We start from the raw sequence: 72,089 nt of genomic DNA on the forward strand, positions 1-72,089 counted from the left end.
TTGGTTGCTGTTCAGTCGAACTTCATTTGAGTTCCAAAGAGACACTGATACTAGTGAAGGAGGTCAACAAAAGGTTAAAAAAAAAAAAGCCTTACACAAACCTATAAGAGAGACAGCAAAATGCTTAAGCAGTGGCCGAATCAAAAATCTGATCTATTCATAAATAAAAGATCTGAAGAGCCGGAGATGACAAAGTGCGTGATTTTGTTAATAAAAGGCTTCTACTGTTCTGGGATTCTACAAGAAAAAAAAGGACAAAAAAAAAGGCTTTTGCATGTGGATGAGGTCAGCTTTGCTGCAGCAGGATTGTAACAATGGTGAGATAGTGCTGTGTCTCTCTGGTGGGTCTTTAAAGCAGGTGGCTTAGTCCAATAGAGAGGAGAAAACGCTAAAATGATCATTAAACTATGCAGAGTTCCAGAGAGTCAAAGAAAGCCCCAAACCTCACTCGAAAGATACAAAGACCGTTTTTAATCACATAACTCATTCTCTCACAAACACGTGAAACATAAATGGTCCCAGTCACTGCTGACTACAATGACTGCGTTGTCCTAGGTGATACAGTGTTGCTTCATTTCAAAAAATTCTGTGGTGTTTTGAGTGCCTAATCAATAAGTATGAATGTGGCACTCTGGGTAATGCAGTCATCCCCGTGAGCGTCTCCTCTCTGCCTCATTTCAAAGGACTCAGCAGGATGCTGGATCCTCCATTTCCAGAGACGATTTCCCTGCTGTTCTGGTTCTCTCCATCAGGTCAGGACTCAGGACAGTCACAGGTCGTGCTGCTATAGCAAAGTGCGGCGGACCTTCTCATAGGCTCCGAGGAAGATGAAACCGCCCACGCTGATGAAGGTCATCCTCGGTATGCTGCCAGCAAACAGACTGGAGAAAGGGGAGAGAGCAACATGTGCTTCTTAAAAAAAAGATATCTTTGCAGCATTTGTCAAAATTGCGGTACAGTAATGCATTTGAGACGCTACAAGACTATCTACAGCGCTTCTGTGCAGGATGAATGGAGTCCTCAATATAAAGAGCAAAATGTCAGTCCACTAATGTTCGCTTACTGTCTAACAACGTAAGATTGCCTTGTTCGTGACACCCTGTTTGTGAGCTAGAGTATGTTTTTTAAAAAAGAGAACACTTGGTGTTTTGTGCAGCACACTTCATCCGTATTTCAAGGGCGTGGTTAGAGGAAGGACTAGATTTTCTTACACTCAGACGTGTGATCAACTCTCATAAAAGTGTGCTGCAGCTTAAATGACTGCCATGAAAAAGCGCTGTGAAAGGAGGAGCCCGGAGCGTCTCGTGTCCAGCTCTGCATGGTGTTTGGGTGCAGAGGGGTCGATGAGAGCGCCTCAAACATGAGGCCATGTTAGTGAGCCACTTTCACAAAGAGCAAAGGCTGGGGCCCGTGTTACAGCGACCGAGGCTCAACGAGGAGCTGCTAACATTGGTGGTGGTCAAAGGATGTGATGGGCCATAAGAGTCTCCCAAGATACCCCCCACCTCCTGCTACACACAGCTGTTTTTGGGATTAGGCTTCAAGCCTCCACCCAAGTCCTCTCTGGAGCTCTCACTCCCCCCACCTACCTCCTTCTCGCTCTCTCTACTCTCTCTCTATGTGACTGATGGCCAGATGACATCTGCACATGTCTCTCTGCTGTCCATCCATCCATTTCTCTGTCTCTCCGCTCAGCGACGTCCCCCTCAGCTGGCTCACTTGTTTGGGGATTTCTCCTCTGACTCCTATTCGTGCTGCGTCATGCACTTCTAAGACACGTGCTCACTCGGTCCTGTCAGTTCATCCGGCTTTTTGTGTCCGTCTCTCCATTTATTTCCCCCCCCCCCCCGCTTCACTCTGTCTGACTTTCTCGCAGTGCATTTGCCTACCAACACCTTCTGTCTGCCAATACGCCCCCACGCTCACAAGGTCTGGCCCAGTCCAAGCCAGATGAGAAGTATTGTGTGCTGGTGGATGTGTGGTTGTGCTCGCTTGTGTGTGTGTGTGTGTGTGTGTGTGTGTGTGTGTGTGTGTGCGCGCGCGCGCACGTGTTTGAAAAAAACAAAACTGTCGACGCATGCAACATGTCTGTCTCCATTCATCATCCGTGTGGGTGTGTTGGCACTTGTGTTCCTGTCCACTTTCATTTCTAGAGAAACTTTTGAAATATTGCAAAGTTTAATTTGGTTTTCATCAGCCTTAAAAATGCTTCTTGAATGCAAATACATCACACACACGCACAAATCAAAAGAGAAAGAAAATAATTCTGAAGAGCTGACAACTTCTGGGCAACCTGACCAGGCCGGTTTTGTGCTTAGGCATCACATTTTTAAGGTTTCAGGTTTTCATAGAGAAGAAATTAAAACAGGACTTCCAGCTAGCAACTGAGAGGTAAAGTATGCAGATTATTTTCCATATCACATTTCAGAACTTCACACCAGCTTCTGCTGCAGAGCCACCCAGTCCAAGATTTGCTATTACTCACTATTAGAGGAAAAAAAAAAAGCTGTATTAATGACACAGCTACTGCGGCGCTCCGCTGTGCATTTACTATACTGATGTTAGCATTTAGCTCAAAGCTCTACTGTGCCTAACCATCGGCCCTGCATGTTCAAGTGGAACAGAAGATCTTCCTACAACAGTCTCTGTGTAAGCTCTGTCATCTTCCTTTCAGTGCCCTACATGAAGCTTCTATTTCTGGACACACACACATAGTTAAGTGCAGCTCTTTTGAGAAATTTGAGATCAGAGGCCATGACAGACTTCCTACTTATGATATTTTCACGTTGTCCGTTGTAAAGTTATACAAGTGTCCAAGCATGCCAGGGATCTTCCAAACATCCCAACCATTCACACGACTCCACCTTTAAGAATGCTCCAGGCCTAGGTCGCCCGGTCTCAACAGACGGCTTAGCTTTGCATGGCTGGCTTTGATAAGTGTGTGAAACCGAGAGGAAGTTGGAAGTGTGAGAGACCTTATACAAGTGTGTTTATCCAAGCATGAACCGAACTGCTGCAAATAAACACGGGACATTAGTCAGAGGCTGTTGCCCTGCCCTTCGACGTGCTCTTTCCATCTCGGCACGGCTATCTATCACCATCTGCTGAAACAAAAGTCGCAGGCTTGCACCGGGGGAGTGCTGTGCATTGCTTACACCCTGATATCAAATACAATCCAAAGCTAATCAAAACCCACTGACAGAAGTAACAGAGGGCAGGTGGAGCGCCTAATGACAACACAGATCCCTGTGTATTCCACTCAACCTTCTCCATCATGTGATGGTCCGATAGCCGCGCTGCGAGGAATGAACTAATTTTAAACTCAGCGCTCATGTTTTGTCTCAGCTCTCTGCTGCCGTTACATTTCCTGTCTGGGATCAGGCCCACCTGTGGACGTCAGAGCAGAGCCGGAGCTCAAATATTCCCCCTGGGACTCCTCGACATCACGGCCTGGCCATTCACAGAGAGCCGTCATCCCCCTATTGTCGGCCAATCGCCTCTCCCGAGGAACCGGGCTAAATATAGTTTCAAAGCTCGGCAGGACAGTATGGAGGAACCGCCGTGAGCTCACGCAAAATGTTTTGGTTGCGGTGAAGAAATATGCCGGTGCTGCTTAAGAAGAGAGCGAGGGCGAAATCTTCAAATGTATCTGAAAGCAAATTTCTGGCAGACAGAATGCGTTCCATGAAAAAAATAAAATAAAAATAGCCGTCCTCGGAAACTCTTTGAAAGGATAAATTTAAGAGGAAAGAGGACCGACTCTAACATGTTTGGGTCTTCAACAAATCTGAGGAAAATCAATCTTTTTTATGTCCTTCTAGCAGGGAGTGGGTGTAGAAAAGTGGACGATAGCTGCAGAGACAAAAACAGACTCGAGCACACTTTCCCTTAAAAAACACTAAATAATCAGTGTCTGGAAAACAAATTACTCATCTGTAGTCACCCTGTTTCCTCTGTGTTATCTTTATCTGTTATATAACTATAACTGCAGTGATGGTGGACATTTTTCATCTGAACAAATAGCACAAACCACTGAGCCTCTAACAAGCACTTTCTGTGTTGTGTGAGTCCAAAACTATAAAAAAAAGAAAGAAAAAGAATAAGTGACATTTTCTTTAATACTGTTCAGTTCTCGTGAGAACTAACAAGTTTGAGACGTGGCTGAGGAATTCTGGAAGACAGAGCGCTACATGTATTTGATAAATCCTTATTTACGAGACAAAAACAGGGACAGGCTTAAATGATGGGCGGACAGCTGCTCATCATTGTGTCTTTGCAGCACAGCTTTACTGTTTCCTGCAACACAGCACGACTCCGTTCATGCTGTGTTGCAGGACCAATAACAGTAAAGTACAATTGCACTTTACCACAGGTTTCTGTGTGTGAGGTGAGAGCGTGTTACTTATTTGCTTTTCTTCTATTCTGGTTTGCACAAGGAGCCAATCAGAGAGCCTCGAGGACATGTTGCCCATTAGTGTTTATTTTGACATGACTCATAGCCGTGTTTGGTTATCCTGCAGGTTAGTGGGGTAGGCCAGTGAGCTGCACTGCTCTCTCCTAACCCGGGCTCTCTGGGGCATGGCACACACATGGAAGCACTTTAGAGCTTCACTACACAGCAATTGGGCCTATTACCATAATTACAGCTTTAAAGCCCCAGCAATCTGTATCAGGCATGCACCAGTGCAACCACCGGGCCACCGGGCCAAAACAGACCCCCCCATTCCTCCCTTTGTACTTAAAAAAAACTTTTTAAACACTCTCCTTTGTTTCTGCATTTAATGTGTCTCTTAGCTACTCTCTTTGTTCTCATTCTTCACCTTCTCTGGTTACATCGCATCATGAAGGAGAAAAAAAAAGTCATTTTAAGCTCATGGTCCTTGTTCTCTGGGTGCAGCTGAGACACAGCTAAGCCCAGGATGATGATACAATGAGTAGAAGGAGAAGAAGAGGGAGACAAAAAAAAGATTTCCATGTGCTGCAGAGTTGGAGGCTGTAAACAGTTCTCCTGTGCTCCAGCAGGGACAGTGGGACTTGTAGTTAGGGTTTTTCCACGGGGGCCTGCCAACTATCAGCTCACTGAGATTTAATCAAGTCTCAGACGTGATCTTTATTAAAAATGATGCCCAGAGTGTTACCAATGTTTGAAAGAGGTTTTTAGGGAATCACCCTTGGCTCTGATTGGATTCCAGGACTGTGTCTGCTAAAAACAAACACAAAATTTGCCTGTGTGTGCGTGTGTTTGCGAGTCAGGGAGGGTGGAGAGCATTATCCTACTAGCGTTTGGCCCAGCCCCAAACCAAATCTGCTGCGAGCACTACGCCGGGGTGCATCCCGATTAAGCGATGGCAGCCTGTACACAAGCAGGCCTATTACTCACCGGGACTGAGGGTTTGTTTTAGTGCTGGCGGCCCTCTGTGGACCCCATTAGACCTGGCCTTTTGTCCAGTGCGCATCATAAACACATCAAAACACTTAAATAAACCCTTTCACTTGGCCCCTCGTAACACCTTAATCAATAAGGCGCTGCAGCAAGTCGTCAGGAAAAGCTTTTATACAGCTCATTTTTCAGCCGTGGCTGTAAATTCACGCTCCCTGGAGGAACCGCTCTATCAAACTTGATTACGCGAGGGATCGGGAGCCGGGTTAAATCAAATCATGTAAAATACGAGCTTTCTAAAGTGGCCTGGGATAAAATGGTTTGTGTAAAGAGGCTGTTTGGTTTTAAACAATCACAAGGGTCTTTGAATGTTTCACCAAAATCAAGATACACACACACACACACAAACACACACACACACACACACACTCACCCTGCAATGCCCCTACTCCTCCACACATCGTAGAGCACCAGTGGGATGTTGCCGCTCGCTGTGGTTGAGCCGGCCTGCAGAGAGGGAGAGAGAGGGAGAGTGAGTGAGTGAGACAGAAAGAGGGACCTGGAGAGCACAAATAGAGGTGCGATGACTGATAAATTGTCTCCCGTGCTTCCTGCTCCTCAGACAGACACCCTGTTTAGTCTTTCTTAGCCCAGCTTCCTCCAGCCTCCCCTTCCCCCCTCTTTCTGCTAATGGACAGCTGTGTCAGCGCAGGTGTCACCTCCAGCACCCGCTCAGAAACACACCCAACCAGCTGCCCACCCAAAAAAAACACACTCAACAAGTTCTCCTTGTCTCCCTCTCCTCCTGCCAGTCCGGTCGTTTTATTTATACTAAACGGATTAGCTGGCCAGAGAGTTTTGAATCCATCAGCGTGGAGCGTCACGGGTATGAGAGCGGCACGATAAGGCCACATTGGGTTAAGTGATGGTGGGTGGCTTCAGTTTAAAAGGAAGGAAGATAAAAATGGAAGAGGCAGTTGTGAGATTCGAATAAGCAGGAGGGAGCTGAGCACAGGCTTGAGGAGTTTGTGTGTTGGTGTGCGCACAGCGATCTATGCTGCAGCTTGTTGAACATGTAGGAAACAGTCTGCAGCATCCGCTGTAAATCTAGAGTAGGATTCATGCTTCTTTTCTTCACGGAAATGGGAAAAACACCCCTATTTCTTGTGTTTCTGTTGGAGACAGGTGGTTGAGAAATGAATCCACCACCGCCCCTCCTCTTCTGGCCTGACAAGTTTTCTTTTCCTTTACTGCTGTGGAATGGTGGAACGAGGGAATGGAGGAACAGGGTGTCCAAAACACACACACACACACACACACACACACACACACACAGTCCCTGTCTAACTTATGCTGACATACAAAAATATCTTTATGCTTCTCAGTTTATGAGTTTCTTCTCCCGATTCGTGTTTTTTTTGTTGTCCAAATATAAGATTTAAAAGTGCTTCTTGATGTGTTTTTCTGGGTTTTCTGGCATCCACTATGCTTCCTGTGAAAAGTCTGAACAGTAACGGCTGCTCTATAAAGTGTTGCACTGGCTCCTGTCTTTGCCACAGTTGGTTTCAGTGGATATTAGTAAACATGACACTGATGGCAGCACTGTGATGAACAGGCAGAAATCTCCGACTCTAAGAAGACCAGTGTTGTGCGGTAGCAGCATAGGAGGTATGAGGCAGCTCTGTGGTACAACAGGCACGCTGCCACTGCTGCAGGCAGTCCTGTCCTGGAGGGGCTTTGCTCCTCCAGCTGTGCCCTGGATGTCGGCCTGCCTGGGTCTCGGTTGCGCTAGGCTGCATACTGTACAACGCCAGTCTTTCATTCTGTGTCCTGTGGGAAGAAAACTGATGTGACAAGTTCCAACACCCAGTTTCCCCCCATAGCCCGGATCTAAAGCGTCCACAGTCAACACGAGCCCTGCTCTGTCTGTCTTTCTTCAATGCTCCTGCCTGGACTTGTCACCCACAAGGAGCCAACCGAGCGACACCAAACCTGAGCCCCTAAAAATGAGAGTTTAAGATCACTTGAAAATGTATGTTGCATAGTTGGATCTTAACAAGGTTCCAAGTAGAGCTTCAACATGCAACAAGAAAAAATGGGAGTGAGACAAAACATTTTTTGAAAACAACGCTTAAACTGGAACAGGTTGTTTTACAGCTGATCAAAAGTTTAGGACCAAACCCGCCCTTAGTCATGAGGGATGCTCTCTATAACATCTGGACATAGCCAGCGGCCGTTTGACGCCCCTGCACCTCCTGAAGCTCTGTTGTTCCACTGAAGGAAAAAACACCCCAGACCGTTATGGCGCCCCCTCCGCTGTGGCACATAGAAAACATCTCTGCTTGTCATGTCAGTAACATTGGAAACCATCAAGGTTACATTTTTCTCATCAGAGAATAAAACTTTCTTCCACCTTTTATTGTCCCATGTTTGGTGCTCGCTTGCAAAGTCCAAAAGTCAGCTCTGTGGCATTCAAGGAGATTTGTTTTTGAAGCCCTTCAGTTTCAGATGCCGTCTGATGGTTATGGGGCCTTAATTTGGCTCGAGGATCGTCCGGTGTCTTGATTGACAGCCAATTGGATCCTCTGGCTCAGTGCTGGTGAAATTTTTTTGGGTCTTCCACTTGACTTCTTCGTTCCATAACCCCCAGGATCATTTAAGAAATTCCAAATAACTGTCTTACTGTGTCCCACCTCAGCAGTGACGGCGCGCTGCGAGAGACCTTGCTTATGCAGTTCAACCCAACCACGTTCAAAAAGGGAACGTTTTTTTGCCTTTGCCATCAGAACGTCATGACAGTGTGACTACCTGACAGAAAATGACAATGAATCCACATTTTTGCACAGATTTGGCCTTTTAAATGCATGTGGTCCTAAACCTGTGATCAGCTGTAAAACAGCCTGTTTCAGTTTAAGTGTTGTTTTCAATAAACTGCATGTTAAAAAAAAAAAAAGTTGTATCTCACTCCCATTTCTTCTTGTTGCATGTTGAAGCTCTACTTGGAAGACACAATGCAAAATATAGCTTTTTGCAGTTTTTCAAGTGGTCTTGATCTTTTGATCGGGACAGTATAAATTCTGATGTCACAGGAAATAATTTATAATTTTCACAAAAAATAGTTTACAATTTCATTTTCAGCACCACTTTAAGAACTATCGGGACCACTGGTTGCTAATTTGGCTGACAGGAAATACATCACAGCCATTAAATATGATGTTTTTCTGGGGGGGTTTTCAGTAATTTAAAAAAAAAAATGCCAAAGATTTGTTGTTTCCAGGTTGGTGAATATAAACTCAATATCACAGCTTTAAACTGTTAATCATAAATAGACATTTATTGGCATTATTATCACTTTCTCCTAACTCCTAAACATAATGATTTGAGGTTACTGGAGAAAAAAAATCTGCAGCTTAGCTTAGCGATTGATGTTCATGAAAATTGAAAATCCAGTATCTCAAATTATTAGAATTTTTCATTTAAAGTTTGACTAAATTACAATTCAACAGTATTTATACTCAAAGGTAGTTCAGTGCACGCCGCCACGATTGGAAAGCCTGCTGACCTAACCGTTGTCCAGATGATGATGATGATCACTGACACCCTCCATGTGTAGGATGTTAGTAGAGTGCTGTGCTGAAGAATAAAAAGCAAATGGACTGGAAGGGGAAAGTGTGGCAGGAACAAGCACAAGCTTCAACAACCACTGCTGCTCAGCGGCCCAAAGTCTTATTTTCAGATCAAAGCACATTTTTACTTTACTGAAAAACAAAGGTCCTGGAGTCTGGAGGAAGCATGCAGAGGCACAGAATCCAAGGTGTTTGAAGTCCAACGATTCATGCAGACTTTTCACTTCAAATTAATATTAATTCTACAGCACCAAATTACAACAACTGTTACCTCCAGGTGCTTTATATTGTAAGGTAAGGACTCTAAAATAATACAGAAAAAACCCTAAAGATCAGATTAGCCCCTGTGAGCAAGCACTTGGCGACAGTGGGAAGGAAAAACTCCCTTTGAACAGGAAGAAACCCTCCAGCAGAAGCAGCTTCAGGGAGGCCATCCGCCACAACCAGTTGAGCGTGAGAGGAGAAAGACAAGACAAAAGACACACTGTATAAGAGAGCCGGAGATTAATAATCACTCATTTCTGAGATATTGAGTTTCTGATTGTCATGAACTGCAAGCCATCATCCTAAAATTTAAAACAAAAAAGGCTTGAAGTTATTTCACTTTACATGTCATGAATATAGCATATATGAAAGCTTACATTTTTTGAGTTCAATTACAAAAAATGAAAGTCTGAGATGCACACATTTAATCCTCCTTGTAGTAAAGTGGATGTGGACAGACTTTAAACAGGAAGTAGAAGCGCTTTAAACGGCATAGCAGCACATTCTCGTTTCACTCTCCTTTTCTCACCTGTGGCGCCTTTAGTGAATCAAAGACTTGGCCTTATAAAGTTATAACTGAAACTCGATGCAGGCCAAGTCCTCTGCTGGTGGTTAAATTACAGCAGCTGTGTTTCAGATAATGTTTACAGGAAGCTTCTGTAACACAGTGTTCCACCTACAGCCAACGGCTTCTCACCAGAGATCAAGACTGTCGGAGTCTTATGTTAATTCCAGTGTCTCATTAGTTAGGACGGGGTGGGAATGGAACACTGTGTCTTCTCCAAGGACAGTGTAAGTGTGCGTGTGTGTGTGTGTGTGTGTGTGTGTGTGTGTGTGTGTGTGTGGGGGGCCGATTGAGGTTACTCTGAACTCACTACCCTTTATACACACAAACACACACACACACAGGACAAAGTGAGGGAAGCCAGACATACAGTTAGAGCGAGCCAGAAGAGAAAAAAGGTGGCTTGGAGAGGGAGGAAGAGGAGGATTCGCAGAACACGAGGATTTTGGGGGGGACGCCTTGGAAGACGGACATAGTAGGAGAGTTAACCGGAGGGACAATGGGCCTCTGCTTCACCTCTCAGTGACAAGCAGCCTTGGGATGGAAATTCTCCTGAAGTAGTAACATGTCCGCACTCTTAACACTAACCATTCGCACAAACAGCGTGTTCCCGAAATGGTCCATATTCCAGGTGAGGTGATATATGTGCACACAGGTGTCACTAATGTCCCGGCGCTACCTCGGCCTGCTCCGGTCCTGCATGCTGACACTGTCAAAACGTGCTCACGACCACTGCGGGGGTTGCTCAGCTCCCCGCCTGCGAGGCATCACCTGACAGCAGTGTTTATGAATTCGCTGCCAGAGGAGGCGTTGTGCTGTGTGGCCGTGTTTAAAGTGTGTATACCTTTGCGAGCATGATCCTGGTCTTTGCCACGTCAAGAGGAGTGGTAACAAGCGCGGCTACTGCACCTACAGAAAGACACACAAACGCGCTCAGCAAAGTGAAAACATAAGAGGCCTTTACTCTATGCTCTCAGAACAGACTTTAAATATTAAAAATAAACCCATAAAAGAGACCAATTACTTAACCACAGTTACAGTAATGTATTAATTCAGCAATAAACACAAGAACTATTGGCCCTCAACTCCATTAAGTTCATAAAATCATAATATTCCAAGTCCCAGACCTTCCCCTGTTATTAGACCACAAAAACCAGAGACGCGCTTCTATTCCCAGCACCCCCTTTTCTACAGCTTCGTCCAGCCTACGTCTTCCCCTGAGCTATAAACACACACACACACACACACACACACACACACCTGATTACATGCACATGCATGCAAAAAAAAGCCACGCAGACCCCCTAAAACACACACTCACTCCTGTGAGCTTTATAGAGACGTTCCACCCCAAATTCCCTCCCAACACTCCAAGTTGGAAGCTGGATAGGCAGCAAAATCCAGAGCAGCCTCCAGTGAGCAGAAGAGTGTGTATAACTGAGAAAGTGTGTGTTACGTGTGTGTTGCCCTGACACAAACATAGCAACTGTTCTTGGTAAACATATCTATATGGGCCACTGAGGAGCAATGCGACTGTAAGTGAGGTGGAGCTGCAGGAAAACCGCGTTAGGGTTTATAGTTAATAGCTAATTATAATAGATGGCTTTTGTTCTCTGCTGTGGGAGGGGGATAAGTTCAAGAATAAAACAGTACAGCTGTCTTACTGTGGCATGCTTTACTACGATCATCCCAATAAATAATCTCACATGTCTAGCGCTCAATTAAATAATCTACACTTGGTAAGTGGGGGACGTGAAGGTGATGAAGGTGACTGATATGATGGTGTCTACACAGGCTGAAAGCTGCCATAAATCAACGCAGGATACTCATAGAGATATCTGGGATGATTAAACACGCATGTGTGAGCATTTCCAGCGTCAAGCAGATTATGTATGAGTGAGAGAGAGTGAGTGTGAAGCGCAATGTTAGGGGAAGTGACTGAAACTTGAGGATCCCTCTTGGACAGCAGCTTGGTCACGTAGGGACGTGAACTTGACTCCTACCCTGGACCCACAGCACCCTGCCCCCCCGATCCTTCACCCCACATTGTTCTCTCTACAAATACATATTCTCAAACCAATGACCAGGCCGCCTGACTGCTTAAATACTCAAATACTATTTGCATATAGTGAACAGTGCAGTCTTGATCCACTGCTTTTGTATTATTTCATGAGGAACTAACGAAACAAGGAATTAGGTGCAGCAATTTGACATCATTCACAATTACTAGCTGCACAAGAGGTTCAAGCCAGCTCGTGCAGAAATCCTTCAATAAATCCAAACGGGGTTTCCTCTTTAAAATGACACCCACTGTCACACTTGTTTCTTTTGAAGCATCTCTATCTACAATCTTCCTTTCACTGAGACCACAGCCCAGATGGGGGATGGCTAAAGGCCACGTCCCAATTCCTCAGGGTGCTGTGTTGTGTGTTTTCTCTAAATCAGTCACACTTCAATCTCAGCATCACGCCCCCAGATCACCTAACCTCCATCTTCCTGTCCTGTCTGGCATGCTGTAGCATTTTAAGAGTTATGGACTGAAAGCTGTAAAAGTCCAATAAATGCTCCACAGACTGAACTACAGAATTGTTCTTTTGCTGAAATATGTCTTTACATTCAGGTTTTAATTTTTTTATCTCAAAAAATGCAAGACTGGGTGGAAAGACAGATGTTGCTGCAGATTTTCTTCCATGAAGGACAGCGCTGCCGCTTTAAATGGCCCCGGGTCGAGATTTCTCTCTCTGGTACGACAAGTCACTATAATAAATACAAATAATAAACAAACAAGCAAAACTCTTTAAAATGATAACAGAGAATCAGTTTTACAAACTCTATTTAGTATAAGCCTGTCGTGTTTCAAAGTTCCATTTATTCTCCAAATGAATTGAAACCCTACATTTAATTACAACTAGTACAAAAACAACATGCAGTAAAATGTATTACCTCCTGAAAATGTTTTGTTTAGTTTAATTTTGTAAAATCTTTGTAAAAAAACAAACCAAAAGAATTTCCCAGATCTGGGATAAAGAAGGTGCATCCGTACCTCATTTATTAAAAAAAAAAAATTCTCATTGTGAATTTTGTTCTAATAAACTGTCTAATCTCTTTCTCCCTTTCTTAAAGCAGCTTAGGCTCCAGTGCCCAGGATGTCACAGCGCTGCAGGGGCGCGTGGCCAGAAACGGCTCCATCTCATGCTTCCCGTCCTTTCCTCTGGTTGTCTGTATATCCCATTCACCCAGATCAAGACAGAACAATAAAGTCTGCAGTGGAATAATAGTCACTGGCTGAATGAGCCGACAACTGTGATAATGTGACTTTTCTGTTGTGGAAACAATCCAGGATCAATGCACCGAGGACTGCCAGTTTAATGCCATCTGTGTGTAAGAAAAATACTGGAATTCATTTTCTCATTTTCTCCTTAGTCGTCTTTAGCAAATCCCGGGTGGAGGAGAGAATGGGATTTGTCTGCAGAGCTCACACTTGAGAAACCTTGCAATAATGTGGTTTTGGGTAAACTTGTGCTGCCCTCCTGCCCATCTATTCACCTATCCTATCTAACATCCATCTGTCCGTCCATCCATCCATCCCAACCCCTTTCCCTCCCCTCCTCCCTCTCTGCCTCTTTCCCAGCACAGCATATAATCCCCTGCACCTGCAACAGCTCCGCACACTGCTGACTGCCAAGAGTAGAGCGTGTGACCTTGCCTCGACGACCACAGAGTCTGGGAGAAAGAGAAGAAATGTCAAGAGAGAGGGTTGCAGATAGAGGAGGATGATGAAAGAGAAAGAAAATGGGGGAAGAGAGAGAGAGAGAGAGAGAGAGAGAGAGAGAGAGAGAGAGAGAGACACACTGCAGTTAGTGGGACTATCAGACACATTGAAAACATATTGTGAACCTTGGTCTGGTCTGGGGTTTAGAGCCCACAGCTGGGAAATGAGCTGTCCAGCTATTTTTGTGTTGCCTTTTCTCCCCAGTGATGTCATGCTACTTGTTTCCCAAGACATGGTGTGGGATAAGAGGGAGGCAAGAGAATATACTTAGTACAACAGGTCATCTCATACTCAGATATTCAGTATAATTATTAAATTATATTAGGATATACTGACACTTTAGTAGTTTTACACCAGGAGCTCAAAATCAATGTACTGGCCAAGCAGCTGTGTCAGTAAACCCCTACTTAAATGCTTCTTTACATATTTCATGGAACATCACAGTAGCAGATTTATTCTTAATGAAAAGATGGTTAGAAGTGTTTCACTATTGTCTTTGATTTCTAAATTTTTTATTTAAAATCAAACCGCTTATAAAGGTATTACTAACATACTAACACATAGTGGGGAGGATTCTAAATCCTCTAATTAGCACTAAATACTAAGTACAGTTAAAGGTGCTACAGCTTACAGCCTCAAGCTGTACTTAGCATTTAGCGCTAATTAGCAAATGTTTAAGCTAACAGTATGTTATTAGCCTGCTAGAACACTATATTTGCTAAATGGCTTTAAATCTCTACAAGTGTTCATCTCAGACAAATGACTTTATAATTTATTTATTTTGTGGCCAATATACTAATTAAAGCTTTCTTTATATAAATGTTCTGTTGAATATTGGTATGCAAAATGTTGATGTTGTTGGTAAAACTGTCCAAGGCACTAGGCCTGCGGTTCTTTTTCAAATTTCAAAGTCGGTCAAGGAATTTTGGTGACTGTTACGTCTCCACATATAGTGAATGTGAAACAAATGCAAAATACCCCACAAAAACAAAATAAAAAAACAACACCTTAATTAGGTTGTTATTAAGGTGTGGCTAACTCATAACCAACAACAGCCTTAGCAATGCTATATGATACTAAACACAAAAGCTTGCATGAACTTCACAACATCCAACATAAACATTTAAAAAATTGAATTAAATTAAAATGAAAACCCACAAGTATCTCATACAGTAAGAATGGATAAAAATCCCCCCCAAAAGAACTGAGTGACTCACCAGCCAAAAAAAGCCTTAGTAGGTTTTTTTCTGAAGCAGATGTTAAAAAAACTGACCATGACAGTCCCTAAACTTTTCTTTTTTTTGTTGTAGTATTTGCAAATACCAAAGAAATGTTGAATCTTTAACTTTATGGGTTTTTTTGATATTTTCTCAGAAATGAGGAAACTTTTGCATGCAACAACAGTTTATGTAATTAAACTAGATTTTTTGTGTGATTGGAGCTATATTTATTCTTCCCCTTAAATATCCTAAAAGATTTGAAAATTATTTTAGCGTTGCAATTTTACAGACCGAACTACACCGACAAAAAACAGCCCAGAATTGTATCAATAGAATATATTGTTTATATTATATAGATAAGTGTATTTTCCAAGTACTTACTGTGTATAAAAACTCTCACAGTTAAGAGTGGCTACTGAGTGAAACCACCTGATGTTTCTGTTTTAAGATTAAAGTCAGGATGAGAAGGGAGGATGTCTCTTTTTCTGCCCTCACCACTTTTGGCAAAATGGCGAGGAGCCCAACTCTGCAAGGTTAGCCTGCGTATAAAATACATGTGGACAGCTGGGCTGCCTCGGGTGCTGCAAGTAATGATTACTTCTCAGTGAGAGCAATTGAGCAACAGCATGGAGTGATTACTAATATTTTCTTTGTCTATTCACTCCTTCACAAGTTGAATCTGTTTCATGTTAACTCATTCTACTCTTTTTCTCGCACACGTGTGCACACACAAACAAGTAAACACAAAGAGAAAGATAGAAGGAAGAAGCAAAGGCAGAGGCCGTGGATGAGCTCAGGATATGTCATGTGTATTTCATTAGAGGGCAGATTAAAAAGGAGATTTTGTTTTCCACATCAAAGGCCTCACGCTGGGGGATTCCTCTGTTTCTCTCCTATTCCGACTCTCCCCCTCCCTTACTGCCCGTTTCATGAATAAATAATAAGGAGTAAACCTGGGAAAACAAACTTTTTGACCTCTGAACCCTTGTGTCAGGATCAGCCTTTGCACCTGGTTGCCTTCCCACAGGAAAGTGGGCGGTGGGTCTGTGTATATCACGTGTATGTTCGAATTTCTGTCCTGGGAAATGTCCTTTAGTAAAGATGCAATGCTGTGAAAAAGTCTTGAGCCATCCCTCTTTTAAAAAACCCCAATATATCTTATTAGGAAAATGGTAAATAGGTGCAGGGGTTAATACATGTGCAAAACAGAAGTGGAAACACAGTATATAGTGTAGCAAGCTTGAAAGTCAATATGACCACCTTTAATTTTCAACACAGCTTTCCTCTAATTTCCTTAAGTAGCCTTCAGGAATAGTTCATCAAGGCTGAAGGACATTTAAAGCTCTTTTTTGGATGTTATATGCATTTTGGCCAGCCGCTTGAGGAGGTACACCAGAGAGATAGAAGGCAGGAGAATAAACCAGCTGTTCTCCACAGAACCAGCAAAGGTGTACTCTCAGTGGCAAGGGAACAATAATAATAAGAGAACAGCACCACCAAGGCTGGAGACGGAGCAATACTGGAAGAGCATATGGGAGAAGGATGCAACCCATAACGGCAATGCTCAGTGGCTAGAGGATCTGAGGGCAGACCACAGCGACCTCCCTGAACAGGGTCCAGTAACCATCACAGTGGCAGATATCCAAGAAAGGGTCTCCAGTATGAAGAGTTGGACAGCACCAGGGCCCGACATGGTTCACGCCTACTGGCTGAAGAAGCTAACTGCACTCCACGAGCGTCTGGCAGCACAAATGAACCAGCTGCTAGTTAACGAGAGACACCCGGAATGGCTAACTGAAGGCCGGACGGTCCTGATCCCCAAGGACCCCAAGAAGGGACCGGTCCCCTCCAACTACCGACCAATAACCTGCCTCAGTACTACATGGAAGCTCCTGTCAGGCATCATATCGGCTAAGATGAACAGGCACATGGGTCAATACATGAGCGGGACACAGAAAGGAATTGGCAAGAATACCAGAGGCGCAAAACACCAGCTACTGGTAGACAGAACAATCAGCCGAGACTGCAAGACCAGACTGACCAACCTGTGCACTGCCTGGATTGATTACAAGAAGGCCTATGACTCAATGCCCCACAGCTGGATACTGGAATGCCTAGAATTGTACAAGATCAATGGGACCCTAAGAGCCTTCATCAGGAACTCAATGGGGATGTGGCGTACAACACTAGAAGCCAACTCCAAGCCCATAGCACAAGTCACCATCAAGTGCGGGATCTACCAAGGAGATGCTCTGTCCCCACTGCTGTTCTGCATAGGCCTGAACCCCCTCAGTGAGATCATTAACAAGACTGGCTACGGATACCGACTACGGAACGGAGCAGTTGTCAGCCACCTCCTGTACATGGATGACATCAAGCTGTATGCCAAGAGTGAACGAGACATCGATTCACTGATCCACACTACCAGGCTATACAGCAATGACATTGGAATGTCGTTCGGACTGGAGAAGTGTAGTCGGATGGTAACAAAGAGAGGGAAGGTAGTCAGAACTGAGGGGATTGAACTACCAGAAGGCAACATTGCAGACATAGAGGACAGTTACAAGTACTTGGGGATCCCGCAGGCGAATGGGAACCATGAAGAGGCCGCTAGAAAAGCTGCAACCACCAAGTACCTGCAGAGGGTCAGGCAAGTCCTGAGGAGTCAGCTGAATGGTAAGAACAAGATCCGGGCCATCAACACGTACGCCCTGCCCGTGATCAGGTACCCTGCTGGGGTAATAGGCTGGCCAAAGGAGGAGATAGAAGCCACTGACATAAAGACAAGAAAGCTCCTTACCATGCATGGAGGGTTTCACCCCAAGTCCAGCACCCTGAGGCTGTACGCTAAGCGGAAGGAAGGGGGCCGGGGACTGGTGAGTGTCAGCACCACAGTCCAGGATGAGACAACGAACATCCAAGAATACATTGGGAAGATGGCCCCAACTGACCGAGTGCTCAGTGAATACCTCAGGCAGCAGAAACCCAAGAAAGAGGAGGGAGACGAGGAACCATCATGGAAGGACAGAGCCCTGCACGGTATGTACCACCGGCAGATAGAGGAGGTGGCTGATATCCAGAAATCCTACCAGTGGCTGGACAAAGCTGGACTGAAAGACAGCACAGAGGCACTAATCATGGCAGCACAAGAACAAGCTCTGAGCACAAGATCCATAGAGGCTGGGGTCTATCACACCAGGCAAGACCCCAGGTGTAGGCTGTGTAAAGATGCCCCAGAGACAATCCAGCACATAACAGCAGGGTGTAAGATGCTAGCAGGCAAGGCATACATGGAACGCCATAACCAAGTGGCCGGCATAGTATACAGGAACATCTGTGCGGAGTATAACCTGGAAGTCCCGAGGTCAAAATGGGAGATGCCCCCAAGGGTGGTGGAGAATGACCGAGCTAAGATCCTGTGGGACTTCCAGATACAGACGGACAAAATGGTGGTGGCTAACCAACCGGACATAGTGGTGGTAGACAAACAGAAGAAGACGGCCGTAGTGATCGATGTAGCGGTTCCGAATGACAGCAATATCAGGAAGAAGGAACACGAGAAGCTGGAGAAATACCAAGGGCTCAGAGAAGAGCTCGAGAGGATGTGGAGGGTGAAGGTAACGGTGGTCCCCGTGGTAATCGGAGCACTAGGTGCGGTGACTCCCAAGATAGGCGAGTGGCTCCAGCAGATCCCGGGAACAACATCGGAGATCTCTGTCCAGAAGAGCGCAGTCCTGGGAACAGCTAAGATACTGCGCAGGACCCTCAAGCTCCCAGGCCTCTGGTAGAGGACCCGAGCTTGAAGGATAAACCGCCCGCAGGGGCGTGCTGGGTGTTTTTTTTTTATATATAGTACTATTCTTAGTTAGTGTATTGTCTGTCTTGTCTTAATGTTGGTTTATAATGGAGCACTGTAACAAAAAATAATTTCCCCCAGGGATCAATAAAGTATTCTGATTCTGATATACTGTGTTTTGCAGACAGAGAGTTACAGGACTCTCTCCAAGACCACAGACTCATAATACAAGTCAGATTTTTATTTAAAAAAAGAAAAAAAGAAAAAAAAAAGTTGTGTTTATAAATTGGAGTTCAAGTTATTTTTAGTTCCAATAGTGTTAACATGCTGCACAGGTCAAGAACAAGATTCTTTTTTTAAATTTTCATTGTAAGTGGGCTAAAGCACTTAATTAAAAGTAGTCTAACATAAATGCTGTAATTTGATTATTTTAATAAACCATGTAACTTGGATGGATTCGATGCTGGCGTGACCACAGTGCACACGTCTAATGTTGCTCACAGCGGTCCAAGAGACCGCTCAGGGAATTTGTGTGTTCGCTCCGACACATGAAAAATTAGAGGGAACATTGCTTAAAAAATCTACAATAATTGTATAAATTAAAGCTGGCTACTTCGCGGATTTCACCTATCGCAGGTTATTTTTTAGAAAGTAACACCCACCCACGATAAACGAGGGACCACTGTATTTACCTGCGACACCTTAAAGGCCGGTCCATGAAAACACTGTCTGCCATTAAACCAGTCCGTGGCTCAAAAAAAGATTGGGGACCGCTGAACTAGATGATTGGAGTCCCAAACCATGACAAAGCCTCCACCAAGCTTTATAGACAGCTGTAGAGACTCACTGCTGTAGCTTTCTCCTGACCTCCTCTGTCCACATATCTGATGATCATCTGATTTCAGTTTCAGCAGCAGTAGATGGATCAACTGAATTTTCTTAACGACACGTTTTACACCACGCTGACATATATAAAGCTTTCAGCTAATAGCTCTTTTGGAACCTTCTTGTTGGAGCAAAAATACTTATTTTTTGGCTGTGAAACTTATTTTTGTTATTTTTATAGACTGGTTCTTTGCTAAGTTATCTGTTATATGTAGACAACACTGGTTCATCCCTCGAAACTCAAGGAATGGAGAACTATTGCTCAAGACACTTTAAAGAACAGAAGAAAGCATAGCTCCTTGGAAGCAAAATATTAGTAAGGAGGAGAAATGACTCCAGATTTTTTTTTTTTAATCAGTGCTATATCTCACTGGCTCGTTTTGAGCTTCCATCATGCCTTTGACTCCACATTCCCTGGATTTTTTGTGGGTCTAAGTTGGTGTTCAATCATAACCTAAAAGTGTTACACCCTCCTGTTTTGCTAATGTTATTTTTGAGGTCAGAACAGATGGAGCAAACTGTGCACTTTATTCTGCAGATGCTGTTGGGAAAACAACTGCGGGAAAACCAAAATATTGTGAAATTAATGTGTGAAAGAACCGTGAGAATTATTCACATGGATATTGAAATCTGGCGTGGAGAAGCTTTAAATCTCAGTGTAGTGACCGATTCCCTCATGATTTACTCCCTGACTACTTGTGTCTGCAAAATGCTGCCTCTGTGATATGCAGATATTTAGATGCTTGGCCATTTTACGACGAGACAACAGCACTGGGTCGTGGGTTTTCTTCATTTGGCTCTCTTTTCTTCCCCCCTTCTCTCTGACAGCTGTGCTGCCTCCATGTGAAATTAAAAAGGAAAAAAAAAAAAAGCCATAACGCAGCACATTACTATGCCGTGAAGCAGATGGGAAACCATGCCACACACATGCACTGTCTCAAATTCCTTCGGTTTAGCATTTTTTAAAAGTATATCACATTATTTTTGTTGGAGAAATCCTCTTGAACATCCCTGTGGTCACTGAAGAAACAGCAGTAAAAACTTGCTTGCCTCTAAGCAATTGCTTTTTGGGTTTTTATTTTCATCTGTTTTCTTGGCTAGTCTGCCATTAGAACTCAAAAACGGCTCGAGAGGAGAGGTCCAGATTCCAGCAGTTCATTTCTCCACCAACGGATGTGTCCAGATGGCCTGGAGAGAGGAGGCCTTTGACTGAGGGACAAAGAGACACTTGTGAACGACAAAATCTAACTCCCGCAAATGCACAGACACACAGAAACGCATACACACACACAGCTGTGCGCCGTATTGTTCGCCTTCGCTCGGCCGTTAGCTCCCAACATTGATGGAATGTTTGACTGGCCGCCTCTCGCGCCCTTGAGACATGATGTCACTCCAACAAAACGCCATCTTTTCAGAGAGAAATGGCTTTTTATCTGTGAAACGCGAGGGGAGAGCAGCGACATGGGGCAGAAAAAGACATTAAGGACGAGAGGAAGCAAGAAAAAGCTAGAGGAAGAGCAACACGGCTATTCTCAGAGCTCGTGATAAATCGAAAGGCTGGTTTGATGACAGTCGTGACAAGCCATTAAACCGGGGTGCAAAGTCCCATTTTGGCCTGCCACAATGATACAGGAGAATGCAGAGGGTGAGCGTGCTGTAAATGTGTGAGTTTTGACTGTATAGTGGATTTATCCTCGACATAATTTTCACTGGAAATGATGCTACTCTGATAAAATAGATTAGCAATAAAGATGCAAAAGGGAATAAAATAAGAGATAGATGCATACCTTTAAATATTCCCAAAGCGGAAACTGAACCAGAGAGAATGGGATCTGAAAAAAAGAAAGAAGGCAGAGTGTTAATCATCGTCATTATGTCAGCATTAGTTTTTCATTTTCTTTAGGTTCAGGTTTCATCTTTAACCTCTAATCTCTTACACTTGTCATTCCTGCCACCTTTCTCTATTTCCTCTAACTCGTCTGACTGCTCCCTTGTTCCTTCTCAGTGCTGATGATTAATGAATGAGACGGGCTGTGGTCTGGCAGTCCTGACAGACGGATGGATGGATGTATAGATGGAGCAAAGTTGGAGAGAGGAATAGAGGGATGAGGGGATGGTGGGAGTGTGTGTGTTGCTGCTGCTGGAAAGACTAAATCGGCTCAGGCAGGAAGTTACAGTGGAAAGAAATCGATGGCAGTGCCGAGGTGCAAATGACACGCAGTCAGACCACACACACATTCTCCCTTTCTCTCACACACACACAGACATAGGAACGAGTATACTTTCTCCATTTGTGTACTAAGCAAACAAATAGAGAAAACACACACGCGCACATATCCTGTCATCCTGCAGTGGACGAAGACAGGCAAGACAGGAAAAAACAAAAGCAAAGGAAGAAATAAATAAAGTGACAGTGAGTTGTGTCATCAGGCTTTGATCACACATACAACAGGATCGTTCATCCATCCGAACCACCCCCTCCAACATGTTCCATCAGACCATGTTAGCACATTGGCAAAAACTGAGTCAGCCAAAGCACAAAGACAATGCACCAAGTGTGTTTACACCACCTAATGAGCTTAGTCCAAATGCACTGACCTCATATAAACACTCATTCTGAAGTAGATTCAATTAAAGGGCATCTGCTTTTTAAGAGTTTAATATAAGACTTTTAAAGATCTTCATAGAGGCCCAGAGTTTTATTAAAGTAAAGACATAAAGCTGTCAAATTGAGTGCAAATTCAACTAAGTGGAGGAAATTGAGTTTCTGAGATGAGCTGATAAAAGACCTAATGCAAGTATGACAAATAAAGAACATGAGATAGTATTACGAAGGGGCAGAGGGTGGAGGTGGGAGGGGTACAGATTCAAACTTAAAGAAACACCTACTGAATAAAACCAGACATCCATGACAGGTTAGAGCTGTTACTGATACATTTGTACTCCACTGCTTGTAAAATGTTTGTAAGTAATCCCCATAACACTGTCCCACCCACACAGGCACTGCAGCTACACCTGAACTCACCTAGACCCTTAGATTTAAATGCAATTCTGCATTAGTGTAGTTACTACTCAAGCGTTAAAGCTGAAAATACTGCAGGCAGCTTTTGACTTTTCCTTGATAAATGGGCCTGGCATGTGCAAGGTCAGAAATCTTCACCCATCTGGTCTATCTGTGCAGACAGAAGCAAATTCTCTCACTCCTCTAAGATTATCTAAAAAAATTTTTTGGGACATACTGGAAGCCTGGTATCCAGCCCCCAGAAAGTGGAGTGTTATAAAAGTGCACCTGTGTTTTATTACCACCCTGATGAGTTCTGCTATTCCAGGCTGGGAAAAGAGACGGACAGAGAGAGAAAGAGGGAGTACAGGGATGTTGGGGGGGTAATGGGTATTGCTGCTGAGTGCAAGGGGAACATGTTGTACTGATATGAGTCAAAGTAAACTGAGAGTCAACCTAAGTAAACACATCCTGACAGGTTTTATATTTATATTTTATACTAGAATTCTTGTGCACATAAGTGCAAAACTACTGTAACGTCACCTTAAATAAGGCACAGATAGATGCAGCACAGATAAAGCGACAGTAACTTCTGTTTACAAACTGAAAAAAGCATTAATTATCAAAAACTTGTTTAAATTTAGCCTTAAATGCAACTGACAGGGTTTTTTGTTTTTTACTACATATTAATTTACAAAATTTCATCCAAAAAATACAAAATCTTTGGTTGCAGTGAGTGCAAAGACAGAGAGAGCAAGCGAGACAAAGACAGATGGCTTCAGCAGAGGATCTGGAAAGAATGATCCACCGGTGATTTATGGCTCGCTTTGACACTCCTGGCACACTGAGCTGGAGAGGAGTGCTCGTTTTTTTGAGCGCGTTGCCCGGCAAAGATGAAACATCTGAAAAACCACATGAGGTCTGATTAAAATCGATGAGTAATTTCTCATTAAACCGAGGCAAACCGAGGAACTGGGAAGACGTACCAACCTGACTCCATGTGACATTTAGAAGAATGTCTGCTTGAGTTACAAAATCAAGAACGCAGGCTGGAGGGCATATGAGCTAACGGCTATAGAGTTGTTTCTACAGCATTAATGTGAGGTTCTGCACTTCTACTGTAATGCTTTAACCTGAGGTTGCTGTAGTGTCAGAAGGAGATCAAAGAAGGAATAAATTTTGAAGAGAGGTAGAGACAGAATGGGAAGCTGAAAACAACAAAGGGGACTGAACATGTGTTTCTGCTTTCCCTTCTGCTTCTTAGACCATGGAGAAGAACTAAAAACACAAGCAAGACTTTGGGGGAAAAAAACCCCAAAAAAAGCCCAGAAGAGAAATTTATTTTCCATTGTTGGGAAAAGACAGACATGCACATCATGTCACACCTGACTGACTCGCTGTTACTCACAAACTAAGTGAAAGTTCAAGCCACTGCTGAGTGGGACAAACTGTTTTAAACTCTGTCCCGTATAAAGATCAAGTCTGATGACCTCCTCTGTACCCTTAATGATGAGTTTTGACCCTCGATATAAATCAATGCAGACGCAGTTGGACGTCTTTCTTGAGAGGAACCCTCACTAACAAGCACATCCAGTCAGAAACAGTTTCAAGGGTTACAGAGTTGAAACCTGCACCATGTTATAGAAAGGGTGAGAGAAACCTAACATATTCTATAAGTCACAATTTCACCAACAACACTGTAATCAGATAAAGAGGGGCCTAAAATATTCAACTGCTATCCTCTGGAAAACATGACTATGACTATTCTTCAGGGATAATGTGTGACTGTTATTATTCAGTTGGATCATTGTGCAAGTTGGGAAGTACTATTTTTACAGATTTTTTTTGGAGCGTTAGCCCTCTGCAGTGCTGGTGGAAAAACTAAAAAAAAAGCCCAACTGGCTTTTATAAGTGAAGGAGGGACAGTAAAAGTAGCATAAAAACAAAATTACCATTAATCCCTCATGAAAATATCTTACACTTAACTCTTGATATTGAACAAATGACTGTTTAGTGTACTGTTCTGTGCACTGCTGCTTTTAAATGGTTGCAGGTGCTAAATTTCATGGCACACTTTACCAAAGTGTTTGCCAGTGGGCAAAAACAGCATGGTTTTGATATTCTGAGTTACAGATGCCTCTGCCACAAGTGTTGAGGGCACATTTAGACCTCAGCTATGTCATGCTAGACTAACACAAGGCCATGCAGGCATCCCGGGTTATTCTAAGGCTGGTTAGGATGAAGGCAGCCAAGCTGCATAAACTCCATACTCCCCCACGGTGCTAACTGCTCACTCTGTCTCATCCCACCGCCTCATATAATGCCTCAGCTACCATGGGCTATTCAGCTCTGTGAAGCCAAGTTAACGTGTGCATGTGTGTGGAAGGTCCAGGGCTGTTGTGATTATCCTAATAAACATGACTTAATGAATTCCTTTAAATGGAAAAGAAAGTTAGGATTATCAGGCCACACAGGCGAGGAGAATCGCATCATTATCTCATCAATTAAGGTTCAATTTAAGAGCTAATTAAAAAGAGGACATTTCTATCTTGTTTCCTTGTGTTTTTTATTTGACATGGAAGTCACAAATGAGTAGCTGTTTGTTAAAGTGGGATAAAATACTTCCCTGAAGGCTGAGAACTAGTATTGTTTATGTCCACTGAAAAAGACTGAGGTTTTTCTCTGCTTGCCAACATTTTACTAGCTCAACCCCAGCTTGAGCCAATCAGTAGACTTCTATGGCTGCACGGGCTACAACCGAATCATAACCATGGAGGCGAACACACCCAGTGCAGTAATCACGTTGTTGAGGTCTACAAACATGAAGTATCACTCGACATTAAAATAAGGACACACATGCTTAAGGAGCAGAGGCAAATAATTTAAATATTTTAACCAGAAAACAGATCATAAACCTTCCAGTTTATGATGTATTTCCAGCTCTTGCTGCACTGCCCAACAGTATCTACTCATCTGTACATTCAAGTAATCCTCCAGGGACAGGACTCCACGCCTGACAAACAAACAGGGCCCTCACTCAGACCCGTTATCCTGCATATGCATGCCTTAGTTGTTGTTTTTTTGTATGAATACATTGGCGTGCTTAACCATATTCTTGCTTATGTGTGCGCATGTGTGTATGAAGAGCAGCGTTCTGTTTTCTCGCTGATGTATTTCACAAATGATCAAAAGTGACAGTGCCACTTGCTGTGACTGTCAGGTACGATATAATGCAAATATGGAGATTGCGTCTGCTGTGTCATTCTGCTGACAGTGCTCGTGTTTTTTGAGTGTGTACGTGTGTGTGTGTCCTTGCCAACTGTATTAGTCCTAACGTTATTAGTATTCAGAGAGGCTCCGGGCTGTCACAGGTCCTTAGGCACTCAGCGGAGGGCAGGAAAAACACATGTCAAAATATATTCACATTGAGCCTGATTGCAGGCAGGCCAGTTGGCTGCAATTTGACAAATGACTTTTAATAGGTCATACTGCAGCCTCTGCATACTGATGAGCATTTAGCAGGAGAGAAATAGTAAGTGAGATGGATACTGAGACAAGCAGACACATGTATAGATGGCCAAACCAAGCGATGAAAGTCATGGTTTATTTTTTCCAAAAGCTTTCTTTCCAAAAAAAGTATGTCAGCCCTCAACGTTGAATGCTTTCCTACTTTAGAAACTGGGCTACTGGGCTACTGTGGGTTAGCACTCCAAAATCAACTTCACTTGAGGCCAAACTCAAATCTAAAAATTTGCCTTGATACGTCTGACATTTAGCATAATACACTAGCCAATGAGATTAGTGTGTGAATTTGATGTACTTTGATTTAAACTGTTTGGAAGATAGTACTGTAACGTTCACAAGAACCAGACGGTTGGGGTCTCAGTTTGTCCGTTTATTCGGCACATAAGCCAGCGGGTTGTTAACTCAGGGGGAAGCGCTCTCGAACTACACCTCTCTTCAGCCTGGCACACACACAGAACAACCAGGTCCCCCCACCCCTTCCTGTACACCACCCTCACTACTTCCTGCAGCCCAACCAAACATGAATCTTAAAGGAACAACAACAGTGTGCAGAGAAAACCAACATGTCACTGTCCAGTAACACTTAACCATCGTTACACTGCCCCCCCAGCAATAAGTTCCTCGTCCCCGAGGGAACGACACAGTCTCTGAGGCGGGGCGGTAGCCTACGTTCCCTCCTTGACCTCCTGAGCCCCTGAGGAGGACGCGGAGCTTCGGGGCTTTGGGGTGAAGAGTCCGAGGGGGGGGAACGCAGCCCCGGTCGGGGGCCCCTCTGAGCAGGGTCATGGACGCTCTGTACACGTCCCTCTGGAAAGGAGGGGAGGGACTGTCCTCTGTAGGGGGCCATCCGGTCTCTGTGCAGCGCTACTATCCTCCCCCTAGGAGGCAACTGCACCCTGTAAACAACCTCCCCCACTCGCTCTAGGACGCTGCAAGGCCCCACCCAGCTGCTATCCAGTTTAGGACACCGTCCCTTCTTCCTCTTTGGGCTGTAGACCCACACCAGCTCCCCAGCACGGAAGTGCCTCCCTTTAGTGGTGATGTCGTAATTCCTCTTTTGGCGCAGGCCTGCCTTCGCCAGCTGCTCTCGGGCGTAGGAATGTGCAGAATCCAGCCGGTCCTGCAGCTTCCTTGCGTAGTCCCGGCCCGGTGGTGCCTCTGGCGCGTCCGGGGGTTTCCCAAAAGCCAACTCTGCAGGAGTTCTCAGCTCTCTCCCTAACATGAGCAGGGCAGGCGTACATTGGGTGGAGTCCTGCACTGCCGACCTGTAGGCCATGAGGGTAAGGGGAAGATGGTAATCCCAGTCCCGTTGGTGTTCTGAGGTAAGGGTGGCTAGCTGCTGGGCCAGCGTCCTGTTAAACCTTTCCACCAGCCCATCGCTTTGGGGGTGAAGTGGGGTGGTGCGGGTTTTCTTAGTCCCAAGGCGTTCACACATGGCAGCAAATACCTTGGACTCAAAGTTACGCCCCTGGTCACTGTGGAGGGTCTCTGCTGTTCCAAAGCGGCTGAACATCCCCTCCACTAATACATCAGCGACCGTCTCAGCCTCCTGATCTGGGATGGCGTATGCTTCCGGCCACTTGGTAAAATAGTCCATGGCCACAAGAACATAGCGGTTTCCTCTGTCTGTGCGAGGAAATGGGCCCATGACGTCCACAGCTACTCGCTCCATTGGGGCTCCTGCTGGTTGCTGCTGAAGCTGAGCCCGGGACTGGTCTTGTGGCCCTTTGTGTGAGGAACATGCATCACAGCTGCGGCAAAAGTCCTCCACATCCCTCCGCTGTTGACCCCAGTAATAGCCCTGGCGGAGGCGGCGAAGAGTCTTGGAGACCCCAAAAGTGGCCAGAGCCAGTGCTCCCATGGCAGGCTCCCAGCACAGCTGACCTCAGCGACCTTGGCACCACAACCTGCCACCTCTCCTCCCCCGTGGCAGGATCCTTCCAGGCACGCTCCAACACCCCCTCCTTCAGCCTGAGAGCTGCAAACTTGGCCCACAGCCCCCTGGTACAGATGGAAAACCCAGTGACCTCATCCCAAAGGGGTTGCTCCCCCTTCTCCAGCCACTGCAGGACCGGCAGCAGGTCTGTGTCTTGTTCCTGCCGTGCCCTCCACTCCGCTGCATCCACCACCAGAAGAGCCCTGCAGGCGAGCTGTGCTGCTCCGTCTATTGTCGTGAGTTCCCGCTCTATTTCCTCTCGCTTCTCGCAGTAACGGCAGCCAGCTGCAGCACATGAGCGGCGAGAGAGGGCATCTGCGTTAGAATGGTGCGTCCCTGCTCTGTGCTCCACGGTGAAATTGAAGGCTTGGAGCTCCTCCAGCCAGCGAGCCACCTGTCCCTCTGGCTCCCTGAAAGACATCAGCCACTGAAGGGCAGCATGATCAGTTCTGACAACAAATGCTGTGCCGCACAGGTAGTATTTAAAGTGTCTCACCCCCGCCACCACAGCCAACAGCTCTCGTCGTGTGACACAGTAGCGCCGCTCGCTCCTGTTCAGGACCCGGCTGAAGTACGCCACCACCTTCTCCCCTTCCGGTCCAACCTGCGACAACACCGCTCCCAGCCCCACATTACTTGCGTCAGTGTCCAGGACAAAAGGCAGGGCGGGGTCAGGGGGGGCAAGGACTGGGGACTCTGTCAGCGATCTGCGGAGGGTGTCGAACGCCTGCTGACAGTCCTGGGTCCAGATGAAGTCACGGTCCTTCTGCAGCAGGTGGAAGAGTGGTGCGGCTATGGAGGAAAAGCCCTTCACAAACCTCCTGTAATAAGACGCCAGTCCTAGGAAGCTTTTGAGCTGTTTCTGGTCTGCTGGTGTGGGCCACTCGGTAATGGTGTGAATTTTTTCCTCCAAAGTGCTGATGCCCTCACGACCCAGCTTGTGGCCCAGAAACTCCACCTCCCTCCTCATGAAGTGGCACTTGTCGGGATGCAGCTTCAGGCCTGCAGCCGCCACCCTCTCCAACACTTGTCTCAGGGCATCCAGGGCAGCATCAAAGGAGCTCCCGTGCACTAGAAGGTCATCCAGGTAAACCAGACACCGTTGCCGTGGGACGCCAGCCAGCACACTGTCCATGAGCCTCTCGAAGGTCGCAGGAGCGTTGCAAAGGCCAAAACTCAGGACTTTGAACTGCCATAGTCCCCTGTTAGTGCAGAAGGCTGTCTTCGGTCTGGATTCCGGGGACAGTGGCACCTGCCAGTAGCCACTCCGCAGGTCCAGGGTGGAAAACCAGGAGGACCCGGCTACTAAGTCGAGGGACTCATCAATCCTGGGAAGGGGGTAAGAGTCTTTCTTCGTCACTTTGTTGAGTGGTCTGTAGTCCACACAGAAACGCATCCTAGGACTTTTTTTCTTAGGCACCATCACCACCGCGGAGGCCCACGGGCAATCAGATGGTTCTATGATGCCCGCCTTCATCATTTCACACAGCTCCCTGTCTGCAGCCTCCTGATGAGCCAGGGGCAGGCGGCGGGGGCGCACTTTAATAGGCTGGGCATCCCCGGTCTCAATGACGTGCTCTACCAAGTGTGTCAAGCCAACATCACTTTCTTTCAGGGCAAAAATGTCACTAAACTCTTTTAGTACCTGCCATAGACTCTCTTGCTGCTGTGGAGTCAGCCCCTCACAGTTCTTTGACCAGATACTCCTCACTGCTGAGAGCCTCTCCTCCTCCTCCTCCTCCGCTCGCTGTTCTGCTGGCGGGTCTGCAGGGGTCTCTGCGGTGGAGGTGGACGCCGCGGCAGATGCTGTGCAGACCGGGGGAGGAATAAGCGGCACCTTCTTCCCATCAGGGAGTACGAGGAGGCCTTTGCCTAAGTCCAGTACACCACCAATGGCTCGTAAAAAATCCAGCCCAAGGATGCAGGCGTCCTGCACGTCAGCCACCCAGGCAGCATAAGACACACCGAGGTCCCCCACCTTGAACTGGAACACTCTCTTCCCTCTCATTGGGGCCAGATCACCGGTCACAGTCTTAAGTTGCACGTTAGTCGGTTGTACAGCAGCTCCGGTTGGGACAATATCGGGTCGGACCAGCGTTGCATTGGATCCCGTGTCCAGCAGGGCCGTACAGGACACCCCCGCAATCGTCACTGGAACATGGCAAAAGCCGCCAACCTGGGTCCAGCCCACAGTGATGGCCGCACCGGGTGGAGGTGGCGGTGGTGTGGGGATGTCGTTCTCCCAGGCCCGTGTACTCCCGCCTACACGGGCCCGTAGGCGTTTCCCTGAACCGCTGCAAGCTTGGGGCACTGCCTGATGAGGTGTCCGACTTGTCCACATCCCCAGCAGCTCTGAGGTCGGCGGTGTGGGCCAGCCCGAGGGGAAGGCGACTGCAGCGAAGCTGTCTGCACCAAACTGCACAGGCCCGCTGGCGTCTCCATCTGTTCCACAGGTGCTGACACAGCCCTCACCACGTGTGCGTCGTCAGCGCCCCCAGAGGATCCTGCAAGCATCTCCCTCTCCAACGCTAGCTCCAGGGCTGCACTGAGTGTGGCCGGCCGAGCAAGCTGAGTTTGCATGCGGAGCTCTTTAGGGCTCAGGGCCTGCAGGAACTGGTCCCGAGCTAACTCCGCCTGCACTGATGGTGGCATGCTGTCATACGCCCTCCGGCAAAGGCACTCGACTTCATGGGCCAAAATGCGGAGGGGCTCACCTGGCAATCTGCGTCTGTTGTGGAACTCCGACCTCAGCAGCACTGGTTGGTTATACTGCCCGAAGCGCCTCTGAAGTGCTCCGACCAGAGCATTATAATCTCCCCTCTGCTCCTCGGTCAGCAGCAGCAGGCATGCAGCTGCATCCTCACACAGGCACAAAGCCAATTGGAGAGCTTTATGTTCCTCAGACCAGCCAGCTGCAACAGCTAACAGCTCGAACTGTGCGATAAACACTTCCCATGGCGTCTTGCCGCTGAACTTAGGCGTTTTTATATTCGCTGCAGCTTGCTGGGCGCCGCCATGTTTGTTTACATCACGTGACGGCGCGCCAAGCGAGGTCGACTCCTTCCCGCCGGAATCGCGGCCGCTGTGCGAACAGTTCCCGAGCCTAGTCAAACCTGGAGAAAATCCAGCCTCGGCAGACAGCCGCAGCGCCGTTTCCCTCACTCCATGGGCGGGCGAGCGCGGACGAACCTCCCTCTCCTCCGTCTCCTTCTTAATCCTGCCCGGCAACATCCTCGTCTTGTAACGGCAAGCGTCGCCGGCAACAGGGTCTCGGGCGTTCTGGGGTTCTTTTTTCTTTCTTCACTTCTGACACCAATGTAACGTTCACAAGAACCAGACGGTTGGGGTCTCAGTTTGTCCGTTTATTCGGCACATAAGCCAGCGGGTTGTTAACTCAGGGGGAAGCGCTCTCGAACTACACCTCTCTTCAGCCTGGCACACACACAGAACAACCAGGTCCCCCCACCCCTTCCTGTACACCACCCTCACTACTTCCTGCAGCCCAACCAAACATGAATCTTAAAGGAACAACAACAGTGTGCAGAGAAAACCAACATGTCACTGTCCAGTAACACTTAACCATCGTTACAGTACTTAGTAACAAATATCTGTCTATCAAACTGTCTGAAGTCTACTTCTGTTGACAAAGTTTCATAAATTCTACACACAACACAAATTTACAAAAGCTCCACTTGGAGGTACGCTAGCTGTAGCATGTTAGCAGTGTTAGCCTTAAAAGCTACATGGTTTTCCCTACAATTTTAGTCAATCAAGCCACTTCCACACAGAGCGTGTTTTTAAAAAATTTTCAGATACAAACTTGTCCAAAAACCTCACTGTGAAAAACATGAAGTCAATATCAAGCCATGATGAGCTGGTCCTAATGTTTCTAAACAAGAAACCAAGATTCTGGTTTCATTCAATTCTCATTAAAAGGCAACAGCAGAGAGTATTTCTTGGTTTGATACAGAAGTTGAAGCAATGGTACATATTTCAGGATGTCAGTGGGGCAGTTTGAGCTCTTGTTAGCAGAGTTGGGACACATAAGGAAGCATAGGAACAATGTCAGAAAGCTGATTGACCCAGAGCAGCGTCTAGCTGTGTGTCTGAGTTTTAACAGCATTGTTTTACTATCTGTATATTCAGTACCGGGCCTTTTTGAGCTACATGTACACTTCTTGGCAAATGCAGTGGCCTGATTGGTCACATCTGTTTATTTGCATTTAAAAAAATGTGGAAAAATTAAACTTGAGCAGAAAAAAAATGCTGCAAATTTGGTATGAACGTGTTTAATGCATGAAATATTCACATACACATCCGATGTGTAAATGCTTTTAGAGCCAGATTTACTGATAAAACTCCTAAAAAAGCTACACTCTGTGTTTACTAAACACTGGTTGCAGCTTCCCTTCTGTGAGCCTTTTTCTACTGGAGGTTTCATCCTGTTAAAAGGGAGTTTTTCTTTCCTACGGTCACCAAGTCCTTGTTCAAGGAGGATCATTTGATTCTTGGAGTATATTATTTTTGGGTCTTTACCTTACAATATAAAGCAACATGGGGCAACTGTTGTTGTGATTTGTCGGTGTATAAATACATTGAATTGAACTGAGTTAAAAGAGACATAGTTTATGACTTTCAGTCACGAGCCAAGTATTTTTTCAGCTGCCTTATGAAGGAGCTTTTGTTTCCAAGTGCAAAATGTTGTGTGGCAAATATTTTAAAAAATTACACAAATATGATTTACTAAGGTTTGCTGTTTACTTCTCTCTAGTATTGGAGCCATTTCAAACATACTAAAATCTCGGACTAAATCCAGCTATTATTTTTATGAGACTGTGTTAGCGTGTTAGATTAAGGTCTGAATGTTACAATATGAGAGAGAGAGAAAAAGCACATCCACTGAGGATTTATTGCCTAATGCATACCTTACTCTAATTTAACATTTATTACGGTGTTCCAGTCCAAGCTAAAGTGGTGACCTGGAACACACGCTATCATTTCCATCCATAAAGGCTGGGATTGGACCGATTTAAACGCAACTTGTGTTTAACTGTGGCAAGTGGATAATTAACATCTGGTGTATCTTTCCCTAAGTGGATCACACAGCTTGGTTTAATTATCTGTGATACCAAAAAGCATATTACCAGTTGTGCAAATTTGATTGTTCACACTCCACTAGAGCTGATAATTCACTCTTGGTTGAGCCTTGTGGAAACCCAGCTTCAGTTTTTATTACCACATTACTCTCTCCCTCTCTCACACACGCACACACACACACACGCGCGCGCACACACACACACCAGGTTTGCCACCTTGCTAAAAATGTGTTCAAACACACAATTCATGGTCTCACAAAAAAAAAATAAAAAAAAATAAAAAAATGAAAAAGTAAAAAAGCCCGGGTGGTCTTGATGACACTGTTTGCCATCATCACAATGACGGTAAAGGATGCTCTCAAAGATTTTTACAGTTACATTTTGAAATCCCAGACACAAATAATAAATACTCACATTGTAACTCAGTCAAGACACGGTGGTGCAATCTTGAACTCCCCCCTACCCAATTCTTGCCACCAGATGTGGAGCAAATGAGCAAAGAGCAAATGATTCATGAGGCAGAGAAGTCTAGCATATCCTCAGTTAGCACTCGATACTCAACGACCATTCCAAATCCATTTGGCAAAACCTCCTAAATCTGTGGATTTGGAATTTACCAAATGTACCATTTCAAATGAGACCACGTATGTTACGTCAAATTCAATTTATGCACAAGTGAAAACAAACATAAGGTCTTTTCCAAATGTTTAAATAGTCATTTTAAGAAACAGTGAGTCACTTAAGAGCTGTAGCTGACTTTGGATGGTCCAATTAAGAAATAGGAGGAGAGGAAAGGAGAGGAGAGGAGGAACCTTTTTAAAAAAGAAGCAGATGGAAGTCAGATGGTGAAGCATTCAGTAGGAACCTTATTCGAAGGGAAGAAGGACTATAGACCTCTATGGACCATTTTCTCTCTCTCTCTCTCTCTCACACACACACGGGTTATGCAGGCGCAGCAAAGCCCACAGTCTAAGTCCACATTTATTACCTGCTAATGCAACAGGGCTGCAAGCCGGATTCACTTTCCAAAGACACATGAGCGCGTGCATACGCTTCTCACACAAACATCGAGACACACCCACATTCCATCTGCTGTGTGTCACGAAAGTATGACGAGGAACTGACTGCGGTGACACGCTGATAACAAACAGACAGATCATATTTTAATATGCTGAAAGTCGATAAAGTCATTAATCATGTCAGACGGGCAGGTGGTGTTGGACGCTTCTGTAGGTTATGGTGCCAAGGGCTCAACCACAGTCGCTAAAAAGTCACTGAGCGAGAAGAAGCCAGACCTGTTGGACTATCTGCTGACATAAAAAGTAGGTCTGCGTGCAAGGGCAGCTGAAGACAAAAATACGAAAACAATCGATCGCTTAAAAACAAGTTTGTGCATGCCTGCGAGAACGAAAGAACATTGAAAAAACAAACACACTCACCACAGGCATGCTGCTAGTTAGTGCTGTTTTAACGAAGTATCACTGACATGCGATATGGATGCATGTTGCAATGCCCTGAGCTTTGAGCACACAGCGGGCCTGTTTTAAATACAGGTCAGGGGATGCGATTGATACGTATACATGTTCCAGACCAGTTGGCTACAATTTGACGAATCAAAACCCAAAGTAAAACTTGTAAAATGGAAATTTCTACACTTCGCTAAAGCCAGTCGTACTTATATTTCTATCCAAACAACAGTTAAGTAGTGCCATGATTTAAAAACAGAGCTAGCTAACTCCACCTGGCCTTTTTTTTTTAAATCTTCAAGGGGCTGTTAATTATTTTCCTCTTCTGCACAGGCTCCACACCATGCATGTAAACGCTGTACATCTGTAGTAATGACACAGGTAGTAAGTGGAGTGATCACACATCTCACATCCTGCAGTGACGCAGCAAAAAAACAGAAAACAACAACCACAAAAAACCTGCCTTGGACTGTGAGAGGAGTTTGAATGTGTACAGTCCAATAAGAGAGACAAAGGGATCCTCTGTGTGTACGTGCGTGTATGCACCTAAGTACACTCTAGGGACAGAAAGGTTCAGGTCTTCTTAAATAAATAAACAAATACACATTTAAAAAACACAAACAAACGCACACACACACACACACACACACACACATAAAAGTAAATCAATAGAAAGAGCCTGATCTGGCTCTCTGGGCCTCTGTTTGGCCTGGGGGTGGGGGAGCGAAAGAGAGAGGCAAACGAGAAGGCTCGATTACTTCTCTCTTGGTGGTTGTATAGTCCCGGTTAGTAGAAGCCAAGGCCTGCTCTCTCAATTACAGAAAACAGACTCCCATATGCTTTGTCAGTTGAGGCATGCATGTGCATACATACACACCTGTCTCTAGATTCCCCTGAGGCACGCTTCACACAAATCATAAGCTTATCCAACCTAAACCTACAACACAAAAAAAGCAGGACTTCCCTTGTTCTCAGAGCCTTTCCACCAAACCTAAATTTGTCACAGATTAAGAGGGTTGGAGGCCGTACATCTGCCGTGCATCCGGCAGCAGAAGCGCATGTCCCTTTAAGGTCTATACGGCGTAAATGCGAGGAGCATTCAGCCGCAAGCGACAAGCGATAGCTCATCCCAAAGTTTCTAGCCCCTGTGCGCTGTAAAAACTAGTGTGAGTGTGACTGCACTTGCTGAAGAATTCCACCTGACAGTGTTGAATGCCAAGGGCAGCGAGCGTGTGTGCGTATGTTTAAACAAGCCAAAATAGGGAGAGGTTTAAGCGCCGGCACATCACGCTGGAGCCAATCAAATGGCAGCTGGAGTTGGGTTCCCATAAGCTGCCACGGCCCACCAAAAATCTCAGCACAGCGGAGTTATAGTCCTGACAAATTAAGACTTGTTCGAAGCTGGAGAGAGAGAGAGAGAAGAAGAGAGAGAGACTGAGAAAGAGTGGAAAAGAAAAGCCTTAAGGAGGTGGTGGTGGGGAAACAGTGTGCTGGCAAAGATTCAAGAGAGCAATTCCATCGACATGAGAGAAATGCTTCCCAGAAACTGAATAATATTTATGTTGTGCTGGAGATTTCCCCCCCCTTCCTCCCACCTGTGTGCAGCTTTGTGCAGCTTGTTGCTTCAGACTGGACACACGATACTGCAGAACACGCAAAAACACAAAGGGTCCTATCAACGGATACCCGATGCTACTCGGCCTTTACGACGTGAAGTCTAGCCCACTGCAAATGCAACACTGTTGTGAAGCAAAGGCATCCACATATGATGTCAAAAGGAAAAATATATAAAATTATTGCAAACTTAGTTAAAAAAAAAAAAACGTTGAAGATGTTGAGTTGAACTTGTTATATATGAAGTAAATGTCATACTTATTCTATGGCTGGCTTAAAAGCATGATGGTTTGACCCGCCACAGCCATTGATGGATGACATCAATAGCAAAGGGCATATTAGCCAATCAATGGTGATGTGGTGTGATACAGGATGCCCTGAGGGTCGACCAATTAGCTGTTGACAGGAACAGAGATGTATTGCTGCCTCAGGACTTCGGTCTGAAGCTGAGCGCGAGACATGAGGGAACAGAGATAGAAAAACATGTTGGTGCTGGGAGCTGAGGCGCAGGCAAGGAGGCTAGCTGAGGCTAGAGAGCTGGACACTTGGTACTTGTCTTCCCAGCACACTATACAGCAGGGCAACTGGAGCAGGCATGTTCAAAGTAATGACCGACACACACACACACACACACACACGCACACACACTCTTTTCAGAGGTTTCTGGTTGACTAAACTCATTAGAATTCAAATGTACATCTCCTTTGTCTTCTTCATATGATAAAGTAGCTCAGACCAGGCGAGCATTTCTCTTTAATGTCAACTATCTCACTGTTAGCACCAAAGATAGCTGGTGTCAAGAGAAGCTTCCAGAGATACTGAGATCTGAGAAACCCTGGGTAGATAATATCTGATCAAAATCAAAACTATGACACACAAAACAGATATGGAAGGTCATAAGGGTAAAATATTTTAAGTGTATCTGCAAAACTGCCATGTGACTCAGCTAAAACATTTCAACGAGGATTTTTCTGGAACCAGTCAACATAAGGCATCGTTTAAGATAGTAGGCTGATATGATAAGATTAATCTCACAATGGGGAAACTCACATTATTACAGAAGCAAAACAAAAAATACATGCAATATACCCTATAACACCAATACTACACAACAAAAGAAAAATATGAACTACATAAGGTAGAGGAGAAAAACTAAACTATAGACTGTAGAAAGAAATATAATTTAAATACGTGTGTTTATATTTGATACAAAGGATGACATTAAATTGTTTTAGATGCTTAGTAGGAGACAAGATAAGAAGCTTTGCACGGTCTGACTGAAAACTATTGCACATTGAGATATAGCAGTGAGTGCATATGTATATACACATGTGTATTTATACATGGGGTCTGCAGCAGCGGGAAGGAACCACCTGCTAAATCTCTCCTTCACACACCCTTGGTACCACAGCTTGTCTCTGAAGGAGCTGCTTTTTCAGTGACAGGCTAATTCAAGCTGGTTACAAGCATGAAGTATTATAGGTGAAGGAGTAAACCTGGAAATCACGATGCATCAGTGACACTATGCAGGAAAAAGTAAAAAAAACAACCAATTGTGCCAATTTCAGTAAGGTTATTAAAGTAAGAGCAAAGCACTAAGGTAGGTCCAGAACAAGGCCGCTTGCTTTTATATCTCCAGCATGGCACTCACACATGCCCATCTGAAACCCACATAGCAGAGGAGCAGACACACACTGTGCTCTCTGGGAGCAGTGCCCACGGCAATAAAACACAGACCAGAGTCATTCCAGCTAACCAGTTGGCCAGCTGAAAAGTAACACACACACACACACACACACACAAGCTGTACCTTATCAGCTGGGAATCAGATAAGCACAGCAGCAGCACAGCTGGAAATAACAGAATCTCCACAGTGAGAAAAGTGCATACTGGCAGTGACGCAACTATTCTGAAAAACACACACACACACACACACACACACACACACACACACACACACACACACACACACACACACGAGTAAAACAAGACCATGTATGGGCCTGATTGATCCGTTGAAGGGCTTGACAAAAGGCAGCACAACATAATGCTGAGATGAAACATCGTTAGTGGAAATAAAAACACACACCCTTCATGGATAAGACATCTTAAATCTTAGTTCAACTAACACACCCATCATTATTCAGTCTTCATGCGCCTCAAAAACAATAAATAGTACAGATATCCAGTTACCGGATCACCCAGAATGACATTAAGACGGTTCCTTTAATTCATTTCTAATTCATCATTTACTCCAATACTGGCTTTTGTTTTAGATTTTCAGATGACTGGGCTGAGCTGTCTTTTTTTTTTTATAACACATTATAGTTCAGGTGATATGTTTACTATGGTCACTATAGTATACTATGGTATAAAAGTATGAAACTTTTCTAATACTTGTTTACTTGTTCTTGTAATTCCCCATTTACTAGTCACCTGAATGAGATTCACCATCACCTGGGATAGGCCCCTGCAAAAAATAGATTTTTGCTAACTAATCCTAAAAAACAACTTAACTTTTATACACTTGGAGCCCGTTTTTTATAAAGACACAATACATTTTCAATATTTGATCTGATGATGGAGTTATTGCAGTGTGACAGCTAAAGTTAATCATGTGGTTAGGGATGGGTACCGGTATCCGGTGCCATCTGACTTAAACGATAGTAACCAGACCGAAAAGCAGCGGACATTTCGGTGCTTTATTTCGGTGCTTTTTTTTCCTGAGCTGTTATACACTTTAGATTCTAGCCAATCATTTTACGTTTCCGAGGATAGTAGGCGGGTCCAGGTACGCATGTTCTTTTAGAGCAGAGCTACAGATTAAAAATGCCCAAGGTGAAGCGGTCAAAAGTCTGGCTGTACTGCACAGCAAAATATGCAAACTGCTGCGGTTCCCAGGTTTTTTCCTCCCACCGGAGCCCGCAATGGCCAAAAACTGCCTTCCCATGTTCCCAGAATTTATCTGCGAGCTAACAGCATCATGGGACAAACCTCTGTCTTCCCGCGTCACTGTGCCCGGCTATGGACAGTACATGGAGTTGGACAGCGCCGAGGAGGCTAGCTTAGCGAACCCACCCCCTATGGAGCCATCTATGGCTGCTTATCTGGCCCCGTCCCATAACCATTGTGTCGGCGGCCCCACAACTCTGCCGTCCAAGGACTGCAGATTCTCTGCTTTGCAGCTGGAGAAGATTTATCGGGCAGTGCTCACGCCATGAGCTCCATCTCCATGCTCCGGCATGGAGATCGGCGCCCACTGCTGTAGTGTGCCACCAGCAGGAACACATCCTCCGGCCCGACCTCCATGCCAGTCAGCCTGGAGCAAAGGCCCACCCTGGTTGGACGTTACAGCCCCTTTGGTGGCTCATGCTGTCCTTTCTGCTGGGTCTACCGCTCACTAAGGTGGTGGTGGTCTGATTCCGGTTCGGTGGCTGCTCTGCGGGGCGTGTATATATGTCCCATACTTATGTGTTGTACGGAGTGAATCGACTGAAAGGGAACAAATAGTTATGTCTATAATTTCTGTTCCCTGAAGGAGAGGAACGAGTTACAACACAAGGTGGCCCCACTGAGCAGTTTGGCTCGGTGAAGAGCGGCCATCGAACTGAGGGATGACTGTGATGACAGCGGCTATATGTGCAGGCGGGGCCGTGCGCGTGTCATCAAACGTCATCTGCCTTAAAGGTGTGAATAAAGGTTTCTTCAGCCAGGACACGCAAGGGCGCGATATCTCATACTTATGTGTTGTACTTCATTCCTCTCCTTCAGGGAACAGAAGTTATAGACATAACTATTCAATTTAAAGTCAAAAAGCCAACTAATTTGACAAGGAGCGATAAGTTACATTTTGAATTGAACGTTACAGTAAATCCACAGGAAAGAGAGGTGGTTGGCTTTGGAAAGGAAGTGAGGGGAAAGGGGAGGAATAAGGATCTGCATCACTGGTTTTCACGAAAAAAAAAAAAAAAAGTTAGGTTAACCTCTAATTATGGGGTGCTTCCTCACATCTGGCTTTTACACAGCACTGATTTATCCTTCTTCCACTCCCACAGCTCTCACTCTGTCCTGTCACTCCAGGATAAAGTGAAAATGAGACACTGGCTATATAGAGTGGATCTGATTGATGAGTTGCCTCATGTAAACATTCTTTTTCAGCAAATGCAGTAACTTATAAAGTGCTGATTGACTGCGATGGGTGTTAGAGTAATTAGGCTGTTGGGGTATTATGTCACTTAAATACCTGCTAAACTCAAGTGGAACAGGCATCCAATTCAAGCTAAATCTGCATTACAAGTATGGCTGTCAGGGGAATAATGCATCACTCTCAATCTTGTGTTATGGCACCAACATACAGAAGCACACTCCTGACACTTATTTCCTTCCACATGACATCCAAAACATAGCCATCGCTTTTCCCTCCATTCCAGACCCCCACCAATCCCACAAATACTCACAGACCGTAAGTCCCTTGCCAGGCTGTCGGCTGTGTGTTATTAGAAACACATGTGGATTACTAAAGGTTTTCTGCCTGGATTGAGACAAACATGCATAAAGTTGTGGGAAGCAAACACAGCCCCAAGACCCCGAGGGATTCACTGACTAACAAGGCCACTGTGGTCATGAATGCAGCACTTACACAGGCACTATACACCGGAAAGCTACTATAGCCGTTAAAGGCAACAGTGCCTTTTTCCTGGGAATATGTTTGACAGATGATATCGGTAATAAGTCTCAAAAATGCACAGAGTAGCCGTGCATGATGAACTGCAACCAGAATGATGGATTTCGGAGTCGTCGTCAACGGGGACCAGCGTACTTAACATAAGTGTGTGATCCATGGCTCTCAGTGGTACAGGCTTCCAATGTATCATCCTAAACAAGCCAGCAGAGAAAGCCCGGTGCTGTCCCCCAACCGAACTTAGCAAAAGCCACACGTGGGGGTCTGACAGCATGGCAGCTAACTCCTTTAGCCCTACTGACTGCAGAACTCATCAATAAGACCACATGTTGATCTAAGGAAGGTTACTGAGGTTTAGTCAGATTTGCAGCAGATGTCCTACTGCCACCTCAGAGGGACTGGATATACGAGTGGGCTGCAATACGCTACGTGCATGCCAGTATGGCTGCATTAGGAAACACAGAAGAGGAAAAATATATAGATATGATCATATTCACAAAGGCACATTGATGGGAATGACAGGTGCAGCCAGAACCGCATTCATCCGTCATCCATAATGGCAGTGGGAGGAAAACCATTATTCCCTTGAGTGACATCTATGATAAAGTGATACAAATCATCCAGCGACAAGTGGATCGCTTAAGAAGGTCATCACTCTTCTAACAAGAGTCAGCCTGACCTGGAAGCAATGCAAACAGGGGCAGGATTCAAAAAGAGTATCCCATAAGTCAAGAAAGTTGACAGTAAAGAAAGGAATGATACGAACCGAGAAATCAAGCTAAGGCCTCCAATCGTGTATTCTTTAAATTTATTTTATCAAATTCACTGCTTGTCATTAAATGTTCTGGAAGTCACTCAAAGCCTTCTGTTAATGAACTGGCACTTGCAAGGACATCCCCAACACCAATCACCTAATTTGATTGAACATATGGACGTTTCAGCTAGCCACTGGTGACAAATTAAGGTAAACACCAAATAAATCTACATCATCCTCCCCTTACTTTCTATTATCTTCTTTAATACACACTATACAGTCGTACTTTTCTTTGTAATGATAGCTGGACTTCCTGTGGAACAAACTGACTTATTTTGCACTTTTTTTCTTTAGGACATCCTTGGCTATTGGTCCTATTTTTAAATGGTTCCCTATATTATATTATATTATATTATATTATATTATATTATATTATCCATCCATTCGCTTCCGCTTCTCCTTTTCAGGGTCGCGGGGGGCGCTGGAGCCTATCCCAGCTGTCATAGGGCGAGAGGCAGGGTACACCCTGGACAGGTCGCCAGTCTGTCACAGGGCCAACACACAGGGACAGACAACCATTCACACTCACATTCACTCGCACATTCACACCTAGTGGCAATTTGGATTATCCAATTAACCTATCCCCACAAGGGGATATTATATTATCTTAGTATATATTATATTAGTATATATACATATTATATGGGGTGGTCCAACTAATTGTTGACCAAAACAGTTGTAGTCAAAAGTTTACATAGACTCAGTTTGGGTAATTTAGGCTTTTCTGTTTCCAGTGGTACTTGAATGCTGCACAAAGTGGATTGAATAATGCAGGAAGACAACTACCTCTACATTTTTCAACCTCACCTCAGAATCAACAGCTAAATAGTTTAATCTTTACACAATTGTATGTTCCAACATGACAATGATCCCAAACACACACGAAAACGTCTACAATGAATAAAGCAGGGTGACACTAAACTTTTGGAAAATACTTAGAAGATCCCCAATGTCAATCCCATTATAAATTTGTAAACTAAACTTAAATGCCAAGTCAGTACCAGGAAACCAATCAATTCTGCCAAGAAAAGTAGTGACATATTTGCCCATGAAGAGTGTATGCAAACTTCTGACCACCACTGTGTATGTATAATGTAAATATACTTTGAATGTGTACTCTGACAGTTCTGACTCAAAACACCAAGATGGCAGACAACCCTCTACGGTTCCTCCATATCACAGGAGCACACGCAAACACACACATATAGCCCTTCACAGGTCAAGGATCAGATCTACTGAGGTCAACAGGCTTCTTCAGTCCTCTTAGCCCGCTCACTGATCACAGAGTAAACAGATAACACCAGCAGCTCCCATTCGCTTCTGATGTGAACCCATCGGAGCAACGCTCCATTTTATTAATTTCAAAGGCTGATAAAAGTCTTATTCTATAACTGTATAATAGCAAACAGTTATGAAATGAAAACGGCTCACACAAACAGTGCAAAACGAATCAAGAAAAGGCCCAAAATAAGTGAACACATTCATCTCACTAGTGAGCCTTCTATTTCATTTTCGAATGACAGCTTAATATTTTCCTTGGCTTAATTTCTCTTTTTTCCAGTGCACTTTCCTTCTTATTTAATCCAGTCTTGTTAAGCTTTTAAAGGCGTTGAAGTAATTTAAGAGTTGGTTTGCTCTCTGAGTCTCTGAGACTAGCAGCAGCTGCTCCGATGAGCTTCAACTCTAAAGCACAACGCAGGAGGAAGCCTTCACTCCTTTACACGTGTCACACAAATCCTACCTTTACATATTAGAGGAAAATAAACAACCTTCGCTTCTACTACCATTTCTTTTTTTCCCTCTTTTTGCTCTGTCTCAGTCATATGAGGGTATATAAACATGAGCCTCTATGGATCAGTGTGCACAGACACAGGATATAGAGTGATTCCACTTTTGAACCCACATCAAGGGTGGAGGGTGGACACAAAAAAGGGGGGGGATGGGGAGAGGGTTCTCACACACACACACACACACACACACACACACACGCTCTGCTGTGTGCCTGTTGAGACAATTTCAACCTTAGGATTCCACCAGAGGAAGCAGCATCCACCCCCACATTGTTTCTGACAATTATAACCCAGTGTACACACCACAAGACCTGAGCTGTCAGACATGTAAACATGGTACACGCTGAGTTTCCTAAATGACCCTAGTGTGGTTACCATTTAAACGCAATTACTTAATGATCATTATGACATCAGAACACTCAATGTAACAATATATTCAAGCAGAGTTAAAGAGAACTCTGTTTAAGCTGGTCAAATTGTGGCAAAATGCGGTCTTTGGTTCATGTTTTTCTCTCATTTGTCACTTTTCTGTAGCTCAAATACAAATCAGCTCCGATTTGTATTTGATCTGTTGGTAACAGTTAAATCCCAGGTTAGCGTGTCTTTCCTTACAGCTAAGCCCTCTGCTGGAGAAGGCGGGGGGGGGGGGGGATCGGGCAGCAGATTGAAGAGGAGATGGATAAATAGAAAGCAGAGCTGGGATGGGGGAGCCTGGATGGAGAGGTGTTTCATAAGCCCAGCTGCCAGAGCCTGTACTTTGCATTGCCAGGTCCCAGCTGCTGAAGTGGGGAAGCTTTGAGGTTGACGGAGGGGTTGTATTAAGCAAACTATATGTAATGCTGGTAAAGGGAAGTCATTCTAACACCCGGTTTTGCTTTAACTTAGGTGGCTCAAATGCCTCCCCTGTCTGTGTGCTTCCTAGATTAAATGTGTTTATTAAGAGCATTCAGAGCAGACACTTTCCAGAACATAACTATAAGTGATTATATGTAGACTGGCTGTATGTCAGAGTCACTGAGACAAGGTGCATTTTACAGAGCCAGCTTTACTTACACCTGCCACTCCGCAACCCACACAACACTGCATTACTAAACACTATCTAATAACCCACTTAAGACTCAATTACTCAATATTGCCTCAGAATATGTTGGATCAGAAAAAAAAGGGCTCGATATAAAAATAAATAATTTCTTTTAAAAATCAGTAACTGCTGTGCATAAATGTCATGGAGCTGGATTGGTACTGATAGGTGAGGAGAGGGAGGAGGGGAAGTACAGATTGTGTGGAATTCAAACAAAAGTCAGGCACAAGCTTCATAAAGGCAGTACCAATCTTAACATGCCATCTAGTGGAGAAAGATGGTACAATCCAAAACCGCGCAAGTGCAGGAAATCCTGACGAAATGAGGACCACTACTACTGATGACATATAATTAGAGTCTTGATTAGACTCGGAAGATTACCCTGTGTGTTTTCATACAATGAATGCAAATGAACACACAGACAACATCAACAGCTTATGTGGGATATGGGGCAAGTGTAGTCTCTCTCAAAGTCCTGAGCAAAGTCTTGCTGGTGTTAATTAAAAAAGGTCCTTGTTTTTTTAGAGCAGAATAAAGTAATTTTTCACCGCGCTCCAGTTTCCTTCACCCCAATCTAAATCTTAGTGATTTCATGCTCTGTTCAGTTGGAACCCATAAGATGCCAACTCAGCAGAAAACTTGACAGAAAGGGTATACCGCAATAAAGATTAATGTGGTGCAAAATTAAAAAGAACTGAAATCCTATTAATCAATAATTTAGATTTAAGTTTTAAAGACAACTTTGGGCAAAGCCGGGGTGCGCTGGGCAAAAACCGCCCGTACATGTAGGCTGGCGCAACAATGACAAACGGATCACAACTGACGTGACACTTGTACTCCTTTACTCCACCCTCCAAGATGATCAAAGTGGATTCTTGCACACTGGGCGCTAATGCGATATCATACCCATCAGAAAAGGCTTCTGAAGGCTGCCTAATGAATATATAGCACAGATAGGACCTCAATTAGTGGGCCAGTGAGAGCAGGGAGGCGCCATGCCGTACCACATAAACAAACTTATCTTGACAGGGTCTCTTGGCCAAAGGAGCGAGATGGGCGGATAGCGAAGGAGGCTAAGAGAAAATGAATTACCTTCCTGACACACGTCAAAGCCAATCACCACGAAGCATCCTTTGCCGTTCCCGTGCCCCAAATCCCTGCCGCCACCGCTGCGTTTCATCTGCCAGTGTTAGTATGCACACAGGCCGTGCGCCAGCCTCCAAATGTATTCATTTATTCAGAGCCCCTCGGAGAAATCACAGTGTCTTGTTGTCCTTTTTTTCCCTGGCTGTCCAGATGGAATTTGCGTGAATAACATCAGTTTAGTGAGGCAGAAAATAAGTACAGGCTAGCACAGCAGAGGGGACTAGATTACGCCCTCACCCACCTCCCTAAAAAAAAAAAAAAAAAAAAAAGACAAGTGTCACCTTCATATACTTCTTTCTCCCTCTCCATTTTCTTTTTCCACTTCTATTGAAACTCAAAACACCCATACAATGCTTCCCGCAATTATTTTGCAATATCATGCACTGCAGGTGCAATTAGGCAGAGGATCATGAATCAAAGAACTAGAGCTGCTTTTTTTTCTCCATTACAAAAAGGTGAGCGCCTATCAAGGGAGTTTAGCCCAGAACTCATTTATCCTTGTTTTGTTTTGCATTTATAACCAGAGTAATTGAATTAATTAATCAGATTTAGCTCTAAAAAGGAGAGCACACATCTTGTGCAAGTAATTGACTGAATTGAAAGTGAGGGAGGAAAAAAGAAAATCTGTAAATCAATACTACAAACTTCAATCCAACCCCAGAGAAATTAAATTGTCTTCAGTCACAAGCGTGGAAAGCCTCAATATCTGTTCAACCTATCCAAAAAAATCCACCACACATCTTTCAAAGAGCTGAGGAGCTGTTTTTAGTATTGATTTCAATATGATCTGTATGACATACTTTGTAATTACCTGGAACTAAACTTTACCAAAGACAGACATAAGTGCAGGATCTGCTGTGGAACAGGTACTGATGATGGTATCAACAGTGGATGACAGACACAAGTGAGCGACTGAGTGTGAAGTTAACCCGTGAATGAAACCTACCTCTCTGAGAACCGTACTGCCATATCCTCTGTACAAGCCTCGAACCCCCTGCCCCGAGAAACAACAGGAAAAAAAAAGTTTAAATCTAACGTATAAAATCTAATTTTTGCTTTAATGCACATCAGTCAATGAACAGATAAAGCACTTGTATAATTCATCTGTGGGAACAACGTTTATTCAGCTTCTTCACAGATTATAGCAGCACATAACTGCTGAGAGCTGTTAGGGTTAAGGCGCTGGTATGCTCCAACCAAAGCACTCGTCTTAAACCCCCCACCCCACACACCACACCCACCCAACATCATAATGTTTAGATGGGAGCGGCAGAGTCTAACAATTTATTACAATTTATGAAATCAGTGACCCAACATCCACACCCATTCAGAACAGTGATTGGTGGATCTGATCGGTACATCTGGCTCAAAGCAGAGGGGACTTCAGAAACTTAATTTACTTATATGTTCAAACATATGAATATGGACAATATACTCATTTAAATCTTCCCCACCTTGATCTGCTACCTTTTGGAACTACTATCAACACCTCAGCCTTGAATCATGGCTTCACATGAACTAGCAGTACACTTCATTACTTGTAAACTCACAGTGCGAGTACTTTTGTTCTGGATTTCAGATAAGTTTGCTTTTTGATAATCTGCTTGCATTTCTTGGCGACAGGCTTGTTTTCATCAATGGCCTCAGATCCCATATCTCAGCAGCGTTACTGATATGAACGACAGCCAAAAATCACACACACATAAACGCAAAATTAATGGCCAAAAACGAGCTTCTGATTGCCACATACCTCTTCTCTAAGAGTAGCCAGCAGTATGTTGTAGGTAGAGGATGAGAGGGAAGCTTGGGCCCTCTGTTTGACCACCTCTGTGGGTACCCGGATCAGACACGCCACCTACAGGATGAAAAAACAAAACATTAAAGGCCTGAATTTGTAGTTGTTGTATTACACTATACTTTCATTTTATAGACCCTTTATATCCATGTTGTGCTTAATTGGAGGTTAGGAAACCCACATCTTTGTGTGCGCACATACCCACGCCACTCCCCTAGATGCCCTTTTGCTGTACATGATATCACCTTCTGTATGTTTCTGCTACGTGGCAGGTGGCCATGATGTGGCACGGCTCGAGGAGAGCAATTACATGAAGCTGGCAGGCTAACGACTGCTTTAGTTAGTGCGCAACTGGGCCAATTAACAAACTGGTACACAGAGCGGACATGACACCAGAGCAACAGTTGTCATGTTCGCAAAAGGTCATCAGGTTGACTGTGTATCTGTGTCCAAGGAACATGCTACCGTCAAACACCCTGATAGATCCAGACACGCATGCACACCCCAGCAGCCACACTCCCTGCTCAAGTCCCAACCCATCCACCATATGTCAACAAAAATATGGACTGCCAACAGCTAGTGAAGACAGACATGAATATTTATGCTTCATAACTCCCATGGTCCGAAAGGCAAGGAGAGGCAGGCAGGCAAGCACAGCTGCCCACCTGGCGGCTTGATTTCCCACTTATCCTGCACCGGAGTGGAAAAACCGGCTAACAGCAAGCAATCTTTGAGAGCGATTTGTGAGCGCCCCCCCCCCACCCCACCCTACTGTGACTTCCCTTAGTCGCACAGATGCCAGACGCCACAGCAACACCAAGCTAGTAGGATAGCAAGGAGAGAAGGAATGTTAGAGGCAGTGTATTAAAGACGCTTCCCGTTTTGCTCCTTTCCCAGTTCAGCTGTCGCTATAGTGATTTAGCATTTGGGCTCTTTAGGCTCTTTTGGGCCATACCCTGTAAATAAGAAGGCAAAGATACACCGCAAGCCGTTAAAGGGTTCTGGTGGACACTTGCTCTCTCTGTCGTCTCTTATTTTTCTGTACTGCTATAATACCTGCTGACTGTTGAGCAACAGATGGACCAATTCTCAACTTTGTTTTGACTTTCACTACATCATGTTTTCTGCAGGCTACGCAAGTTGTTCCTCTTTTCAGCACACAGTGAACACAGCAGCCTTAATCTCCATACATAACAGCAAAAACAAACGACTTGAATGTGCCTCTATAATTCTGTGCAGGCTGCTGGTGTTTCACATCAGTGTGTCCAGCTGCAGCACAACCACGGAGCAACACTACCACCAAGTGCCCAAACTCGCACCTGCATGACCCATTCGCAACAACTGAGCTTGCTGCATCTGCCTCTGAGATCTCATTTACCCTCCCCCTTTGGTCAAGTTAGAATTTCTAATACATTGTACATCATGTTTACCCCAAACCAACTCTCCAAAGGAGCAGAAAACGGCAGCTAAATGGAAAGAAAGTGGCTATGACAAGTAATTACTGATGTAATTGGCTGGGGGTTTGGACTTAAGATGGCCTTTTCCTTTCCTGTCACTGCAGCGAGGAGGCCAGAATGAGACACAGATTACACCAAATAAATGAGGAACATTGTTTATTTGGGAGTAATTTGTGCAACTAGAGGTGGCGGCGATGATGCTGAGTGGATAAAAGATCGAGTGTGTGGTCTCCGAGGCTATTTCAGATACAGTATCAGAAGCGGCAGCAAACGAGGGAGGGAAATGAGTGATGCTGAATGAGGACACAATGAGGTATGGCTGGGATGAAGGAAATCTAAATAATGGCTAGAGATGCGGAGGTAATATCTCATCGGAGAGCAAGCGAGATACAAAGAAATCAAAGCAGAAAAAGAAAAAGAAAGGAGCACAGAATCAAGAAGGGGAACGAAAGCAAGCATGCAAGCATTCAACACTTTCCTCCGGCTCGTAAACTTATTAGAAATCTGTTGGTAGCCTTTTAAATTTCTGCTACCATTTATCTTTATTTACAAGCTGCTGGATATGTCAAGCAGCCTTCATTAGGAAGCTGCCTGTCTGTGTTTGAAGCTCTTCAGTTTGGCCTGTTGTCGTTAGTCCAAATGACAGAGTATGTTTTCTGTTTGTAGTGAAAGTCCAGCACTCAGTCATGGGAGAACCACAGTAAGGGATGGGAAATTAGCAGAGACTCGTAGCACATTAGAGTCATTAAATCCCTCCATCCGGCAAGCCTTTGCCCCCATGCCTCTTTTACCACGTCTGGCCATCAGGACGCGGTGGTCGGTCAGTCGGGACCGGGATTGCCGTTTGGCACCATAGCAACAACAGGTGGGAAAACATATAGGCTGTAATAACTGCATTGGGCCTAACTTATTTGGATTTATTCATCATTAAAAAACAGTGCGATCACCACCAAGAAACAAGATTGCCCTTTTGTGGACAATAGTAAATTTTAATCTTTTTTCTTTGTTGACATTTGGCTGCAACTATAGTGCAGTTAACACAATATAAAAAATAAAAAACAAACAGTAAGAGTGCCTTGAGCTGCCCTTTCAAAAAGACAATACTGTCTGTAACCACTGTTTCTTTGGATTTCATTATACTTCAAATGCATTACAGTATCGCAAAGGATAAAGTAAGCAAGGAAAATGGAAGAAAGAAGGAAGATGGAGAAGAAAAAGGTCATGGAGAAGAAGGGTAGAGATGTCTCCAAGTCTGAAACAACAGCCAATAAATCACAGAGCGTGGCGCTCCTCGAAGGCGATGCATGGATTATTTCTCAGAGCCAAGTTAAGTGGCTGCCAGTTTCTCCTACCTCCCTCCCAAAAAAAGAAACTCCTCCCTTGTGCTCCCTCCTTCTCAATGTCCCCCCTATCTTGTCATGTCACACTGTATTTTCCAGTACATCCTCCCACAGATGTGTGGCAGTAAGAGGGTGTGGGGAGGGGGGGTTATAGATGCGAGAGAAGCCTGCTGCCTGGCCTTGACAAATGAGCTTTCAGGGCAGACGTCGAGCGAATGGGAATGAAGATAAATCTGATCTAATGGCTGGATAACAGCCTGCTAGAGCCTGACAGACGCCATCAGCTTACACATTCTTTATGGGAGCGTCCCACCACTGCGGTCGCACAAACACCGAGGTGTTTGTGGCAGTGGGGATTTTCTCTCATTGTCTCGACCCTCTCGAGTTCTTTCTCTCTACAACTCTCTGTTATTGCCTGCAGGTGAATGCAGTGGTAACTAGGTTAATATAGACACTTGAAGAGTAAGATTCAACAGCTCTAGTAAATTTCTGGCTTCGTCCACAAAGACTGTGCACTTGTTAGACCAAAGGATTTTAATTCCACTATCATACGTTGGTACAGAATAAAATCTGAGCAGCAAACTCCCTTTGGTATGGCTATAATAGATTTAGTCTACATTTATTAATAAGATATTGCTAAGTCAAGCACACAATCCACTGAGCTTGGACATCAAAGTCGCAAAGCAATAAGTGCCCGTAAAACATCTGTAGTGAACGTTGTGGAGTGGAAACAGTTGGTAAAACACACTAGCCTCCTGGGGGAAAGGATCGTAGACTGAGTGGGTTAGAGAGGGGAAGTCAGGCGAGGACCAAATAACAAGTTGCTTCTTCTTTAAGTTGTGTGTGTTACACAACTGCTGCTCTGGTCTCCACAAGAGAAAACGAGAAGGAGGTAGAGCAATAAGGAAACAATCAAAGCGAGTCACTCTGATCTACAGTCGCCATCCATCCCACCATCTTAACTGCTTACTAAAGTCAGGCCTGTTTGTAAAGAGGGAAAAAAATGAAGATTGATTAGATCTGGTTAAAGATAGGTGGTCATTACGATCTGTTTGACATATTACATTTGGATGAAAATGGGGAAGCTGCACAGTTTTCATAAAATCTGTTTGTGAAATATTTTCCTTGATCCCTCAAAATTTTCCTTTGGCAATTTGTTGCCTAATGTCCTTTTTATTTGTGGCTTAAAGGACAAAAACATTTTTAGCACACTGTATATTAAATTATAGCACATATAAGTGCCAAAATAGAAAATAAAGTCTTGTGTGACTGTGTTCACTGTGTTTTTCTGTCACCCATCTCACACACATCTGACAGAGCTGATGTGCTTCTGCTTTAACCTGTTGCCTGGCACTGACTCATAAAACATTTGGACAAGTGAAAAACACACCTAGCTATGATTGGCCAGTTATGATATAATCTCAGCTCAGATGAGATGGACTATTAAAAAAAGGAACTTTGGATGAAACCAAGTGAATAACGTAAGATTCAAGTGACCCTGTCAGCAGATAAGAATTGGGTTTTATTTTATTACACTGGTTATGGCCTGTGTAAGGCCATGACCAGTGTAAGGAGAAGAGAGAACAGTCATGAACATTCAAAAGGAGAAAAACTACAGGAGAGAATCGACAAAATCAAACTAAATGCCCACAACATTATATACATGAGGACTAGAAAATAAGGAAGGGTCAGTACATCATGGGAAGTCCTACAGCAGCCATAGCAGCCTAATTAACGGATGGCTTCAAGTTTACTTATCAAGACCAAACTATAAATTCAATTAAAAAGAAAAGATTTATGCTCATCATAAAAGTAAAGAGGGTGTCTTGTCTCCTGAAGCTAAATAAAAGAGTGCTAAAGTAAGTCAGATACACCTCTCATGAAACAAAACTTCAGGAAGTGAGGATTACCAGAATGTTTGTTAATCACGCATTTTCTGCTGCCTGTGTTATTAATTATTTTCTTGGCAAATACTAAGAAAAGTAAGAAATTGTCACCACTTCTGTCAGACACTCAAAACAAGACTGTTATAAAAAGTCATTAGCACCTACTGAGACAAAGAATCATATTTGGCTGCTGTTGCATCACAGTGCAGAAGTTTAGGTCTTGTATCTAACTCGGGGCAGCACTAGGGTAGGCCTTTCATGGCTAAGCCTGAAGATTAGCCTCTTTGAACAAGACGATCTCAGCTGGCAGAATGCAGGAGGATACCGCCCCTGCTCTGCTCGGCTCCATTCTGTGGATTTGTGCCTTTGATGTGCTCAAATCCACAATGAGGTTAGAGGTAGTGGCAACCTCTGCCTGACCTTTCACATTCAACTTGACTGTAGTATACATAAAAAACCTGAAAAAAATGTTCTGATTGTTAAGTGTTAAACACATACGGTAACCCCAATAACTGATACACTAATTCTGAGAACTAGGGGAAGATTTGCTAATCTTCGAGTATCATTATGTCCTCTTGCGAACACTGTGAGGCCTGAAAAGTTTAGAGACTCCATCTAAAAAAGGCAAAAACTTTTCCCTGATCCAAGTTTGGCTACAGACTTCTGTAAATTAAAAAAACAAAAACAAAACAAAACAACAACTTGTGTAGCACCGCGCTGTTCTCTGTGCTTTGCCACACTCGGATCGCTCCCTCCGGAAGTTCTGTTCTGTAAGCGCCTTAAACGACCCGCGCTGGATCTCTTCCACCAAGTCAAAATGTCAAACTTTCAACTTGAATTTCATTCTGGGAAAGAGGAAGAAACATCTGCATGATGCATCAGATCAAGCTGCTCCTAGGAAACTCTCCCACTAGAAGGCTTGTTGGGCTCTAGGTCTTAAACCATGATGCCATGCTTCGCTCCGTTCTTGCAGAACAGGCTCAGTCTCAGAACTTTCTGATCGCACCTCGTAGGTAACCTAAAGTACAGTGAACAACCTGCCATGTGGAATAATCCCATTTCATAAACATGCAAAACCTGGCTAAATTACACCCATCCAAAAGCCATGAATACTGAATGTCTAGCATTTTGCAGACAGCCTAGGGTATACCAAGGGGGGCATCCTATTTTCCATATCCCCCATTTCATGCCAGTGTGAATACCCATGGCCCCCTTATGGCTCAAATCCTGCGGTTCACTACAAGTGACTGGGAGAGGATTCGGCTGAGGAAATTGCGCTGCTTCTCATTGGTTTCAAGCGTGAATTCCCCAGACTAAATTGTCAGAGTCTGGGGTACTGAGATGGGAAAGTAGATGAATCAATAGGCAGTAATGAGGTCTTATTTACCCAGCTGGTTGAGAGAACTGCTGGGACAGTACCGAGGAAGCCCCCTTAACTCACCCAGCTGGACCTTGAGGCCTACAGCCAAAACCACATACTCCCTCCCCAGCTACTCCATTGAAGAGCGGTCTACGAAATTTAAAAGGCGAAAACATTAAGAGACATGCCATTGGTTTTCATTTGGGACATACATTGGTGGGAAAGAAACAACAAGGGCAAGAACACAGAAGAGCAAAAATATGCATGTAAAGACAGCTGGCCTTCTAAAGATGGAAGTGCTGGGAATCATTTAGACCAACAAAAGAATACAAATGACTCAACAGTTTACTGCCAGAGTGAAACAGGGATAGAAATCCACATGAGAGGAGACAAAGGATGGGAGAATGAGGGACAGGCTGACTTACTACTTCTCCCAGGGAGGCGGCCAGCATGTGAGTGACAGGTGCCACATGTGGTAATGCAAACACTCCACCGGTGCCGAGAAGGGCCTTTGTGTATTCGTAGGTGACGAAGAAAGCAGCGGCTGAAACCAAGCAGAACCACAGGCGTTTAAGGCCCATTAGTCAACCAGCATAGAGCAATTAATATCCCTCACTACCACTGACAGGGGAGGAACTGAGGTGTGCGTGTGTGTGTGTGTGTGTGTCTGCCTGCACTTAAACCCAAAGAAAGTTAACACATTCTGCAAAAGTATACAGATGAAATCATCAAAATCACTCTACTCTACTCAAATAAAGAGATGCTTATTGTATTTCCAATTTCTGACTGTGAGAGTGGTAGACATGCAGAAAAAACATACTTTCTTTAAACTGATGCTCAAATATTAGGTACGTTGGAGCTGCTACCCTGTAAGACTGTGCTTGGCACCTTCTCAAATGCTCTCCTTGACCAGGATGCTGCCTGTGTGGAAAACACTAAGCTACAGTTAGAGAGGTTTACATCTATAGGCCCTTTATAGACCACTTCAACTACAAGGCAATTCAAAGTTCCCAAATTAAATCCTAAGAAAACAAACAGATATAAAAGGGACATTTAAATAGGATTGTAAAGCAAAATAATTGATCGAAATGCTAAAAGGAGAGCATCATTTAGTTTAAGGTTCCAGTGAATTCAAATAATCACTAAATTTTCAGAAAGCTACAGTGTTATTTGTGGTAAATTCTTTGAGTGCATGGTTAATTTGCTGCAGCTCAACGAATAAATGAATCAGCTTCAGTGTTATTAATGTTACTTTTTTCAGCAACTGTTTAAAGGAGTAACAAGCAATTGGCAGCACTTAAAGTTGTGAGAAAAGCACAAGTGCATTCCATGGAGATTTTGAAGGGTTTTTTTTTTAACATTTGATCCTCTTTGAAGCAGTGACTGTAGAAAAAGTTAGAAAGCCTGAACACAAACACTACGAATATGCAAAAAACACGCGATAACCTTAAATGAATGTCATGTTTTTAATTCCGCTCCGGACTCGTGAATCTCAACCCAGCAGCAGCGGTAACGTTTGCACGTCCTCTCCCGTTAATGCGGCAGGTAAATAATCAACTAACAGTGCATATTATGTTAGCGCGATCTGCCTTATTACAAAACCTGCCATTACTGTGCATTTAGGTGACCATGATGAGAGAGACGGACAGAGTCTGGCTCAGATGCTGGCAGTTCTCACTGCAGTCTACCGTTAGCGTCTCCTTTCAGGCCAGGATAGACGAATGTCACCGAGCAGTGACTAAGTTTGTGGTAAAAGGCTTGCACCCATTTGCCACAGCAGATGCCCCCGATTTTCAGTAAGTGAATGTGTTTAATTGTAGGCAGGGACATTACTGGATATTCTTGTGTAATTGCTACAGAATAATTTATGTTATACTTTGTTATTGCTACAGAAGAATATTTATTTTATTATTTTACATTTAAACATTTTTTTCCTGGGGACCCTGTGACACCCCATTGAAGAGCCGTAGGCTGTGGATCTCTTAAGATCTCACTGTTGGGTTTGTAAGGCCAAGTTACTCCTAAATTTCTATCTTGTTCGAAGAGAAGATATAAAACAAAGTTCTAAGCTAATCGAAAATGCCAATACTGATAGATTAACAAAAAACTAATATCAACTGACAATATCGGCCCACTGAAAAATCAGCTGCCCTCTTATCAAACTAATCTGATTGTGAACTACCAAACTAAAATATCCAACCAGACGTCTATCAGAAGAGCAAAATAAGGTTATGTGTGAACGGTGAAAGATTATACTACCAAACAGGTAAGTTCTGTTAAATGCTGACAGGTGTAGGAAGTGTAGGAAAAGATATGTTCCAAAACAACTCATGACCAAGACATAAGCTATGATTGCAGTTTGGAAGTTTTTCTTTTTGTTGTTGTTTTAAAAAAAAAAAAATTAGATATATGTTGCTGTCATTTCTGGTTGCATTACTCAGTAATCCCTCCATATACATGGACACAGAATCAGGTGAGATTAAGGTAGATTTTTTTTAATATGAGATATAATTTTATATCTTCTTCAAGATGAATGAGCTGAATAAGTCACGGTGTAAATATTATTATTATTTACACCGTGACTTATGTTTACAGATACACAGTGAGACACTGACAGAATAACACAAGAACAGAAATAATGCAAACAATAGTTCAGAGGGAATACATATCCAGCTGTCACAATTTAACATCATACCATTGGGGAAGGAGCCGACAGCAGCAGATGGGACTCCGGCGTAGATGCCCCTAAAGCCTCCAGCCTTGTAAAAGCCCTGCTGACTCTGAAGTCTGGTCTTTATTGTGTCGAGTGGAAACAGGGTCAGATCCACACACATCCCCGCACAGCCACCTGCCTGCGGTGACAGTCACATTGTGAGATGTACAGTAATGCTGCAACACTCACCCACTGTCCACTTAAGAAACAGAAAACACTGCTATATTGTCACGTTAATGTCTAGCAAATATTTAACTGCAAAACAAGGAGAGCTGAGAAATGTTGGTTGTGTCTGTAAGAGTTCATTTAAAATCGACTCTTCAAGGTCGGTTCAAGTCTCCACAAAACTCCAACCGAAAACAGACTGGCTAGAAGATTAACTGAAGTTTATCAATTTATATTTATCTATATATTTATATTTACATTATAATAACGTTTACATATATTCATTTCAGTACCGTTCTTTTATTTTCTCGAGCTAAATATAAAGCGTCATGGACTTTTACCTGTTCAAACAGATTTCATTATACTGTCTGAACAACAAGGAACCGGCAAAGTGGCGTTTTTTAATCCAGATATATGAGAGGGGGGTTAACAGCTTATATTTGTCTGTATTTAAAGTACGACTCTGTGTAAATAAAATTATCTTACCACCAGAGACGCCACGAACTCTCGCCTCTCCATGTTTCCGCTCTCAAAGCTGCCCTTGTGGTCTTTTAGCTCTTAAAAATGCAACTGCTACACATTATCTGACACTTCAGTGAAACCAAATCATGCCTGTGAAGGACGCAGCCATCTTGGTTAAATTACTTCCGCATTGCGTCACGACGCATATGACGTCGACCGCTTGAGCCGAAGCTTCACGTGCGTGTTTGTTTTTCGGAGAGTGTCTGAACGAGAGGGAAATAAAGCAGTAAGACAGACTCTCTGACTGTAACATGCTCTATAACAGTATAATATGTGCCTTTTAATACCTGTGGTGTCATTTGATGAGCTGTGGTAAGTCCTCCACGTGTTTGAGGCTTGCTGTAAAATTACTTAAAATTATAAAAATTTCCCCACTTTTCGATAGCTCGTTTCTATATTCTGGCTAGCAGATTGGCTCCTGCTGGCCGTTATTGCCTGCTTAATTGAGGAATATCTAAATATTAAAATAATTAAAGACTAATTGAAACAAAAACATACTCTGAAAATGTCAGATAACTCTGACAAACAGCTTGGCGCGTTTGGAGGGGAAAAAAGCGCAAACGCAACAGCTGTCCTTGTATGATGGCCATTTTGAGAGGTAATAGTAGGTAGACTACGGTGCTGCTAATCACATTAATTAAAGTTCTGTTGTAATTAGTGTGATTACTAACACATGTACGAATTCATATCAAAATGACTGCAGGGAAAAAGTTCGAGGCTTTAAAAGAAACGTGGTTACAGCTGGGTGACCATGTGTGATTGTCTGTAAGAAAGCTGTAAAATGTGACGATTTGGACCTTTAGCTCAGATGAAATGAACACCTGACAAATAGTCATCATCTACAGCCTAAGTGGATGATTGCAGGTTTGCTTTTTCCCATAAGAAATAAAGAAAAAGGGAAACTGCTCTGTCCTCAGCTCCCCAGAACGCTGCTCAGTCATTATGATGACCTGACAAAAACACAGATGAACTGGTGGCTAATTTAAGCCACCCTAATGTGGTTTGAAAGTGTGGCACAAATCCTGTTTGATCTTTTTAATCAGACCACATAATATGTGCTAGGGAGCAAATAATTTGAGACCTATCTTCACACACTCGTGTTGTCATTCTGTGTCTGTATGGCCTTGTATTATTGCACCCTGCTTCTCCCTTGTGGTGCCCGTGAGTGAGTGAGTACGCTCAGGTGAGTGTGTTCTTTTCCAGTGACACGTCGACTGGGTTATTTATTGGCTGCTGTCAGCCAGGCAGCGCCTCCTATTAGGGAAGAGCAGGCGAGGGGCCACCACCTCTTTATTCAGCCCGGACCCAATGATGTCTGGGCTGGGTGCGCCCAGTTTGAAGCTCGGCGTGCGCCATCCATCTTGTTGAAGGTGGTCTCACTGGGATCCCATTGGATGAGAGCCCCAGCTGGATCTGGATGGACTTGTTCTCTTCATCCATGGGCCTGAGGATGGCAGTCGCACCACTTACTCTTTCCTTCTTGTGCTTATGTTGTCTTGATGGAACACTTTAAAAAACATGATGAATGTGTAAGTTGTTTTTTTTTTTTTCATTTTTTTAAATTCTGGATTTCATTTCCACAATTAAGATGTGAATGATATCCTGTATTTTGGGGATTTTCACCTCACAGCCTAACCTGGGGGACTGAGGTGAGGGACAACAAAAGTTGGTTGTCCCTCACCTCAGACAGAACCTAATCTCGGTTCTGCCTGAGTCTCCAACCACAGTTTTCCCTTCTGTAGCATTAGAAACTAGTTTGGTTTTAGGACCGCAAATCTCCAACCAGATACATTTCGGTTTGAGGCAGACAAGAACTTAGCAACGGCCTGCGCCAGTATGCTCCATGTTTCTCGATAAAAACAGTGCGAGCAGGAGGTGAATTTCTCCATAGGAGTGGATGCAAAAGCTAGCGGCAGGATGAGAGTAGGAGCGCTCAGTTACCCCCGTGTAAGGTCAATGAGAATCACCCAGAGTCTGGGCAGATTTGCAGGGAGCACCATTGATCTTGACCCACTCAGAGTATGATCTCAGAGATAAAAGGGAGGAGACGAGAGGGGAACTTATTCACTGTCAGCCACAAGTCAGCAAAGGGCACTTCTAGCCCGCAGGCTGTCTTTAAAAACTGAAGGGCAAAAGTACGGAGGATTAAGCCACGAGGTGGGGAGGGAGAGAAATGCAAGCAGCCATGAGGTTTATTGCAATAACACAGAGCTAACATCTATTGGTTTCACTCCCCTTTAGAGGCGTGCGCCGGTGACAGCCAGAATGAACTCTGAGTCAAAAGGTTATGTGACTTGCACAGGTGAGAGGCTGCTCAGAGTTCCAGCTGAAGTTTTATATACTTTTTCTTGCTTCTGTGTGCGTGTGCGAGGTTTTTTAGACAGGACAGGTTGCTTACATTTTAATAGTTTAAATAAATTTTCATTTCAAATGCCTAGCTTATTCTTTGGACACTGTTATGGAACAACAGTTGTCTTCTTTTCTTGGATGTAATGTGAGAAAGCACCATCTGTAATGGTCGCTGTTTGAGAGCTGAGAGAAACACACATCTTGACTCTGACACGGTGCTTTTATTCATGAGGCGGCAAGGTGAGCTTCAGCCGAAACATAGCTCCTGCTCATTAGCTGGCCTAACATTTGCATCATTAGGACACCACAACAGCAGGGGTAGAAAGAAATGCGACTAAGCACCTTTCGTATAACTCTTTGTTTTTACTCTCGGGATGATAGGCTACATGAGCCTGTGACAGGGTGGGGTGGGTGAGAGGTGTTGATGCTCTAAATGAAGAGAGGAGGGGAGGTGAGATAAAGGGAGCAAAGGAGAGGAGAAAGGTTAGAGAGAAAGTGGAGCATAAAAGAACATTCATTATAAATTCACTGAATCGACAAGCTGTCAGGCTGCCCCGTGTCCATGCTGCATTTAAGTGTTTGCTAAACTACTGACTCCTGCGTTACACACAAAACTTTTCCTTCCTTATCGCCTCTGGACGCATCCCTATCACCTGTTTCTGCACCACGCTTTGTGTTTTGACCCCCCTAGAGCCTTGCAAAGCCATGTCATCATCCCATCTTTTCCTTCCTATTTCTCCCCCCGTCTGCTTTCTCATCCCTGCCGGGCCACCAGCGAGCTGCCTGTAGCATATTGATCCCATGCTTTGCTCCTGCCAAAAGACAGACGAGGCAGAGAACGGTCGACACCTTCTTTTCTGCAGAAGCAACCGTGCCAATGATTTCAGTGGTTGATATTGATTGTTGTTATCAATTTTACCACGGCGCACACTGTGCATTTGTTATCGTTGGGTCAGCATGTGCAGGTAAACTGAGAGAAGGGCTGTCACACCAAGTGACCTGTGATGGATTTGGATTGGTTGGAAGGTGTGTAATCACCCTTGCGTTATAGCTGTTCAGTGGCCACAGTCAAAGCATCACCTGTCAGGGCCATGTTCAGACTTTGCAGATAAAATCTTTGTTTAAAACCTTGTTTATACAGCAGAATGACTACAGTCGTTATAAACGCATGAGTTCTGCTCTTCCAAGTTGTCTTAGGTCCTGCCCAGTATCTGATCAAGTTAGGTTGCTACTTGGCTAATTTTGTTTTAACTTATGAGAAAGCTTAAGCCTCGAGACCTTTAGTGCAACACATGCAGGACTAAGCCACTCTAACTTTGAGTCAGTCTTATCTCTTAGACAGCGCAATCCCTGTCAGCCTCAGCTACACTTTGTGCTTGGTGCAAGCAAATGTGCTATACTTCCCAGCTGTTTACCATCGGCATGGTTGTATCGTCACTGTGAGCATGTTGACATTAGCTCAAATCACCACGGATGATTTTTCATACTGAAAATTATTTACATTGTTGGCATTTTGACTTTTAGTATCATTAGTCTGCAGCACTTGTTTGCTCTGCTTATGTACAAAAACACAGATTCATTACAATTTATTAAGTTAGTCTTTTCATCTTCATTATATCACTGTAGATGTATATATCTGTTATTGTATATTTTACACATGTTGGTATGGGATATTGTATTTGTTTTAAATGTTATATACTTATGTGGTATGTGTATTTTGACTTTTGTTGCCATGATGCCAGGTCTCTCTTGGAAATGAGATTTTTAATCTCAATGAGGTACCCTGAGCAGTTTATATAATAAGTTTCATCCACATTGATTAAGTCGTGTAGGAGGAGTAAGGGAACAGACAGCCACACATATATATGACTGTTTTGGGTCCAGTTTTGACTTCCTGGAGGCTGTAAACATATAAACATTTAACTTTTATTTTATTTATTTATTTATTTTAATATCAAGATTGAAACTTGACTAGGACAAACCCCTTAAATTTTGTGCTTTACTTTCTTGGTGCCTCACAGTCAATCAGAGTGCTATTGCATATAATAAATAGCACATCATAACATCTTTTAATAAGTTCTTTAGGAGAATCTTGTAGTTGTCTTAATGCAGCCCACTTGGTTTCTTCCTTTGGTTTTCATGTAGTAGTGTGCAGCTGTAAATGTTGAGAAATGGGAGGAAGTGTGATCTCAGAGAGACGCCAACAGCCTGAAGTTTCCTAGAAGAAATTTGCTGAGTGGAAAAATGAAAACTGAAAAGAAAGCCACGAAATTACCTTAAAGAATATATGGTATCTATTCATCACAACTAGTGTGGCTGAATTTCCCCCTCTGCTGGTATTAACTGACTGGCTTTTTGCTGTTTTGGCTCATAGTCACAGATGACACTTGCATTTGTCATTGCCTGAGCGTATCGAGGGAGAAGGTGAGAGCATCCAGACTAGCTCGTGGTACTTGGGAAAATGAGTCACAGCAGCTTTGTTTGCAGCATACTTTTTCCTTTGATAAATATGTCCACCAAGTCTCAATTCTTTATAATTCTACCAGCTGCTGGCTCTTGCATTTCCTATTCAAGCACACCTTTCTTCTCTGCAGTATGGACTGCACACATAAGAGATCAACAGGGTCACTGGATTTCATAACAGTCAGATTGAACATTATTAAAACACAGATATTTCCACCCTTTCTCTGCTTTCTACAGCGCATTATTCTCCTTCACTACTAAAAAGTAAATAATAGTGAGTCAGCCACGTATTTACTAACGCAGTCTTTGCATTTTCCTCTAAATGGCCCTCTAGTGGCTGAAGCCCCTAAAGTGGAAAAAACAAGAACAGAACAAGTCTGGAAATAAGATATACCTTTGTGGTGCATTAAGCCATAATGGACTCATTAGCTACTCCCTCTTGAGGGATTAAGAAAAAACACACACACATAGGTGATGCTGAAAAACTAGTTCATACATGTGTTACTTCTAAGCTGAACTTATTCAATATTATCAAACTAAAAGTTCCCTGAAAAGCCTCCAGTTGATGTGTGGCCTGCCGATAGGCCGCGCCGTGCCAGAAACAGACCAGATGTGACCACGAACAGAGGATTTCATCTTCTCTGGCAGTCATGCCCTTCAGGGAACTGCAGATGGATCAATAATACCGGTCCCCCGTCTCAGCCAGAATGAGAAGTCTTGGAGTGGCTGTTGTAGAAAAAGCATGTACAAAACCATTCACTTTTTATGGATCGATTCAGGACACGCACATCAAATAGGAGCAGAGCGCTGGGATAGTGTGCACATGTGCATCCGTGCATGCCCGCCATACTCTGCGTAGGCCTCTCTATCACCTCTGTTGGCCAATGAAGATAGAGAAGTTGGATTACAATAAAATATGCACAAACATGCTTGTCAATCCAGTTCTATCTGTTCTGACTGCGGGGCCTGATAGAAATCTGCTCTCATGCAGCCCCTGTCAGACTGACATTTGATTCATCCCTTCATGAGCTTACACTCTGGCTCCAATTTAGTCACATGAAAATCATTTTCATGCTGTTGAAAAACTCCTAAAGAGGCCTATTATCTGGACACAACAGGAGAGATGACACTTTGACGTCATGTGGCCTTCTCTTCTCACCACATTCACCTTAGGTTACATTGAGAAACTTTGCGAGGGTCTAGAAATTAGAGTGTCATCTAAACTGTGATAGTGATCAACTCTTCACCCGGCTGCAGACAGTGATTATGATTCAGCAACACAAATGTTACATCAGATTGTCCTCTGCCTGCAAATGATGACCTTTAAATAGCAGAGTGAGCGCTAAGGGAGAAGCTAACCTTTAGTTTTGAATAACATCTGGACAGCTTGGGGTGCTTTACTACAGTCTCAGAGTGCCACCTAGTGGTCAAATGGTTCACTGAGCCTGTCCTCTGGCTGTAACCTGAATAATATTTGATTACTCAGTGTGGCCATCTGCAGTTAGCAATTATTTTACACTTTAAAATATGCATTACAGCTCGCGTTTTGGTAAATAATTGCATAATATTACTCAAGGACACAGACATATTACAGTAAAATGTGTCTAATTTGATTGAGATGCTCTTTTGAAGTCAAAATATCATGTAGCTCCATTATGCCTGCATGTATAATTCATATTATTTCAATTTATCAGCTGTTGAACATTATGTATTGTGCCTTTTCCCCTCTTCAACACAAGGGAAAACTTCCATCAAACGCATGATAGAAGTCTTTTGGGACCAGTGCACTGGATTGTGTGATAATAACCAATTAACATGCTAATTTCACCATGCATCACTGCAATAATTGCCTCCATCAATATAATTGAGACAGTGCAGCCTTCATCTGTAGAACTGGATTTTTTTAAACATCAATTATGATTTATAATGGATGGCACAGGGAAGGGGCCGATAACACCGTGAGTGATTGTCTTTGTTCTTTGGATGAATTAGTGACTCTAGGATATCTATTATTCATAACATAAAAATGCAGTGTCCCAGTGTCTCAAATTGTGTCTTTCTCACTTTTCTGCAGTTGTCATATGCAAATACCGAATAACCTAGTAGTGTTAAACCTAGTAGTGTTTTTTTTAGTACGAACAAGCTTCTCTCATGTGTTTCTGAACTTAACAAGCAGCCTATGACCACCACAGTAGTCAGAGCCAGAGGTCTGCAGGATCTTCTAGGAATGGTAATGCTATTTTTCTGTAAAATTGATTGATCAGTAGTGCCGGTGGTTTCATACCTGCTGATCTCTAAGCTGCTCCGTAGCAAGTTTGGTTTGCATCATAAGTTACCATGGCAATGTAAGAAGTGATCCACGTTTATACACCTTTTCTAATATCACAGTTGATATGAATTCATCACGATAGCCTCTTTTCTGTGATGGCTAACCTCCTCATGAAAGACGTGAGCTTCCATATACTGTGGTTGACTTCTTCTAAATTGCTTTATCATCACTGGTGAAAATCCTGAACAGAACAGGCCTTATTCATCGATAAACTGCTCCACGTCTCTCTGCTGGTAAGGATTAAACACCCACTTTACTGAGATACAAAATTCTGCATGTTTGCATAACTTTTTGCTATTTATTTGTCAAATTATAAGCTGTAACCTCAAGTGTTGTAATCCAGAGTTCTTCCTTGTTGCATTTTTCTTCCTGGTTTGAAAGGAACAGATCAATAGATGATGGATAAATGGAATTGTAAACTCTGCTCCAGGCATCCATATTTTCCAAACTTTTTTGAAAGACTTTTGTTTCTCAATCCAATTTTAATTTACTGAGATCAGCTAAATATCAGGGGTTATCAATCAAAACAGACAAAGAATCACTACCATCCCATAGGCACAAAAGTAGTATATTAGTTGTCATTCTAGCGTCAATGATGCAAATGGAAAAATGACACATTCTTACTGCTTACAGCAGCACCAGATGTACTATAAACATCTGCGAAACCATTTAATAAGATTACAGCTTTACACCAGCATGTGTATGGCCACCTACATTCACTAACCACAGAGTTTACATGGCTAAACCCAGCATCAATGTCACACATTAGAGACCCTCATCATGGAGCGCAAAGAGCATGGCGGCGTGAGCAGCTTCGGGAGGGCTTCAGAACTCACAAGGAACTTAACAGACCTGAAAACCTGGATTGTTCTATCCTGATGGTGGGGAGAGTGGGAGTTCCATCCTGATTGCCAGTTTATCCACAGGTCTAACACCAACCACACAAGAACCAAACCAAACCATAAAGGTTTGAACCACAGTCCTTCACGCTATAACAGCAGTGCTAAACACAGCTCTGCTATGCCTCCCCTTCTCAAATCAGCGAGTGAAAATGTTGCTCTGACTAGATGATGTAGTAACCTTTTCAAATTTGGCCTGTGACCTTTTGATAAGCGATATCCCTGGGTTGTGTTTAAATATACAACAGTTAGATACATAATATAGATCAGTGCTCTATCAGTAGCATTGTAAAAAAAAAAAAAAAGTCTACCTATTTTAGTCCTTTCCTTTCTTACCCTACTGTTGCATAAGTGGGGTTTTAAATGGAGGACTTGTCATGTAATGGACTTCTTCCACCACTGTGACTTACCTGCCTGCCAAACTGACAGATGATGGATTGACTGTGTAACTTACCATTTCAGCTCTATTATTGAGTCCAGCAATTTGAAATCACGTCTCCAGGCCACGATTCACTTTGCTGAACTGTGCATGTAATTGCATGGCAATAGTATTATTAACTCTACTGAACAAGGCGAGGCCCCATTACCTTAAACAGCTTGTTTGCAAGCATCACAAATTAGTGTTAATGGCTTGGACAGTAAACATGGCTAATTACACTCTAACAGTAAATTTCCCTAGCTTTTTTTTCTGACTGAGGGACTGCCATATGTCTTTCCATCCTAATTGGTCCCCCCATCATCTCCCATCTTAGGAAACTGCTGCCATGTAATTTTCCCAGTGGTAATGTTCCCAGACGCCTGCAGGCCTACTGAAAATGACTTCCATGATGTCTTCAGTGATTACTGAATATGCTCGGCGCTTTGCTGTGGTTGAGGGAAGGCAATCAAGACGAGAGGCATTAGATACATTAGAAATGGCTCCTGACAGTATAACTGTGCAAAGTAATATTAATAATGTCTCTTGGGGAGGTGGGGGATGGGGTATTGTTTAAACTAAATTGCAAACATTCTGCTTTTCTTTTACTTTTTCAAGGTTAAAATCAGCAGTGCAGTAAAGTTATTTCTCATAAGTAAAGAGTTCCCCTTTCGATCTCAGGGCTTGTACATAGGATATTTGTCGAAAAAAAACTTTAAACATTCATTTTTTCCACTACTTTTGCTTTACCTGTTCACTTTTGAAGGTCCCTCATGGTATTTGTATAGTGCAATGCATAAAAGCACCAGCAGGGAGGGCCCATGTCATTCTGTTGCGATGCTGAATCCGTGCAGGGTGAAAGGGTATTTGACTACATGTGTTGTTCCTCAGGCTGTTGATCCAATTGACACCTATGCATCATGCATTACCTGGCAAACAGAAAGCTCTTTCGGATCACAACATGCTCTCAAACGCAGTGCCCATGCAAAACTACGTTTTGGGGGGAAAACAATCCTTGATCCAGTTTCCGGCTCAGTCTGGTCTTTTCTTGATCTGCTTCAATCAATAGTCATAAATGTTCGTGTCAGTCATTGAAGTCCCTTGAGCAGAGGGATGAATGAAGATCTATTTTTCTAGTTATGGAGAGGAGGTGACTCCTGTCCTGAACACACACACACACACGCCGATGTTAGGAAAACAAATCATAACTGAAGATTTACAGCCATCTGCCTGAATCGAAGGTTGATGTAAGGACAGACAATAAAGTCATAATCCAAAGGCTGACCTGTGGGACGAGAATTAAAAGGTCTAAATGCAATAAGTCAGCAAGGATGGAAAAGTTTCTCAGGAGAAAGCTACGAAGGGAGTGATGAGAGGTAAATGGAGGGAAAGAGTTATAAGCAGAGGCAATAAAGGTGAGATAAAAACAAGATCAAATTTCTTAAAAAGCTGCTGCAGGAGCAGAAAGAGTAAGAAAGTTCGCATGAAGTTGTGAAGGATGGGGGAGTGATTTTTCATGCCGTGCCTGTGGCTAATGGAGTCAGATAATGGCTTGTCCCTGCTTTCATCTAAGCTCCAGGTTGTTTAATTAGATCAAAAGCTGATAAATGAGTCTTGACTTTCAAATGAGCTCCTGAAAGGGTTGGAGGTGGAGAGATCTCTATCCACGCTGATAATAAAGTTGGGTCTAATCTGCAATTGATCAGGGCCTCTGCAGAAAACTGGGGAGGATTTGTTTACAAACACATGTGCTCTCAACCACACGCACAGAGTCCTGAAAGTGCATTCATGCAAACTGCGATCCTACACAGCTGATGCTATGGGGCAAATTCATCTTTTCATCACTGTGTTTTACTTTAGTAAAATACTGCTGTTCATCTAAATGTATGCCTTTATCTACACACAAACGTTCCATGGACACTTTCCTGTGGGGCCTGAGCATTACATCATAATACCACAGGCATTTAATCTGCCTCTCTTGCTCCGTTCACCTCTCATCTCAGCTTGTCTCTACTATGGGTCTAATCCTCTGTGACTAATAGGCTGGATATGAGGATTATTTTATACCTGCAATAGGCACAGTAAAAGGAGAGACGAGGGAGAGATGAATGGATATGTGAAGAGCTGATCTTTTAATGGCATGACAGAGCTGTCACCGTCCTGCTCCAGAGTCAGTTGGAGTGTTCGCTTGCTGAAATAAAGTCTGAAAGCCAGAACAGTTTCGTGGTTCAGTTACGCAGGCGTTTTGCCTAAAAAGCGTTTCTTCTCCACTAATAAATTTCACAGATTTTTACAGTACGAGTTGAAGGGACTGACTTGGGTTACAGTCACACGAATGAAGACGTAAGTGCAGTGAGACAGTTTAGCGTACGAAGAGATTAATCTCTTTCATCTCCAATCCACTCTCCTTCAAGGATTCATGCTTAATTTAAAGTATCTTAAATACTTACGGTGTACTTTATAGTTCTGTTCTTTTCATATTAAGAAAGTCAGGCATGATATGGTAAATCTCATGGCAGCCACATACTAAACTGCTAAAGCAAGTCTACTAGCATGCTACTATGGAATAAATTCCTGTAAAATAAATAAATAAAATAAGAAATGTGCAGTAATGTACCGCTCTTTATGAATATGCTGAATGCTGATGCATGTGAGGAAAACGGTAAACAGTGTTGGAATTACACAGTTTTATAACATCTCTGTTAAATAACATCTCTGATGGACAGAGTCTCCCACCCCATGCATGTAAATGTTGCTGAACTGCAGAGCTCCTTCAGTGACAGACTGCTGCATCCTCGATGCATGAAGGAGCATTTCCGCAGGTCCTTCCTCCCTGCAGCTGTCAGACTGCACAATCAAAACTGCTCCCAACAAACACAAATGTTTACATCAGCGCTGTAACAACTGCTACTGTTATAACTGCACATTACTTTTCTCAGCTTATATATACACTAACTTATCGGAGGTTACATGTCTACTTTTTAAGGCACAGGTAAAATACACAATCTTTCTAATTATTCTAAATATTCGTAACTATTTAAACATCTTTCAGTATCCTGCTCTGTTTGCACACTACAACCTGGGTTTGCCACTTATCTGTACTCTAATTTTAATAAGTGTACAGTACTCTATTGTCCATGATGTAAATAAAAATTGTGTTTCTGTTCTGTTTGTATATGTGTGGTTTTTGTTGGGTTTTTTGTTTTTTTGCTGCTGATACAACCAAATTTCCCCTTGTGAGACAATTAAAGGATTATTCTATTCTATTCTATTCTATTCTTTTTTTCAATGTAGTTCAAACTTGAGTCTCACCCTGTGTGGTTGAGAACATTGTAAGGGTTGTGGGCCAGCATCATCTTCTTCTTTTATGGATTTTAAAGTAATAAGTTGTTTATAGAGACTATATTCAAAATACTAAAGCAACAGTGTTATGACAGCTGAAAGTATTACATTGTGAAACGTCCATTCTATAGAGCACGGTACATAGTATATTTTAAATAGAGCCAATTTTGTTGTAGATAACATAAGTTGTAAAATAAGTTGTATAAATGAGTATAAAGTTGTAGTTAGATGCTATAATGCTTTCAGTTAAATTCTGAGATAGAAATGTGTGCTCAAAGACAAAGATACAGGTTAAGCAGATACAGATGTTTACTATAATTACCATAATTATGTCCCGGCTCGCTGATCCCTGGTTTTTCATCTGTGGGTTTTGAGCTGCTTTGGAGTCTTTGTGGTTCTTTTTGAGAGTTTTCTGTTCATTATCAGTGTTGTTCTAGTTTTTGATTATTGATAAGTTGAGGTTTTGTTTCTGGTTTGGATTTCAGTATCACCCTAGTAATCTTGGTGATTACTTCTAGGTATTTGACTTCCACAGTGGTCACAGTTTTGGACCTGTGTTTTGACTTCTTTTATTCTGAATGTGAGTTTAGTATCTTGTGGTATTGATGAGGATCTGATTTCCGTCTTTGGTACTTAGTTCCCCTTGGGAGAAGTTTCTGTTTTGCATTCCTGTGTTTTGGAATTTATTGCTACAATGAGTTGTAGCCTAACAGGGTTATTGAAGTTCTAGTTACTGTCAAATTTCCATGTTCATTTTTCATGGAGTTGTATTTGCTTGATTTACTGTTCTAGTAGTGGCTGTGATTTCTTGGTCTTTATGTACCTTCAGTTTCCATTTATACTTGGTTATTACGTGTGTGTAATAACCAACTCTAAGTACTCAGTGTTTCTATGTCTGTTTCTTCCTGTTTCGTCTTCCTGTGTTGATGTTATCCTCCTCCTGTATCCCGTGTAATGTATTTTTTTTTTTTGTTTCCGTTTACTATTTGTCTTTAGGATATTTCCTGTTTTACTTTGGTTGCTTTTCCTTCATGACTTGTGTCAGTTTTGCTTCCTTCTTTATGATAGTCCTGATTAACTTCAACCTTGTCTCGTTCCTTTCCTGTTTGTCATTCCCAGTCAACACTGTATAGTGTATAAATGGTCCCACCTCACTCTTTCTCCATGTTGGATTATCCGTCATCCTTCCTAGTTGTCTTTTTCTGTGTCTATGTTAGATTTTATTCTGTCTTTGTCTTTTGGACTGTTCATTTTTGAAGCTTACCGTAGACCTTTGTTAATCTGTTTTTGTCCAGCTTTTGAGTTCTAACTCTACAAATTATGAGAAATTAGTTAAAAAAAAGAATAGGCCTAAATTTGGGACCAATGGGAATACCATGTGGCAGGCATACACTTGTGTTGGACAAATATCAAACAGAAAAGCTGATGAATCTGTACAAAATCAAAATGATTGCACTTTAATGAGTCTGAGGCAAAGTTTTGGATCATTCAGAAGACTGACACTGCATCTCCATCATGTGGGTAAAAATACTCCCAAACCTGATCTAAAGAAGAGTTCTATTGGTTTATGTGACTGTTATCGTCTCTCATGTGGAGGAATTCCTCACAGAGAGCAGCACTGCATCACCGGGTGTCCATTTTTGCATGCTCCAAGAACTAATTAGAATATTTAAAGACACAAAGCTTGCTGGTCAAACCTTTCTCATGCTCTTTCTCCATGTGGTTCCCTCCTTTGATTTCAAGAGCATTGGCTTGTTAAGGCTGCATCGGTGCATAAGCAGATTGTGCAAAGAATGAGCCAGTAAAGCTTTATGTCTCAGACTGATGGGACACAATAAAGCCAATCTTATTAAACAGCTTCCATAGTAAATATATGCAGTGATCCTCCCTTGACTGGTTCACATTGTAATCCTATCACAAGGCTGTGGACAAAGAGGGGAATGTGGTCCTCTCTTGTCCAAGAAAGATTCACTAATTTATTTCCACTTGAGAGGGTGTTGACAGGATTTGGGATAACTTGTCTTTAACTCAAGGCATCATAATGGCCTTTGGATTGGAGTGGACCCCAAACAGAGAGCTAATATGAGGAAGAAACGCTGAATTTATAGCACATGAAAGAATAACAATAGATATAATGGTTTCTATGACATTCTTGCACAGACATAACCACAAGGACTGGGTTACACAAGCTATTCGTGAATCCAAACCCTTAAGTTTTCCTTAAATGATCTCAACTACTATTGCAGTGATTTATTGAACTGGATTGAACCATTCCATCTGAGGAAAGCCGATAAACACTTCAGTAACGTGCACTGTACACATCCTATCATTAAATCAGATCAGGTTCTCCTTGATATTTTTCCCCACGTTGTGCATGAGCCCCTCGCTACAACGATAACACTGTTGACTTTAAGATATCACATGGGATAATCACATTCTGCCCTGACTATCTCTCCTGTAGTATCAGATTACCTTCATGAGCAACTTCAAGTATGTCAGTGTTGTGCAACTGATGACAGAATCCTATAATACACTCATTATTCTCAACTATAATGTGTGTGACACAGAACACCAACATTAAATAAAAGCCCAGATTATTGGTGTTGAAATCAACTCTATGAACACATTAAAAGACCTTGCTCTTGTTTGTCCTTTTAATTTGTGCGTTTATTCCATCCAGATGATTACTTTTGTAATCTTGTGCTTTAAAAGCTCTCTCTCAAGCCTCTTAGCTCTTTAGTCCTCAGGTTTCAGTCTGAATTCATTAGGCCTTATAACTACGCTATAGTTTGTGTTTGTCTGTGATCCTGCTTCTTGGCCATCTAGACTGCATGGCCATTCATAATTATCTTTTTATCTTTCTCTTTTTCATTGTATGTCATTGTCTGTGTTCTTACTTTTTACAGAGGTTTCACTGTATTATCACCTGTCATCCCCCACCTCTTTCCACATGTTTTACATCTGGATTTTTGCCTTCTAAAAGGTTCAGCTTCTCTTCTTGTTTCACCATCTCTCTTCTGTGAATGTTGTCCTGCGTCTGGACTTCTTTAAGTTGCTTGAAGACGTTTCACCTCTCATCCGAGAAGCTTCTTCAGTTCTAAGGTCAAATGGTGGAGAGTCCCAGATTTAAACCCAGTGGGAGTCTAAGGTCCGCCATTTGACCTTAGAACTGAAGAAGCTTCTCGGATGAGAGGTGAAACGTCTTCAAGCAACTTAAAGAAGTCCAGACGCTTTTCTTTGCAAGCTCCTTTGACTTGTCCTTATCTCTCTCTCTTTGGTTGTTTTGCTTGTTATTTTTCTCCTATAAGTACATGTATTAATGGTAAAAGAAGCTCTGAGGTTTTACATATCAGCAGATTAAAAAAATATCTTACCTTTATCCGGTTCTAAAATGAT

General features: G+C 43.5%; 1 protein-coding gene across 1 annotated transcript; it reads right to left on the bottom strand.

Moving 5' to 3' along the window:
- Positions 1–451: 451 nt before the first annotated feature.
- slc25a26 (solute carrier family 25 member 26) lies at positions 452–57,424 on the bottom strand. Its single transcript, XM_085273323.1, has 11 exons — positions 57,184–57,424; positions 56,861–57,099; positions 56,192–56,348; positions 53,922–54,040; positions 47,409–47,513; positions 46,605–46,652; positions 21,296–21,340; positions 13,489–13,558; positions 10,680–10,744; positions 5,814–5,887; positions 452–881 (listed from the first exon to the last, which is right to left on the bottom strand). The coding sequence occupies exons 2-11, from the start codon at positions 56,891–56,893 to the stop codon at positions 785–787; spliced, it is 813 nt and encodes a 270-aa protein (XP_085129449.1). The 5' UTR covers positions 56,894–57,099; positions 57,184–57,424; the 3' UTR covers positions 452–784.
- Positions 57,425–72,089: the final 14,665 nt, after the last annotated feature.

This window comes from Mchenga conophoros, linkage group LG5 (genome assembly GCF_057382185.1).
Source record: "Mchenga conophoros isolate Kocher_MC1m ecotype Shallow Benthic linkage group LG5, M_conophoros_male_GT1.1, whole genome shotgun sequence".
Lineage (NCBI taxonomy): Eukaryota > Metazoa > Chordata > Actinopteri > Cichliformes > Cichlidae > Mchenga > Mchenga conophoros.

Bases quoted from the DNA above. Each gene is read 5' to 3' on its own strand.
- slc25a26 (XM_085273323.1), bottom strand. From the start codon at position 56,893: ATGGAGAGGCGAGAGTTCGTGGCGTCTCTGGTG. The intron at 56,349-56,860 runs GTAAGATAATTT...CTGTCACCGCAG, and splicing joins AGTTCGTGGCGTCTCTGGTG to GCAGGTGGCTGTGCGGGGAT. The intron at 21,341-46,604 runs GTAGGTTTCATT...TCTTTTTTTCAG, and splicing joins GCAGTACGGTTCTCAGAGAG to ATCCCATTCTCTCTGGTTCA.